The sequence below is a fragment of the Bufo bufo genome, chromosome 1, assembly GCF_905171765.1.
Source record: "Bufo bufo chromosome 1, aBufBuf1.1, whole genome shotgun sequence".
NCBI classification, from domain to species: Eukaryota; Metazoa; Chordata; class Amphibia; order Anura; family Bufonidae; genus Bufo; species Bufo bufo.
Window position 1 is genome coordinate 703529548 of NC_053389.1, and position 72089 is coordinate 703601636.

The following is a 72089-nucleotide window of genomic DNA, read 5'->3' on the forward strand; positions in this document are numbered from 1 at the left end:
ACACTTGTATTTTAATTAAAATATTTGTCTACTTTGCATATCGACTCTGAACCCCCCCATACCCTTTGGTTGTATCAGCTATACACATTGAGCGGTTCCTGTACCAGCATACAGGAGATGCCAGGTTTTATTTAATCAATCTAGTATTGGTTCCTATTGTAATGTCCCAGTTTCCTGTCTGATGTTCTCCTGATCAGCTGAGTCCTAATGCTGTGAAAGTGCTACCGTAGCATGACCTCCCAATGACTAGACTGCATGCTATAGTGTTATTGTCCTGGTAGACCACCACGCTATAGTAGCCCCCTTTTTATTTTCCTGTTTTGTAAGTCTACATTCGAACGACACTCTGTTCATACTGGCTGAAGTTTATAGAGCTCCCGTGAGCAGGCTCAAACCTATTAAATAATGCATATGGACTGGTTGGGTTGACCCTGCCGATCAAAATGCTACCTGACTGACCACACTCCTCTGTGCACTGGAGCCTTTATTTGCATAATGAATAAAAGTGTTTTTCTCCAGAACGCCACCACCAGTTTCCGCAAGACGGGTGCCATTTTAATCAGCAGGATCTACTGTACCAGGCAGTCTGCCTGGTTTAGTAGGGTTGATCCTGCGACAGGTGCTCTTTAAGGAGATCTGCCAGATGACTCATAGCAGCATGTCATACAAGATGAAAGGTTGTATCTGTATGTTTGTTTTTTCTATGCTAATCTTATAAATGTTGAAGTTACATTTTTTAGGGTATGTACAATATTACAGTCACTGCAGTTTCCTGTAACTTGATGGACCTTTATTAACCATAAGGGGGTCCTACAGGTAACAACTGGGAGGGTGTGAACTCTGTAATAAACGCCCCATCTCAACAGTTCATGTACAGTAGTTCTTCCAGGCAGGGGCATAACTACCGTAGCGGCAGACCATGTGACTGCTGTGGGGCCCAGGGCAAGAGGGGGCCCAGTCTTAGTTGGGATTAATTCCTCCTGGAGGTGAAACCTTGGACTCTACCCTCTAAAGGAACAACTTTTAGTTTAGTTGTTTTAAATGAGGCAGTGGAGAAATGGCCCAAGGGTCACCGAAAAGGGTTTAGGTGGAAACCCTTCTGTCCTGTGTGGGGGGCCTGGTTTGATCCTTGCTATGGGGCCCTTACTTCTTTATGTACGCCACTGCTTCCAGGAAATGCGCTCCTACAGGTATGTGCATTTTCTATCACCCAGGAGAGTATGGAGGAGCGAGGTCGGCCCTGTGGATAAGGTACCTGCCTAGGACATCTTTTTTTGAATTTGCACCACCCTCCTCTACCCTCCCGCCAAATTGCACTCAGTGGATTTTAATAAAACCTAAATCCTTTCAATAACTACTTATATAAAGCAACAATAATATCAAAAACATAAAAAAGTGGCCAAGTATGAAGAGCTCCTGGACATTCCCACCCACCTTAGCGCAATCCTCCCCCGCCACACTTCAGACATGCCTTCTCTCAACATAATTTATACACTTAACCTTTTGATTTAAAGTCTTGCTGGGAAGCAAAGGGCCAGAGCTCCACATTAATGCATTCAACCTCTGGACAGAGTGATTTAACTTCCATGGCATTCTGAATGGCCTTTCATCAGCCAAGGTGTGTCCAGTTCTGCCCCTGATAGCTTCACATTGTTTCCGCTGATAATACATAAAATAAACATCGCTGTCTGCCTATTGTTACTCAGGCTACTTTGTCAGCTGTTATGAAAAGTGATTTCCGACACGACAAGAAAAATTGTGATTCTCTTCCTTGTGTTGTGAATGCTGCAGCGCAGGTTCTTGAAAAATCTTTATGCTACCTCCTGGGATCGCTGACCTTTGAAATCCAATCACTACTTGTGTGCTTGTTCATTTCCTCTTCCTGTGTCCGCAGTCACAGGAAGGGGCTTATAACCTTTAGCAGATAATCTGACACACGCGCGCACAAGCGGAAGGCACTGAATTATATGAAACACAAAACTTGGAACTTTGGAGTTTAAGGTAAATCCAGGAAATGCGGAGACTTCCCTGAAGGAAGGGGCACATTTACAAATAACTGGAGAGAATGCTTTGTGGCATCGGTCCAAGCACTAACCCTTAGGTTATCTTCAATAAAAGTCTGGCTGAAAAACCTTCAACTTGACTTGAAAGATTGTGTGATCTGGAGACACTTATTGAAGCCAGAGGCACTGTGATAAAGTGATGCTTTTTGTGATAATTTGTACAATGGGCCAAAAAAATATCTTTCTGCTCTTACTGACAAAATTTAGGAGACAAGGTTAACACTCAAAATATCTCTGGTTTAAAGTATTGTACTTATTCTAATGTTAATAAATGTAATTTACAGCCGTGGGCTTCATACTCCTAGCCAAAGACTTCAATAGTATAAAGCACGGCACTCAGCACAGGAAGAACTGCAACCAACAAACACTTTACTGAGTTCTGGTATTTTTATTATGTTAAAATAAGGAAATATATGAGAATATCTACTATCTATCTAATATCTATGTTTCTAACGCTCTGTGTTTCTATCTATCTTATATCTACAGTAGGTGAAGAAATCAGCCAGCAGCACTCCAATATTGCAAGGAAATCGTGTGGTTTATTAACCCAAAGTCAAGCGACGTTTCGACAGCTTGTTGCTGTCTTTTTCAAGCCTAGTGCACAAGTGTTACAGGCGTGCTTTATAAAGAGACCTTGATCAACTAATGATATAACATCAATTAATAAAACAAGATAAAAAAACGATATATATGGTGATACAAGTGGTTACATAAATACATGAAAATCACTGTCATGATCTAACAAGTATAGTGAGGATAACAAAAAATTCATTATTACAACATCCTTTACATTGTGTACCAAAGATCATAATGGGTGCAGGTGAAAACAATAATTGCGTGAAGTTAAACATGATTGCGTGAAGTTAAAAACACTCACTGTCAGCTGGGTGACTGTATGTGGATCAGATCGTGTGCTCCGCGGCGTTCCCATATATTAACTGCGCATGCGCGAGACAAATAAATATCGCGTTACTTCTGGCGTCTAGGAACATACTGGCAACCATACTCAGGATGGCTGAAACAGCCTCACACCTGATATGCGCATGTCAGGATAGCAGTAGAAGCCGTCCACCAGTCACTACGTAATCGTAGTCGCATATATAAATGAATTAATGAATATAGGGAACAGAATAGTGGAAATATAAGGTAACCAAAACTTATGTGGGAGATAAGGTCTAGGACACCAACAGCCCGTGATTTACATGATATACATATAAGGTCACTGGATTGAGCGTCTTGTCAACCTATGGAACAGATGTAAGAGGCTATGCAAATCGTGAATAGAGAAAGATACCCAACACTGACAGGTCACGTTAGTGATCCATCAGTGTTAGAATGGCAGAGAAGTAGGCGTCGCCAAGCTGAACCCACGAACCGCCACTACTCATATATAAGGGTGCATCACTCCTTCACATATACATTTCAGTCTCACAGCAATAGCTGTATATATAAAAAATATTAATGTACCCTATAAATTATATATAAGTATAAATATTTATTGAAGATATAACGACTGATTGGGCGGACAACTAGTGCAAAACAAACAACAATACGCATTGGTGTTACAACAGCAGTCCAAACATCATGGTATGGATCCAATATATACAATGTGGGTAGCCGACTGGAGCCGCAATGGACTTTACATCATACAGCACCACAGTTATGACCTTGAGAGTATTCTTTATCTAAAAACAAGAAACAAAAAAAGGAATTATATATAATTCTCATAAAAACTTCCTCACATTGAAGAATTCAACACACCTCCTTTGTTTTCATATCGGAGAGGACGAAATCTGGGAGACAGATTAGTAAAAGCCGACGTGGGTAGTGCCAAAACTAGTGTAAGAGAAATGTGTGGCTCTACTCGCACTGGGTGCTACCCTTGTTACCACTGTATTAACTGTAAACTTATGATTAAGGGTGACAGATTTTTCAATCCGGCCACTAAGGGAGTGATTAAAATCACTCAATTCCTCACCTGTGACTCATCCTACGTGGTCTACCAACTGACCTGCCCTTGTGGCAAGTGGTACGTTGGCGAGACCACGTGGGATGTAAAGACACGGCTTAATCAGCATCGTTATTCCATCAGGAAGGAGAAAATGGACTTGCCGGTGTCCAAACATTTCAAAGATGCAGGACACACGCAAAATGATTTGAAATTTCGCATTCTGGAACAAATAGAACTAGGGAGACGGGGAGGAGATAGACAAGCTCTCCTCAAAAAACGTGAATTATATTGGATTTACACTTTAAAGACTCTAAAACCCAATGGGTTAAACGTCGACTTTAGGGTTGATTAGTACTGTCCCATTCCGTTAATCGCCGGATCCATATTCCCTACTGTATGGTGAATGCACATGTATATACATCAAAGCGTGCAACCAAGCAAAAAGTTTTTATGAGAATTATATATAATTCCTTTTTTTGTTTCTTGTTTTTAGATAAAGAATACTCTCAAGGTCATAACTGTGGTGCTGTATGATGTAAAGTCCATTGCGGCTCCAGTCGGCTACCCACATTGTATATATTGGATCCATACCATGATGTTTGGACTGCTGTTGTAACACCAATGCGTATTGTTGTTTGTTTTGCACTAGTTGTCCGCCCAATCAGTCGTTATATCTTCAATAAATATTTATACTTATATATAATTTATAGGGTACATTAATATTTTTTATATATACAGCTATTGCTGTGAGACTGAAATGTATATGTGAAGGAGTGATGCACCCTTATATATGAGTAGTGGCGGTTCGTGGGTTCAGCTTGGCGACGCCTACTTCTCTGCCATTCTAACACTGATGGATCACTAACGTGACCTGTCAGTGTTGGGTATCTTTCTCTATTCACGATTTGCATAGCCTCTTACATCTGTTCCATAGGTTGACAAGACGCTCAATCCAGTGACCTTATATGTATCTCATGTAAATCACGGGCTGTTGGTGTCCTAGACCTTATCTCCCACATAAGTTTTGGTTACCTTATATTTCCACTATTCTGTTCCCTATATTCATTAATTCATTTATATATGCGACTACGATTACGTAGTGACTGGTGGACGGCTTCTACTGCTATCCTGACATGCGCATATCAGGTGTGAGGCTGTTTCAGCCATCCTGAGTATGGTTGCCAGTATGTTCCTAGACGCCAGAAGTAACGCGATATTTATTTGTCTCGCGCATGCGCAGTTAATATATGGGAACGCCGCGGAGCACACGATCTGATCCACATACAGTCACCCAGCTGACAGTGAGTGTTTTTAACTTCACGCAATCATGTTTAACTTCACGCAATTATTGTTTTCACCTGCACCCATTATGATCTTTGGTACACAATGTAAAGGATGTTGTAATAATGAATTTTTTGTTATCCTCACTATACTTGTTAGATCATGACAGTGATTTTCATGTATTTATGTAACCACTTGTATCACCATATATATCGTTTTTTTATCTTGTTTTATTAATTGATGTTATATCATTAGTTGATCAAGGTCTCTTTATAAAGCACGCCTGTAACACTTGTGCACTAGGCTTGAAAAAGACAGCAACAAGCTGTCGAAACGTCGCTTGACTTTGGGTTAATAAACCACACGATTTCCTTGCAATATTGGAGTGCTGCTGGCTGATTTCTTCACCTCTAGTTCATTGGACCTAGGTGCTGGTCCTCACTGGCCGGACGTGCACCCTACGCTTTCACAGTGTGCTGCTTCCTCGTCTTCCATACTTTATATCTACAGTATCTATCTCTATTTGAGTTGTAATCTATCCATCCATCTATCTATCTATCTATAATTTTTGTATCTATCTATCTATCTATCTATCTATCTATCTATCTCATGTCTATATTTCTGTCTATCAATCAATCAGTCTGTCTAGCTATCTCTTCACCTATGTCATATCTATCTATCTATCTATTTATATACCTATCTATTATCTATCTATCTATCTATTATCTATCTATCTATCTCCCATGTATTTTTCTCTTACTGTATTTCTGTCTATCTCATATCTACAGTTATCTGTCTATTTATCTATCTATCTATCTATCTATCTATCTACTCACCTATATCATATAATATCTATCCATCTATCTTTCTATCCATCTATCTCATATCTACAGTATCTATCTATGTAAATAGGGTTGTTGATTTTCATTTTGCTGTAGTCGGAGGTAATTGTGCACAGAACACACATAGCTGTATTATTCCCGAAGCAGCAGCTATTACAATACACCAGCAGAGGTAGCCAGCTAATTATGTGTTATACATAGAACTGTTGCTGGTCTTCTAACATTGTACCAGTAGAGCTGTGTATTGTGCCTCATCTGTTCTTTGAATTTACATATATAAGCTAACTATTCGGCCAGCAGTGTAAGGACATATTCAGAAGATGGAGTTGAGGTGTGGTTGAAGACTGTATGAAAACTAGATTTGTTTCACTGTTTTTCGACCCAGTATTTAGGAGTGCACTGATTTACAAATCTCATACACCCATATTTTATTCACAATAGATTATAGAACACATATCAGATGTTGAAAGTGAGACATTTTATAATTTCAATAAATAAAAAAAAACTCATTCAGAACATGTTGGTAGCGACACATGTCACAAAAGGCTGGGACAGGGCCATGTTGTCTACCATTGTGTAGCATCCCCTCTACTTTTAACATCAGTCTGTAAATGTCTGGTAATGAGGAGACCAATTGCTGGAGTTTCTGGAGAGAAATGTTGTCCCGTTCTTGTCTGATATACGATTCTAGCTGCACAACAGTCCTGGGTCTACTTTGCCAGATTTTTATTTTCATGATGCACCAAATGTTTCCTATTGGTGAAAGGTGTGGACTGCAGGCAGCCAGTTCAGCACCTGGACTCTTGTTCTGTGAAGTCATGCTCTTATTGTAGATGCAATATGTGGTTTAGCATTGTCTTGCTGAAAGATGCAAGGCCTTCCCTCACAGAGACATTGTCTGGATGGGAGCATGTGTTGTTCTAAAACATCTATATACAGTACTGTTCAGCATTAATAGTGCCTTTTCAGATGTGCAAGCTGCCCACTCCTTAGGCACTAATGCATGGGTGAGCAATCTGTGGCACTCTAGCCGTTGTGAAACTACAATTCCCTTTATACTCTATTTATTTCTATGAGAGTTCTGAGAAGAGCAGGGCAAGTATTCATATTGGGAGTTGTAGTTTCACAACAGATGGAGTGCCGCAGGTTGGGCACCCCTGCACTAATGCAACCCCATACTTTCAGATATGCAGTGGTCATCAAAATACACGGCATTCATTGAACGCTATGTACAAAGAGACGTGAGGACATGGTGAGAAACCGCCCTTGTCTTTTCTACTCGGAGCCCTGATGTCACTCACAATTAGCATGTAGCTGTGATCTCTGCGTGGATATATATAGTCAATTGACGGTTGACAAGTGGTTAAGATGATCACCCAAAATTACTTTGAAAAGTGGTCCTCTGGAGGGTTGTTCTTCTCAAAGAAGATGGCCAGTATACATGATATATGGAGCAACTGAATCTCCAATAACTTTGTTAGAATAAAAAATGAAAGAAGTTTCCTGAGACCTCAATATTGATGGCCGATCCTCAGGATAGGTCATGAATTTCTGATTACTGGGGGTCTGACTCCTGCCACCTCCACCAATCAGCTCTTTGAAGAGGCTCCAGCACTCCTGTGAGTGTGCGGCCCTTTCCTAGGCCAGTGGTGTCACATTCATCTGTCACATTACCTACTTGCAACTCAGTCCTTATCAAGTGAATAAACCTGGGCTGCAATATCAAGCGTGTCTCCCGACTGCTTCTTCAAACAGCTGATCGGTGGGTGTTGAACAACAACTGATCAGATATTGATGTCCTATTTTAAGGATAGGTCATCAATATTGTACTCCCAGAAAAACCCCTTTATGAATCAAAATTATCAACATGTTAGGAAGCTGTGGATCGTCTTGTAATGCTTGATAATTCTTGCACTCTGACCGGTTAGAAAGATATATGATGGAGGTGACTAGGAGCAGCACACCATATGTGCGGCGTCTGCGCTCCTGAACATAGAAGCCCAATGGCTTAGGTAGGTTTAGCATAGGACCCGCCTGACCTGAGACCACCTTGGCGCTTGGTAGGCGGGCTTAGATGTATTTTGATCAAAATATATTGACTAAGTGTCTCAGATATTATCATATTAGAGTGAGGACTTTGTCCATATATAATGCTTGCATCTACTTTACTAAGTGCAGTATTATCTTATTTCTGTGATTTTCTTCAATAATATGGCCAGGGACATCCGCACAATTGTATATCATACCGTGCAGGATGTTTTTATCTTAGTTTTTTCTGTAATTTTTTACTTATTTATTTATTTTCGGTTAGAAAGATATATGATGTAAACTTTAATGAAGGTAAGCTTCTTATGAGAGACTGTATTTGGGAGTTAACCCCTCCCTTCTGATCCTCAGCTATGTCATGTGACCAGAACCCTGACTTTACAAATTACACAGCATCTTATCTGTGGACAGGAAGTCAGTTTCTCTATGTATTCCTATGGGAGCCTCAATGTCAGTCTCATAAGAATGAATAGAGAAGTAACTGACTTTCTGTCTTGTGTCAGTTGGAGAGTCAGAGTGTTGGTCACATGAGACAGCTGAGGATCAGATGGGAGGTTATAGCTCTCAAATACAGTCACTGGTAAGAATATTTATTTCCATACAGTTTACATCATGTACCTTTCTAACAGGTCAGAGAATAAAATTATTTGTGGGAGTTCTTCTTTACCTGTATTAGGGACAAGAATTATCAAGCTTTGATAACTTAGACCTATTGTTGTCTTCTCATCCAGAAGCACTACCTGAAGTAGTCCTTCTGTCTGAAAGATCTAAAAGTTCAAAATAAAAAAATAATTAAAAAGGAGCAAAAAAAACAGGAAACCCTTTTTTCTTAACAAATATTCAGCTGATACAATATGAAATCTCTTCTATTCTGTCAGGGTATGGGAATGTGTCTGCCTGGATGGAGGCCCTTGAAGAGATGTAATATGCTAAACCTATAAAAATGATGTATGTTACATTCATAAAGAAGCTTGTTATTTCTTTAACCCTTCTAAATAACATCCTCATGTTTATTGACCTGGCACAAAAAAAGGAACAGATGAAAGGGAGAGTTTAAAGTGTCTGCTCTAGATGGTTTCTGAAATACATTTTTAAGGTTAAAAAGTCCAGATGGTAATTCAACTATATCCTTGCTATAAACACAGGATGATTTATAGGGAGCACTAATAGTATCTGAGTGTAGATCGAGCCAGCTTTACTTCCTCTCATCTATAGCTTTAAATTCATCAGATTTCTTTTTACTCCTACAATCAATCCTTCACTACAAAGAGATGCTTCGAGCTGGAATTTGGGAGTTCTTTTAAAACCACGCGATTGATAAATGCTAACAATTCTAATCCACACAAATGACTGTCCAGCTCTGCAGTATTTATATTGCTGGGCCGGATGTGCTTATTTAAAAGATTGTCAAAGAAACTCTGACAAACTCATGCTTACAGAGGGGAAACCTCTACACTTGTGTTTTTCTTTAATTCTCCGACTCCTTGGAGAATTAAACCAAATCAGTTTTCACTTTTTCTGACACTGAGATTATGAGGTTCTTGGTTTTGTGAGAAAAATGCATTAGAAATGGACGTCTCTTGGGTAAAATACAGCTTGAAACAACATATTTATCATTTAGATCCCAGATGTAACCAACAGACCAGGGACATTAGTGACAGGAAATCAAGGACGTGTCCACAGGGCGGTTCTTGGATCATGACGTTTTTAATGCATTAGAAGCTGCTTAAGAGATAAGGAAAACAAGACTATCATGTCACCTAGCTACTAGTAATTCTCCCTTCTTTTTCTTCATTTCTGTCTCCAGTTTCCTAGCCTAGTAACATCTACAGTACATGTTTATTTACTCCTGGTCTTTTTGGATGGCTGGTCAGCTAAGCACATTTTCAGCATCTGTTTTTCAACTGTCTTGTCCTTTATGTTTCTGCTCATAGTCCTTGTAGTTTGTAGGTTTTGAATTAGGGATAAGCCATCCATGATCCTTAGACAGCAGCCTTCTTTGAGTATGGGGTGTTATTATGTCATTCACCAAAGCACTAAGCCCTGTGCTATCCCAGCAATAGTAAATGGTACCAGAGCATTTCTGCTGCACAACACAACCATCCTCATGCCAAATGGAACTATGTTCACTGGGACTATGGTGACACCACAGGCACTAGAATAGCCAGGGGCTTACCTATAGTGGGTGCAAAGGTGACAGTGACATCTCAAAAGGCACAAAAACCTGACACATAAAAACACGCCAGTATTATAAATGGAAAATGGTGGGTGGGGGGCCCAATTGCAGATCTAAAATTGGGGCCCAGGATTTTCAAGTGTATTTTAAGTATGGTCTTCAGAATTTTATCTTTCTAGGTTTTGAAAGGGTACAGTATTTAAAAGTTAAAGAGGACCTTTCACTTGTAAAAACTATGTGAACAAAGTATGCTGCCATGTAGAGCGGCGCCCGGGGATCTCACTGCACTTACTATTATCCCCGGGCGCCGCTCCGTTCTCCCGTTATGCCCTCCGGTACCTTTGCTCTGTAAGTTATAGTAGGCTGTGTCTTCCCTTGTCCTGTGGGCGTCTCCTTCTCCTAGGCTGCAGCGCTGGCCAATCGCAGCGCACAGCTCACAGCCTGGGAGGTTTTTTTCTCCCAGGCTGTGAGCTGTGTGCTGCGATTGGCCAGCGCTACAGCCTAGGAGAAGGAGACGCCCACAGGACAAGGGAAGACACCGCCTACTATAACTTACAGAGCAAAAGTACCGGAGGGCATAACGGGAGAACGGAGCGGCGCCCGGGGATAATAGTAAGTGCAGTGAGATCCCCGGGCGCCGCTCTACATGGCAGCATACTTAGTTCACATAGTTTTTACAAGTGAAAGGTCCTCTTTAATCTTAATTTTGAAAACACTTTTCTAGTCATGTCTATACTTGCTGCATGTATCCAGGCCTCAGTCGCACAGGATAATGTTCTACAGCAGCAACCAGATGTTCAATGGTAGTTAATGGACAATTTGTGAATTATCAAAAGAAACAGAAGACCTTCAGGAGGAAGGAAATCAGAGTTTCCAAAATGTGTTGGAATTGTACCCTTATGGAAGCCAGTGACATCACTGCGGACTCCTGAGGATTGATGGAAGCTATGTAAGCATGTTGATGGCTGGAGCAGCTCCATGAGTACCACCACAAGCATATAGCGTAAGCTTCACCTTCTCTTTCTTTTTACCTCTGGCACAGCAATTATTGGATTGGAACTAACTAAAGAATATTGACTATGACCAGTTCGAGGCTCAAGCAGGATCCAGACTGATCATAGTAAAAACCAAGTTGAAATGAGAGTTTCTGTTCTATCAAGCAGTGGATCATTGTTAACCCGGTCTCCTATGTGAAGTGAGTAGTAGCTCAATATATCCCATTGGTTAGTGGGCCTATAGGTTAAAGGGTTTTACTGTATGGTTGTGAGCGCGGTTGTGCAATATTAGTTTATTTGCTATTTATGAATTATAATTTTGGCATTGCATTAAAGTGGTTTTCCAAGACTTTATTACTGATGACCTGTCGTCTGGATAGGTCAGCAGCATCTGATCAGTAGGGGTCCAGCACCCGGAAAACCTGCCAATCAACTGTTTGAGAAGGCAGTCGCATTCGCAGTAGCGATGTGGCCTTCTCACTGTTTCCTTAGTTCCATCAGTCACATGGCCTAGGCGCAGTGAATGGGCCTGAGATGCGATACCAAGCGCAGCTGATTTACAAGGTATTGCACTGTTCTTTGTGAGCAACGAGAAGGCCGCATCACTCACAGGAGTGCTAGGGATATCAAGACTGGCTCAGAAAGTGCTGGTTTTGATAAATCTCCCCCAATGTGTATTTTATTTTAGTCTATTTCCTTTTTAACTCCCTTATTCCTTAATAGGCATCTATTACCAGGATCATCAATATTAAACCAGACACAATGCCTGGTAGGGCTTCCCCAGCTGATGAAAAGCTTAACTTTCTCATTGCGGCATTCGGGAAACCTATGATTCTCTCTCTTATCTACAGTTGCTGATGTTTCCTTCTATAATGCGTAGCCCATGGGAACCAGCTTTGAAAAAAATGATGCGCTACAACGTCAGACAGTTTCACAATTGCTTGTTTTTATTTGTAAAGCTGCCCATCTTGTGCCGCTTCTCTTGCAATACCTCAAACCAAGAGAAATGGTGAGGGAAAAAACATCTGTACTAACAGCTAAATTGTTTTAGAAAATTGTTGAAAATAATTAGGGATGAGCTAATAGAAGCCCACAAAGTGGGCTTCAATCCAAATTTCAGGATAAATTAGATTCGCCGCAAAGCCGAATTTCCTTGTGCTTCGCAGTAGTGAATCAATTTAACCTGAAATAGTGTAAAAAAACTAAAAAAATTGCTTACATGCTCCATTAGATCATGACGGGCCACCTGCCGCCATTTTGCTTGAAGATACGTCATACGTCACCGAAATCTCGTGTGCGGTGACGTATGACGTCACCACGCTGGCTGGCGTGATAATGTAATCTCGGGCCGCGACAGATTTCGTGCCAGACCTTCAAGCAAGATGGCGGCCAGGCCCAGCGCAAGCAAATGGATCAGGTAAGTGTTTTTTATTTTTTATTTTTACACTCTTTTATGTATGCTGCATACATGTATGAATGCGAAATCTGAGGGGTACAATGTCATTGCACCCACTACTTACAAAGAAATGCAGATTTTATTGTAAAATTTAACGAAGCAGCCGAATCAAATTTTACCAAGCTACATCTCTAAAAATAATGAAGACTGCTTAGTCATTGCCATGGAACATCGTAAAGAGATCATCTTACTGTGCAGCGTAAATTCTGACCTAATTTTTGCTAACCCTTTTTGAAGAATAGAAAAAAGATGATTTATGCAAACATATAAGACTTTAGAAATTAAACGGGTCGTCCATCTATTCACAAAAATTTGACTGCTGGTAAAAAAAAAATATATCCTACACTTCTGCAGGACCAAGGTTCCCATACATTGCAGGTTTACATTGCAGAAGAGATGACTTACAGATATACAAGTATGTGACCATTGTAGCCAATCACTGGTGGCCACTTGACATATTTAAAGGTGTCAATGATGTGGCCAGTGATTGGCTGCAGTGGACAAGTATGTCATTGCTGCTGATGCAAACAAAAATCAACAGGGAATATTAGCACTATATTGGCAGGGGAGTATGGCTTTTTTTTTTTTTTATTTCACGGCATATGCAGCTTAAACATTTTTTTAAGCTGTACAACCCCTTTAAACTTAAAATACCTGTCTTAAAAAAAGTAAAAGAAAAGTTTGCACACAAAGGTATTCAGGAAGCCAGAAAATACAAACTATCGTGTTACAAGTGTACTTTTGATGTGTGGCTAATATACCACAGCACGTTTATAAATGTTATATAAAAACATGGAATTTGTATACAATGAGCAAGGGTGCATACGTCTCACATTAATATAGGACACAATTACTAAGACATAAAATAGTTTAATTAGGACAGAGACATAGTGAAAGTGGAAATTCATCATTGGATACTGGCGGGTATCCAAGTGCAAAGAATGATGTCTGCTGCAGAACCTTTGGAAACACTGTCTGTATAGATGGATTTCCATAGATAACAACATGAACTGACGCCAATTTTATGGGATAAATGAGCAGAATATTGGTATAAAGCAGTGACATTGCAAAGAAAAAAGATATTAAAGATATATTTAAATATTTTTTTTCTGATGCGTGATTCTGAATTATTTATTTCTCATTGCTTACATAGCACTAACATATGCTGTGCTGTACAGAGATTGTCATCACTCCCATCAGTTACAGTCCCCCAATTCAAATTCCCCATTTCATACACATATAAATACACTGGGGCCAAATTGGTAGGATTCCAATTACCTTAAGGTATGTTTTGAGTATTAAAGGAAACTAAAAGAAACATGGGGAAAACATGCAAACTCAGTGCTCACTTGGCTATTTCGCTTTCTGCTCTGGGCTGTAATACCGCCTAAACCTGCATGGAAGGCCATCTTTTCCCCTTCAAATAGATACAGTACATCGGAAACCAACTTTAGGGTATGGCCAAACGCTCCAGTGTCATGCATGCCATTTTTGGAAGCCAATATAAGGAGTGAATCATGAAAGGAGAGAAAGTATAGAGAATAGATATGACTTTTTTTTATTCGCTCCTGGTTTTGGCTTCCAAAACTGCATGCAGAAACCTGACTTTGTGGTCATACCCTTAATGTGCTGGCCACCAATGGAGTCAGAGAAATTTGGTTTTAACTAGGGTTGAGCGAACCCAAACTGTAAAGTTCGAGTTCGTACCGAAATTTGGGATTTTGGGACCCCGGACCCGAACATTTCAGTAAAAGTTCGGGTTCGGGTTCGGTGTTCCTCACATTCTTGGCGCTTTTTGAAAGGCTGCACAGCAGCCAATCAACAAGTGTCATACTACTTGCCCCAAGAGGCCATCACAGCCATGCCTACTAATGGCATGGCTGTGATTGTCCAGAGCAGCATGTGACCCAGGTTCTATATAAGCTTGAGTCACATAGCGCTGCACGTCACTCTGCTGTTACAAATGTAGGGAGAGGTTGCAGCTGGACTTGTGATTTCAGGGAGAGAATAGGAGAGAATCTAACTCAGCGATCTACAGACAAATAGTTGTGTGGGTGCAGGGCACACTCGTTTTACCCTGCCCTGAGCTCATTGACCAAAAAATACAAACTTTTAGAATTCTGTTAGTTAGGTGGGTGGCGGCGGCCATTTTATGCATGCTCAGTGCACCAGCACTGCATATGAGCTTTTGGGACATTGCAAATCACCATTTTTTGGGGGAAAACTACAACATTTGTATTAGTCAGTGTGCAATTTAAGGTAGAAATACACCCATCATTTTCTGGGGTTTGAAAAACACAATTTTTTTTTAAAAAAAAATGTATTTTCCAGATCTGCAAGTGTTAAATTAAAGTTTAATATCTACAGCTTTTATATTCTGTTAGCAAAAAATACTTTTTTGGCAATCTACAACATCTGTATTAGTCAGTGTGCAATTTAAGATAGAAATACACCCATCATTTTCTGGGGTTTGAAAAACACTCTTTTGACAAAAAACACAATTTTTAGGCCTTGCAGCATCAGCACGTGTGAAATTACAGGCTTATATACTGCTTTAAAATTCAGTTTTTAAACAAACACTCATTTGGGCACAAAAAATTTAGTTGGCAGCCTTTGAAGCAGATGTCATTGTGAGATACACCCTTAATACATTTTGGGTTACATTCAGAGATTTTAAATACCGCCATTTGGTGCAGCAATATTGAATTCAGGCCTACACTGGTTCAGGCCCTGTGAGCATTTGAAATACAGCCATTTGAAATACAGCCTTTTTGTGCAAAGATATATTTACTTCAGGCCTACACAGGTTCAGGCCCTCTGAGATACTACCTCTACATACAGGGGTTTGAATTAGGCATTTGAAATACAGCTATTTTGGGCAAAAAAATATTTTATTGAGGCCTAGTCTGGTTCAGGCCATGTGAGATACACCCTTTACATACTGTCGTTCTATTCTACTATTAATTAAACACCCATTTGGGGCAAGATCCTAAATTTTAAAAATATGAGGAGAGCGTCAAATAATGGACGTGGCCCAGGTCGTGGTGCTGCTGGTGGAGCTCCTGTTGCAGGGACAGAACATGGTCGATCTGTGCCAGCTACACGCACAAGTGAAACCCCTTCCTCAGGTGCGAGTAGGCGACAAAACCTGCAGCGGTATTTGGTCGGGCCTAATGCTGCTCTACGAATGGTGAGCCCTGAAAAAGTACAGGCGAAAGTAGATTGGGTTGCTGACAATGGATCCAGTTCCTTCACATTGTTTCCCACCCAGTCCCAAGAGGAGGAGGAAGAGGTCGCCAAACCAGCTGGGGCACCGCCAGCACCTGAGAAGGCAGGGTTAGCATGGCCAAAATGTGGAAAAGCTTTGTCAGCCTTGGAGTTGCTGACCTGCCCTGCAGCCAGTGTATAGTGTGAACGTGTGTTTAGCACGGCAGAGAGCATTATCACAGGCCGCAGCCAATGTGGACAAGCTTACGTTTATTAAAATGAACCAGGCATGGATCCCACAGGACTTGTCCGTAACTTGTGCAGAATAGACATTTATACCAGCCTCAACCATCCATTCTTGTACTCAAGTGCACTTATTCTTTGTTTTATTTTGTTATATGTCCCAATATTTTGGGGGATACCTATTCCTCCTTCACCGCCGCTTCCACCTACGCCGCCACGTCAACCTACACCGCCACATCCACCCATCCACTGGCTCCTCAACCTCTTACTCCTAGATCCAGATTGTTATTTTTAATTTTTCTGTATTTTAAGTCATTTCCCTATCCACATTTGTTTGCAGAACAGTTGCCATGCTCTTAAGCACATTTTGATGCCCTTTTTAGCCCTCTAGCCCTTTCCAGGACAATTTTAGAGCCATTTTAGTGCCCAAAAGTTCGGGTCCCCATTGACTTCAATGGGGTTCGGGTTCGGTGTCAAGTTCGGGTCCCGAACTCAAATATTTTTTTTCAAGTTCGGCCGAACTCGTCGAACCCGAACATCCAGGTGTCCGCTCAACTGTAGTTGTAACCTAGAACCCTCGTTCTACAAGTCAACAGTGCTAACCACCAAGTATTGTCAAAATATGTGATTGAAACATTTCCAAAATGATTGTGTAATTCATACTGCAACTCTGCACCTTACTTAAAATTTTACTTCATTGGCTTCACATTAACAATATTTTGTTATACAGTATATGAAGCAGGAATGCAGAACCAAACACATTGCAACAGCACACTGCAAACATTGAATATATAAACTAATGTGATACTCACTACGTACGGTAAATGAAGATGAGGTACTTAGCAAATATATTCTGATCAAAATCATTTCTGCCCCTCTAACACAGCAATGTGACCTCTTAGATAGGTTTTTAGCAGTGCACAAACAAATGAGGGTAGTCACACCTCAAATGCATACTGCAAAAACAAAACATAAAGTTAGTCAGAACATCCTTTAAAATGGAATAAACGTGCAGGTGTACAAGTATAAAACCAAACACAATGCAACTAGAGTTGAGTTCGGGGTTTAAGTGAATTAGGTAATAGATTCCGTTCTCACGTAATTCAATGCCGGCATGCCACATGATATAAGTGTATGGCCACCTCCGAGGGTTCCCTTCTGCTGGAAATACACTTGTATTATGTCGGCATGCAAAATGGAATTCCTCTAAAGGCATTCACTTAAACCCCGAATCCGAACTTGAACCTGCCAAAAGGCAGGTTCGCGCCACTCTAAATGCGACTATACTCTGCAAACATTGAATATATAAACTAAAGCTATATTAATATATAAATGAATATGAGGTACTTAGCAAATATTATGATCAAAATAATTTGTGCCCATCTACTACAGCAAGGTGGATTCTTTTAGATGGGACCCTACTCTATAATGACTCCTTTCCTTTTGCTAACTTGCCTCAAATGAATTCAGAGAGAACAGGATCCAGCTATATACTGCACTAATTAAAAACAGCCTGTGGGAAAGACTGGCTTGTTAGCAGTGTTTGCTTTTGTATTTTCAGGCATTGTGATGCGTACTTGCACATTCATTTCATTTTACAAGATGTGTTGACTAACTTTGCATTTTGTTTTAGCAGGACTGAAGGAGGCAAGAGCCTGAAATCCATCATTGGCAGTCATGACAGCAAATGGATGCAAAATGGTGGCCCTGTGGTCAGCACAAATTTCTTACAGCCCTTTTGTCTTGCATTCAAATTTAACGAGAAGCAACATCTGCATGGATGTGCATGATCTCAACGTGCTTGCGCTGGTTTCCTCCAAAAACATAGCTACTGTATATGTGTACTTCAGTATTTAGTAGCATGGTGTGCCATAGTATGGTATGCCATAGCACCTCTGTGCTGCCCTCTGTTACCCTATGCAGATTGGTTGCCATTGCACCCTATAGCTACATCATTACTGGGATCTATTGTTTGCAATGACTATTCTATGGGCCCCTCAAGTAATTATGAGATGGAGGCAGGGAGTCCCTCCGAGTCACTTACACAAATGGCCCGATGCATGCTCACTTGCTTGGGTAGTGACAGCTGAATTGTCACCATTTGGCAAAGGGATGACTTCTGGCTCTCAACCTTGTTGACCCTCGCTACAGGTCCAAAATGGGGGCCTTTTTTACACCCACTGAGAGGGAGGACAAACTGAACTACTATAGAAACATCCTATGTAGTCAGTTGGCCACTGCCAATCTGCACCATCGTCCATCCTCTCGCAGGTCTGACTGGGGGGCCTTCTGCGCTCACGTTCCACTGCCATGGCTTCTGGGGAGGGGTGGAGTGGCAGGAGCAGTATTAGGTCCATCAGCAGCAGCCTAAGTCTAGAGTCACTGATGAGCAGCTTTCTTCACCCGCATAGTGAAGAAACTACTCACCACCATCTACACATAGAGCAGAACCTGAACCAGTAGGTGATGGTATACTTGGAGTGCACCCTGCCAGCTGTCATTGAAGATCCACTGGACTACTGGGCAGCCAAACTGGATTTGTGGCTGCAACTGGCCCAATTTGCCCTGGAAAAGCTGTCTTGCCCGGCCACTAGTGTGGCATCAAAGCGGGTGTTTAGTGCGGCGGGGGCCATAGTTACTCCAAGAAGAACTTGCCTGTCCAGATGTGTAGAGACTGACCTTTTCAAAATGAATCAGGCGTGGATCAGCCAGAATTTCCAGCCACCAATGCCTGATATATCAGACCATCATCCATTGTCACGGCTGAGGATGGGGAAAACCCTCAGCCGTGCGATGCCAGGAGATGGTAGGTCGCTACTTGGCCAGGACCACAAAATTAGGGAGCAGGTCATCTCCTATCGCCTCCCTAATCTGACCCTGACTCCTAGCTGCATGAGCCGACCTTGATGGTAGGAGGGCTCATGCTCCGTAACCTCGGATCCCTACTAACCCTCCGCAGATCCCTGAGCTAGGAGCTGGGTAGACAGCCAGTTCCTCCTGGATGCGGAGAAACAGGAGTCTAAAGTGACCAAGCTGCAAGGGGATAGGAACAAGAACAGCCTATGGATATGGCAGGAGAACTACACTAGTTCACATCTACCTGCCACAGCCTTGCTGACTGGATCCCGTGCTCACAGCTGATGTCCACATTATACATAAATGGACACAGCAAACACACATACACACAGGAACCCAGATCCACAGGTGCATTAAACATGAAAGATAAAACAACATCAACTAAACATCACATAACATTTGCTAAGACCACAAGGGTGGCCCCCACTGGCAGATGGTATTAGGTAGGAGGATGACTCCAGCAGACCATGGCTGAAGTACCCCTCTGACTACTGCTCTCAGCAGAGGCTATATAGGCCCAAGTAGCCACACCTACACAGACACACCCAGTGCTCACAGTCTAGAAAGGGAATTAACCCTTCTAACACCAGACAAGGGAAGTGTCACTAAACGGAAATGCACACACAACTACACTGCAGCTGTTACCGCAGGCAACGACATGCGTGGCAACCGTGTCCTGGGAGTCAGCCCGAAGGCCGAGACACTGCCACCACATGTACACAATAACACGTTGCCTCGGGCAGCCACAAGTGAAGGGAAAATGTCAGTGCACACACACAAACCTCGTGCACACCAAACCTATAAAAAGGCACACCTACAAAGACAGGTTGCCAGGTGCAACCGCATGCAGATTGCAGCAAGCTGCCAAAGAACAGCTCAGGCTGCTATGCTGCCAAGTACATAATAAGAACATGTTGCCAACGGCAACCACAAGTGAGGCAACATACAAGCGGCCCTCACCTGTGGTTGAAACAACCACACGAGACCGCAGGCAACAGCCTGCGGTTTAGGAGTCACGACCATAACCATGGTCGTGACATCCATAGTGCCACAACAACACTTTGACAAAAGAGACTGGTTTATTCTGGCTACCTGCCTCAGCTACTATTCTGATGCTGCCACCCGTCTAATGCCAGACATCTGATGCATAGTGCTCCTTCTTTCACCGACCATCTTAAGCTGGTACTGGTATTGCCACCCACCTCCACACTATGTCACCTTGCCACTCTGTGGTCTTCTGATGCTGCTGTTACCTCCACACTATGTCACCTTGCAACTCTGTGGACTGCTCATGCTGCCGCCACCTCGACACTATGTCACCTTGCAACTCTGTGGTCTGCTCATGCTGCCGCCACCTCGACACTATGTCACCTTGCCACTCTGTGGTCTCTTCATGCTGCTGCCACCTCCACACTATGTCATCTTGCCATTCTGTGGCCTCCTGATGCTGCCGCCACCGCCACACTGTCATTATGCCACTCTGTGGCCTCCTCCTGATGCTGCTGCCTCCTCCACACTCTGTCATTTTGCCTCTCTGTGGCCTCCTGATGCTGCTGCTGTCACCCCCACACTGTCATTGTGCCACTCTGTGGCCTCCTCATGCTGCTTCCACCTCACCACTATGTCATAGGGCCACTCTGTGGACTTCTCATGCTGTTCCCAGCCTCCCCACTCCCCATGACTGGGCCACTATTTTGCCTTTCGGCCTCGCTGACATCATCATTGATTTGACCCTTTTCTGATCTGTTAGAAGGAAGGAAAAATGAGACGCACAACGGATCCTGTCCGTGTAGCAGCTGTAAGGCCTGTATGGTCCCATCAGAATTGGCTTGTCATTTGGTAGCCAAAAGCAAGAGTGGGAACAAAACACAGAAGACATGCAAATATTCCATTCACGTATCATCTCTGTTTTGGATCCACTCCTGTTTTTTTGGCCATTAGCAATACTGATGGATTACTGACCAAATGCTGACCGAGTAAAGGCAGATGCTCAACAGACAGGATCCATTTTTTGGGGGGTTATTGTTCTGACAGATCAGAGGAGAGCCAAAATAATCAGTGACGTCAACACAAACTTACTGCTGACACCCTCTTCACTCTGTCGGGGGGGCTCTACTTGTATAAGCATTTAATAGAACAGGTTCTGTAGACATCTATGTGGAATCAGCTGACAACGGTGTAAAAGGAGTGCGCTTCTTCTTGATGCTAACATTGACCTGTAAGGCTGAGTTCATACTTGAGTTATTTGGTCAGTTTTGGCCCGTGACTGCCCAAATAAGTGAAGTGTGCAGTGATTCTAAGAGCAACGCCTGTCATCTCCATGTCATGACTCACAGTATTATTTCACTACCAAAGCAGACTCCCTATGCGTGTTACTGCAAGGCACAGTTTTCCACACCACTATAAAGGCTTTCTGCAGCTAGGAAATAGCCGTTTTTAATGCGATTCGCTGCAAATAAATTCGGATCTCAACTATTTTTTTAAGAAAATTTGGTGAATCGGCCGAATCGAATTATTGAAAAATTCGCTAATCTCTAATTGTGAACCAAAACCAGGATTGGAGCCTCCACAGAAGTAAGGTATAAGGGAAAGATCTGCACCTGTTCTGTGTTTAGAGCCGCACCTGGTTTTGGCTCAAAATCACTGATGGAAATCACTGACCGAACACTGACTGTGTCAATAAGACATTAAATGGCTCCACAAAATCTGACTTAAAGAAGGACCAAATGTATCATAATTCTGTGCACCACATCTACTCTTTGTACAATCTAGATAGTTTGGTTTGTTCTTCTGCATGGAAGAGCCCCTAAGGTATAGATGAATGCATATTTTCTCTGTATAGGATGACACAACTATATACAAAATATAATATTATTGATTTACTTGGATAGCGTCAGTGTTAATTAACCAAAACTGCTAATTTCTGATGTACAAGATTGTGTTCATAAAATAAAACAAACTTAATGAGAATCGCTAGTGAATATGCATACGACTTAAGCTGGCGGTGAAATGTATGATGGCTATTATATCCATCTGTCAATTATTTGTTGTGTTATGAAAGGCAACCTCTCAGTATGAATTTATATGGGATATTATTGCACTAATCCCTTTTCCCAACAAACGAGGGTGTAGACCGCTGTACCACTGTCTTGTCAAATAAAAGGAGAAAATTGTCTACCAAACAAGGCCTTTGTGTAAGACGAGCATCACACATTGGAGATTATGATGTCATCATTTTATAAAGGATGGGAAGAGACATGGAATCTAGACGGGCCTGATCTGATGAGTCTTTGTCAATGGCCAACAAAGGATGCTATTACGCTGCTTTTCTCTTGCTTCTTTCCTTTTATGCAAATCATGGGGAATTTCTGCAGATCTGCACTTATTTTTTATCAGCTCAGTTGCAGTATTGCACAGTATCGCTACACGCTATTATATTCTATTAATAGTCATCAATATTCTTTCAGAAGCAAAAAGCTATAGAAGATGTGTATTTGTGTATATATATATATACCTGAATATATATATAGTAGAGAGAAAGGGTCTTCACTATAATGTCTTATCACACCTACGTATATCCAGTATATTGTAGACAGAAAGGGTCTACACTGTAGTGAATGTCTTATCACACCTATATCCAGTACTGGGGAATTTCTGGATATTCCATATTTATATCTGAACCAGTAGGTGATGGTATACTTGGAGTGGACCCTGCCAGCTGTCATTGACATAATTAACATTTCCTACAAGAACATGTTCGCCCTCTTACTTTACTTATTGTATACAGGTCCTCAGTTCTTAATCAGCTATTTAAAAGGACACCCATAAGAATGGAAATTTTATAAAGTACCGTATTTTTCCCCTATAAGACGCACCGGCCCATAAGACGCACCTAGGTTTTAGAGGAGGACAACAAGAAAAAATATATTTTTTATTAGATCTCTGGTCAGACCACCAATCAGACCTCAGCTCAGACCCCTATAGGAATGACCCCCAATCAGACCTCAGATAAGAGCCCCATATGCCTCATATCAGCCCCCTATTGCCTGTCACCAGCCCCCAGCAGCCTCTCTTCAGCCCCCATTACCTCTCATTAGCCCCCAGCAGCCTCATATCAGCTCCCATTGCCTGTCACCAGCCCCCAGCAGCTTCTCTTCAGCCCCCATTAGCTCGCATTAGCCCCCAGCAGCCTCATGTCAGCCCACATTGCTTGTTATCAGCCTCATGTCAGCCCCCATTGCTTGTCATCAGCCCCATTGCTTGTCACCAGTCCTCATAAGCAGCCATCATAAGCCTTATATTAGCCCCCATCAACCTGGAATAAAATATAAAAGAGCACTTACCTTCCCCGCTCCAGACGCCGCTCCTCTCCTCCAGCGCGATCCTCTTCATCCTGCCGCTGGCTGTGCAGTGAACCGGAGCGCACAGTGTGAGGTCATAGAGCGCCCTCACACTGTGTGCAGCCCTGCACAGCCAGCAGCCGAGGACCAGGAAGCGATAAGTACAGAGCCTTCACAGCTTCCTGGTCCTCTGGTACTAATAAGCGCTTCCATAATGGGGGGGAAAATACGGTATATGGTCGAGATTTAGTAAAGTTTAATGTTGTTTTCATTGTAAGACAAATTTATCAATAGACTGCGATAGGCTAATGTTATGTTAAGTCAGATTCAGAAATCTATCTGTATGGGCACAATGTTTTTTTGGCCTTATTTATCATAGGGGAAAGTCTCAAACAATTGTCTTAAGTGCACTCCACTCCCACCTGCTGTAGCTATGGCAGATGTAAATAAGTTAAAATGGGATAATTTGTCTGTACTAAATTCAACAATTGTTGTGTGACACTTTCATAAATTTGGTGCACGGACCATTAACTTTACACAAATGTGTAGGCAACCTTTAATTTGCCCCCTGTTTCTAAATCAGGGCCAATGTTCATACAATTTATTTATTTTTTTCCTTTTCAATTGAAAATTTTATGCAAAATATTGTAATTCTGTAGCAGTCAAATGATTAAACCTTTTTAATAGGTAGTCAGTTTATTGTCAGTGTATTGTCACATTGTCAGTGTATTGCAGCTGTGAGCGGAAAGTGTTATCTGAATGGTAATTCTCATGATACAATTAGGGGTAGAATTGTAATAACAGTATGACAGCTCTATTGTTCTCTTGATAGGCCTATATAAAGAAGCCCACAGCAGAGCATTGCATTGATTAGTGTAATGTGTGATGATCAAATTAAGTCACTACAGGTGAGGAGGGCTTTCTCTGGTTGCAGTGATGGTCTCTCTCAAAAAGTTAAGTGAAACTGTCTGATGTGCTAAAATTTGTAATAAGTAATAAGTGAAGTAAAGAACTTATATCCAGAAAACCATTCACTGTATACATATTATATCAACTATTTATATAGGTTGTTAATAAGTGAAAAATTTGAGCATTGCATTTGTTAGTGTAATGTATGATGCTGTAATTGAATCACTACAGAGGACTCTCTCTGGTTGCAATGATGGTCTGACTGAAAAAATGAAGTGAGACTATGCCGAAAACAACAAGGAAGTTAAAGAACCAGGACAGGAAGTAGACTACATGGAATAACTTCAAAAAATCATATCCAGAAAACAATTCACATGATTTTATTAAAAATTAAAAAATACATAGAATATTTGCATATTAGTTGTTAATATACAGTATGATAAAAAAAAAAAATGGAAATGTCCCTTTAATAGCCAAGGTAGCATGACTCACTTCCTCTGCTTAAATGCAAGCAAAATTGTGTACAATAAGCACATCAGAAAGTATTTTGAAGCAGTGATCAAAAACTAATTAAAATTCAGCTGCAACAGCATCAATTAGAGGAAATGCAAATAAAAGCAGACTGACTTATTGGATTTTAATAGTGTGCCCTGTTTCATTATCAGTGTGAAAATATGTTAATTGTTAATGCATAATATTGTATATGTACTGTGGAGACTCGCTCTGGTAGACAGGACAAGCGGATGCAGTATAGAGGCAAAGACCAGTTTATAACTCAAATACTTCAGTGTTTTATTCACACTTATGGCAACAAAACATTACGACAGTCCATTTGCAGTTTTGGTGTTCGTTTACACCTAGACAGTTCATACAGCAAAAACAGTCACCTTTTATCCTGGGTGTTAATCCACACCCGGTCGGCATAGCACAGGACAGAGCAGTCCTCCTGGATTCAGGCCTCCAGCCTGGCACAAGGCTCAGATCCCACAGAGATTGGCAGAGCTCCAATGTCAGAGAGAGATCATCACTACCACCTGACACTGCTGGCTGTTTTTTATAGGCCTCTCAAACCCCGCCTGGAACGTGGAGAGTAGTAACCCACCCAGCACTTTGACTACTCCCAGTAAGAGTCGTCCCGGATCAGCTATTACAGCTATACTAAATAGCAAGGTGTCAATCACTGTCAAACAGCAACTGATGCTAACACATGAAAATTGTCTCTTACTCCAACGAGGTCAGGAACCTTGGTGACACATAACTTCCATCAACGACGGTCCCTTGCGCCTTCCTACATACCTCCCCCCTTTGTTCAACCCTGAGGGGGTGAACACTTGCCAGACAGTGTACCCGGGACAGGGCATACGTGTTTCCCTGCAAGCGGCCTGTCCTGTGTTCCACTGAGAAAGGGGAGTGGTCGGTCACCAGACGGAACTTTCTCCCCAACAGATAATAGCAAAAATACTCGAGTACTCACTTGATGGCCATGCACTCTCTCTTCACTCTACTGTACCTGGTCTTGGCTGGGGTGAGTTTGCGGCTCAGGAAAACAACGGGATGTTCCTCCACATTGATTTCCTGGGAGAGTACAGCTCCGAGGCATACTTCAGAGGCATCGATCTGTACCACAAACTCCCTCTTGAAGTCGGGAGTCACCAAAACCGGTGACCGCACAAGCCTCTTCAGCCTGGTCATTTCAGCGGACCATCACGGACTTCCATCGCTTCAAGAGCCCTGTCAACGGAACAGCTAAAGTGGCAAAATGGGGAACGAGCGTCAAATAATAGCCTACCATTCCCAGGAACGACTTTACTTGCCTCATGGTGACAGGTCGGGCCAATTCCAAATCGCCTCTATTTTATTCACTTGGGGTTTGATAACTCCACATCCAATGACGTACCCCAGGTACTTAGTCTCCTCTAACCCTATCGTGCATTTCTTTGGGTTAGCGGTCAGTCCAGCCTTCGCTTTGGGTAGATGACTTTCCCAGTCGATACTGTGGATGACAATATCGTCCAGGTAAGCCGAAGCGTACCGACAATGTGGACGCAGCAGAATGTCCATGAGCTGTTGAAAAGTGGCATGGGTGCCATGCAGACTAAAGGGTAACACCTTATATTGGTACAGCCCCTCTGGTGTGATGAAGGCAGTTTTCTCTTTGGCAGCCTCCATCAAGGGTACCTGCCAGTACCCTTTGGTAAGGTCCAAAACAGAAAAATACCGGGCTTGGCCTAACCTCTCAATAAGCTCAACCACCCAAGGCATGGGATATGCATCAAACTTAGAGATCTCGTTTAGTTTTCGGAAGTCGTTACAAAACCAGAGTGTCCCGTCCGGCTTGGGTATTAGCACTATAGGACTAGCCCACTCACTTTTAGACCCCTCAATGACATCTAGCCTCAGCATCATCTGCACTTCCTCTGAGATGGCTTGTCGCCGAGCTTTGGGTCCCCTGGTCAGTCAGAACCTCTTTAGGTAGCCCCACTTGGGAGAACATCTCCATTAGCTCCTTAGCTATAAGTTTAGCCGATGTATGTCGCAGTGGCGTAGTCTAGGACGACCAAGATGTGTTGGTGTCCTCTAGCGGACTTCGGTACTGGGCCCATGAGGTCCATAGCGATTCGCTCAAACGGTACCTCGATGATCGGGAGAGGTACCAAGGGACTGCGGAAAAGGTGCTAGGGGCTTGTTGCCTGGCAGGTCGTGCAAGACTTTCAGAATTCGTCCTCCTCCCCAAACACACTGTGCCAGTAAAACCGTTGTAGCATCCGGTCCTGTGTTTTCTGCATTCCCAGATGACCCCCGAGAACATGTTGGTGGGCTAACTCTAACACAAATTTGCGATAAGCCTGGGGCATCACCAACTGTTCAATGGGTTCACCCCGCAGCTGGTTTACTCGATACAACATATCCTGCTGAACCACAAAACGGGGGAACATCAACTCTGCCCCAGCTTGTTGTGGTTCACCATCTACTATTAATACATTTTCCCAGGCTCGGAATAGGGCGGGGTCCCGGTGTTGTGCAGTACCAAAATTATCCCCGGAGACATTGAGGTCTGCCAGCTCAGGCCCCGGCGGCAAGTCCTCCACGTCTCCCACCATTACACTCAGTGGGGTTGTCTCCCCCTCTTCCACCGAAGTGGCGGTCACCCCTACCGCTGACCCTTCGGTCTCAGGTTCCCAGAGTTCTGGCTTCCCCATGGAGCAAGGGCACTCTGCTGGGGTTACCTCTGTCTCATGGGTCTCAATCACTTTTGTAGCAGGCCACAGTGCCGGGAAACCAGGGAAGTCTCTCCCCATTATCAGTTTGTAGTGTAAGATTGTGGCAACCGCCACTTTGTGAGTCCACCTTCCGGCCCCCGTGGTTAGAGACACCAGGGCGGTGGGATAGTCTTTTAAGTCCCCATGGATGCACATGACCACGACTTTCTGGCCAGTATACTCAGCGGACCTACCAGGGGACACCAGACTAACTGAGTCCAGCAGGGCCTCCGCTGGAGTGTCTCCCACTTCCACCTGGCACAAGTGATTTACAGTTTCTGGGGTGCCTGCTGTACACAGCTTCCTGGCATATAACGACTGACAGAAGTCACTGGTTCCACCTGATGGGGACAGTCAGCTCGTACATGGCCAGGCTCCCGACACCGCCAACAGACCATCGGAGCCGGGTCCATACGGGGTAAAACCCGGGCGGGTTTGATTGGCACAAGTCCCCGGGTCTAGGGTGGAGATTAATGGGGTTTGACTGCCCCCCTCCCGAAATAACCCCCCTTAAGATTTATAGTAGCCTCGTAGCGCTCTACCAGGTCCACCATCACCAGGGCATTGCCAGGAGACACCTGGCCGATCCAATGCTGTTTTGCCTAATGGGCAAACTCGAGGGGAAGGCCAAGTCCAAAAATTCTTGAAAACATCCAACGTATGTACCTCCAAAGCTACAACATTGGGGTAATTGCCTCAGTGCCATTATTCCTATGTTGTAGTCTTGGAGGTGCATACTTTGGATGCATAGTTTGACATTTTAAAGGAAAGATTAACTTTTGTCACAGAAAGGCCAACATACAGACTTTGCACCCATTTGGTCAATTTGGCATTTACACATTTGCATTACCAGTAACATGCGTACCACATTGGAGGTCCATATGGTTGAAGACCCAGGTTAGATTGGCCTAAGTTTCTTTTATCCATATGCTGTGTGAATAAGTGCAGAATTTGTCATTTCCACAGGTACTGCATGGTTAGTAAACCAAAAAGTAAGAAACTCTTTAAATGGCATGATCACCTATTTTTCCACAATCACAAGTAGTAAGGAGATTTAACAATTTTGATTGTACACAAGACCACAAAACTGGATTTCACCTATAGCAGTTGCCTTTCCAAACTCCTAATAATTGCTCTTGACACCCAGATACCTGTGATACTTGGATTGAACTGAACAACAAATGAACAGTCACAAAAACAATATATATTAGGCTACTTTCACACTAGCGTCTTTCTTTTCCGGCGCTGAGTTCCGTCCTAGGGGCTCAAATCCGGAAAAGAACTGATCAGTTTTATCCTAATGCATTCTGAATGGAGAGAAATCCGTTCAGGATGCATCAGGATGTCTTCAATTCAGTCTTTTTGACTGATCAGGCTTTTCAGAAAACCGTAGCATGTTGTATTTTTACCTCCGGCCAAAAATCCGGAATACTTTGACTGAACGCCGGATCCGGCCTTTTTCCCATTGACTTGCATTAACGCCGGATCCGGCTTTTGCATGTTAAACCCGAAAAATGTGAAGAAAAGTTAAAGTCCATAAATGGCGGATCCGTTTTTTCCAATGCATTTTTTCATTGTGATCAAAATCCTGATCAGGATTCAAATGTAATCAGTTTTCACACATTTTTCCGGATCCGGCGGGCAGTTCCGTTGAAGGAATTGAACGCCGTATTCAAACAACGCTAGTGTGAAAGTAGCCTTAAGCATGTGTCAACACTGGCAGAAAACAAGGCACTAAAACAAACTCAACGGTGGATGACAGTAACCAAATTCTGAGGGTCGTGAAAGGTGGATATAATCCAGAAATGGAGTGGGTGGCAGATAGACAGCAGATAAATGACAGTGATGGGAAAAGTAGAACTGACCTGAACTGAACGGACCCAATCGGAATTGAAGTTAGAAAATCAGCCTGGACAATACAGTAGGACAGCTACAAACAGATCTCAAACATAGCAAGAAAGGTTGTGGAACTACAAATCCCAATATGCAAAGAAAACGTTCAAGAAAATATTAATTCTTAATATTTTGCGTTAATATTAATAATTAATATTCATAAATAGGCGTGAGTCGTCTATTGATGACTCCGCCTATTTATACTATAAATACTAACTAACTTCCTTTGCACTTACTTTGAACTGAACTATGTGCGAATTACTACTATGGCGGCAACTACTACAATAAATGACTATACGCTGTACTATGAATAATAACATATTTATTACACAACAACAAGTCTACAGTCTAAATTTTGCTATAACTATATATATTTATATCAATGGACATTTAAATATATATATACTTATAGTCGCACACAGTAATATATTAACAATAGTGATGTCGCGAACATAAAATTTTCAGTTCGCGAACAGCGAACGCGAACTTCCGCAAATGTTTGCGAACTGGCGAACCGGGCGAACCGCCATAGACTTCAATAGACAGGCGAATTTTAAAACCCACAGGGACTCTTTCTGGCCACAATAGTGATGAGAAAGTTGTTTCAAGGGGTCTAACACCTGGACTGTGGCATGCCGGAGGGGGATCTATGGCAAAACTCCCATGGAAAATTACGTAGTGGACGCAGAGTCGGGTTTTAATCCATAAAGGGCATAAATCAACTAACATTCCTAAATTGTTTGGAATAACGTGCTTTAAAACATCCAGTGTGTGTATACGATCAGGTATGATGTTGGCACTGGCAGTGGGCACACTACAGTCAGTGGAAGAGGGCCTGACACACTGACTGGCAGCAGGCAAGCAACTGAATTTAGACTACTGTCTAAAAATTAAATGCCTTATTTATCGGCAAGCTACTGTGCCACCCGGTATCAGTGGTTGGCACTGGCAGTGGGCACACTACAGTCAGTGGAAGCGGGCCTGACACACACTGGCAGCAGGCAAGCAACTGAAATTACACTAAAGTGTAAAAATTAAATGCCTTATTTATCGGCAAGCTACTGTGCCACCCGGTATGAGTGGTTGGCACTGGCAGTGGGCACACTACAGTCAGTGGAAGAGGGCCTGACACACACTGGCAGCAGGCAAGCAACTGAATTTAGACTACTGTCTAAAAATTAAATGCCTTATTTATCGGCAAGCTACTGTGCCACCCGGTATCAGTGGTTGGCACTGGCAGTGGGCACACTACAGTCAGTGGAAGCGGGCCTGACACACACTGGCAGCAGGCAAGCAACTGAATTTAGACTACTGTCTAAAAATTAAATGCCTTATTTATCGGCAAGCTACTGTGCCACCCGGTATCAGTGGTTGGCACTGGCAGTGGGCACACTACAGTCAGTTGAAGTCGGCCTGACACACACTAGCAGCAGGCAAGCAGCTGAAATTACACTAAAGTGTAAAAATTAAATGCCTTTTTTATGCAAAGTCCTGTGCCAGCCGGTATGAGTGGTGGGCACTGGCAGTGGGCACACTACAGTCAGTGGAAGTCAGCCTGACACACACTGGCAGGCAACTAACCTTAGATTAAAGTGTAAAAATTAAGTGCCTATTTTTTAAGCAAAGTCCTGTGCCACTCGGTATGACAGGGGTGGGCACTGGCAGTGGGCACACTACAGTCAGTTGAAGTCGGCCTGACACACACTAGCAGCAGGCAAGCAGCTGAAATTACATTAAAGTGTAAAAATTAAATGCCTTTTTTAAGCAAAGTCCTGTGCCAGCCGGTATGAGTGGTGGGCACTGGCAGTGGGCACACTACAGTCAGTGGAAGTCAGCCTGACACACACTGGCAGGCAACTAACCTTAGATTAAAGTGTAAAAATTAAGTGCCTATTTTTTAAGCAAAGTCCTGTGCCACTCGGGATGACAGGGGTGGGCACTGGCAGTGGGCACACTACAGTCAGTTGAAGTCGGCCTGACACACACTGGCAGGCAACTAACCTTAGATTAAAGTGTAAAAATGAAGTGCCTTTTTTTTAAGCAAAGTCCTGTGCCACACGGGATGACAGGGGTGGGCACTGGCAGTGGGCACACTACAGTCAGTTGAAGTCGGCCTGACACACACTAGCAGCAGGCAAGCAGCTGAAATTACACTAAAGTGTAAAAATTAAATGCCTTTTTTATGCAAAGTCCTGTGCCAGCCGGTATGAGTGGTGGGCACTGGCAGTGGGCACACTACAGTCAGTGGAAGTCAGCCTGACACACACTGGCAGGCAACTAACCTTAGATTAAAGTGTAAAAATTAAGTGCCTTTTTTTAAGCAAAGTCCTGTGCCACACGGAATGACAGGGGTGAGCACTGGCAGTGGGCACACTACAGTCTGTGGGCCTGCAGCTCCTCACACACAGGCAGGCCAGGCAACTGCAATATGTATATAAAGGAAAAAAAAAAAGCAGACTAATGTTGCAGCCCTAAAAAGGGCTTTTTGGGGTGCTGTCAGGACGCTGTCCTTACAGCAGAGATCAGATGAGTCTTTCAGGACTGGAGTGGACACTGAATTCACTAGCCTAGCTATCGATTTCCCAATTAAATCAGCAGCAGTTACAGTCTCCCTCCTCTCACTAAGACTGCAGCTTCAGAATGAATCTAAAATGGATGCTGTGCAGGAGGTGGGAGGGTCTGGGAGGGAGGGTATGCTGCTGATTGGCTGGAATGTGTCTGCTGACTGTGAGGTACAGGGTCAAAGTTTGCTCAATGATGATGTATAGGGGGCGGACCGAACATCGCATGTGTTCGCCCGGCAGAGGCGAACGCGAACAAGCTATGTTCGCCGGGAACTGTTCGCCGTCGGATAGTTCGGGCCATCTCTAATTAACAACACTACAATACACTTAACTACACTAAACACAATACAATATCTTACACAATTACACCCCAAACTCTACCTAAAAATACACTTACTCACACACGTTATTTAGCAGACCACCCTCCTGGCTCTATAAACTGTCCCTACTGGGTATAGAAAGGGTTAATTACAATCAAGGGTTAAACAGGATGGCAGGGGTAAGGGGTTGATGTGGTGGAAATAGCACTGTAGATGAGCAGTGAAGGGGTTAACTGTAATGCAGGGTTATGTAGGGTAATGGGCAGGGATACAGGGGTTATAATTTTGCAGGGGTCTAGTACTGGTGGTTCAGGGCTTAATGATTGGGATAACTGTGGGCTATTGCAGGGGTACAGGGGTTAATGTACGTTAGTGGTGAAGGGAATAGGCAGGGAAACAATGGGTTTATAGGCATGGAAATACGTTGGTGGTATAGGGGTTAATGATACTTAGCCACTAATGCTCGCCTTTCAGGGGTTGCTCGCTTCTCCCAGGGGATGATTCTCAATCAGGCTGCACGGCTCAACTCAACTTTTGAGCGCAGCGTCGCCGGGTACACGTGGACTGGCGCGGCAATATGATGTCACCGCACCAGCCCGCGCGTCCTGGTGCGCGCTTCCAGGCGTGGGGATGATTTGATCCTCCCGCCTTTGAAGTGACCATGTATCTCCAGCGTGGTAATTACTGCGCCGGAGATACGCAGCAGGGGAGAATGCAAAGCATCTCCGGCACTGCCGGAGGTGCAATCAAAAGGCAGAGGATCTATTGATCCTCTGTCCTTTGAAGTGGCCGAAACTGGACATGATTGTCCAGTTGCCTAGGTGTCATTTCCCTCCTGCAGGCGCGCTAGCATGCGCTTGAAGAGGGGAAAATAAGCTGGGAGGGCACTCGTGATTGGGGGAAATCTTGGCCACATAAGTATATATATTTATATAGATATATATACATATATATACACAGATACATGAGAAGAACCTGGGGGCATAAATGGGCAGCAAATACCCATATACAATGAGCCCCACTGACCATTCAGGGCCAACATATATATATACATGTACATCATATACTGTATATCCCACTTGGCTAATAGAGGGGGTATATACATATACATATCCTCACTGGCCATTTAAAGCCAATACATATATGTATATTACAATGGATATATATATATATATATATATATATATATATATATACACTCACCTAAAGAATTATTAGGAACACCTGTTCTATTTCTCATTAATGCGATTATCTAGTCAACCAATCACATGGCAGTTGCTTCAATGCATTTAGGGTTGTGGTCCTGGTTAAGACAATCTCCTGAACTCCAAACTGAATGTCAGAATGGGAAAGAAAGGTGATTTAAGCAATTTTGAGCGTGGCATGGTTGTTGGTGCCAGACGGGCCGGTCTGAGTATTTCACAATCTGCTCAGTTACTGGGATTTTCACACACAACCATTTCTAGGGTTTACAAAGAATGGTGTGAAAAGGGAAAAACATCCAGTATGTGGCAGTCCTGTGGGCGAAAATGCCTTGTGGATGCTAGAGGTCACAGGAGAATGGGCCGACTGATTCAAGCTGATAGAAGAGCAACGTTGACTGAAATAACCACTCGTTACAACCGAGGTATGCAGCAAAGCATTTGTGAAGCCACAACACGCACAACCTTGAGGCGGATGGGCCACAACAGCAGAAGACCCCACCGGGTACCACTCATCTCCACTACAAATAGGAAAAAGAGGCTACAATTTGCACGAGCTCACCAAAATTGGACTGTTGAAGACTGGAAAAATGGTTTCTTAAACATGACATTGAGTTCACTGTACTAAAATGGCCCCACAGTCACCAGATCTCAACCCAATAGAGCATCTTTGGGATGTGGTGGAACAGGAGCTTCGTGCCCTGAATGTGCATCCCTCAAATCTCCATCAACTGCAAGATGCTATCCTATCAATATGGGCCAACATTTCTAAAGAATGCTATCAGCACCTTGTTGAATCAATGCCACGTAGAATTAAGGCAGTTCTGAAGACAAAAGGGGGTCCAACACCGTATTAGTATGGTGTTCCTAATAATTCTTTAGGTGAGTGTATATATATATATATAAAAAAGAAAATAATGGCGGCACTGGAAACAAATAATATGGGTGCTACGTCCAGGGATATAGCTGCTTACCCTAGATGAACAAAGACGAAAAAAGGACAGCACTCCAGGTAAAAAAGTAGTGGTGTTTAATCACCCATGTGGATGGCAACGTTTCAGCTCAAACAAGAGCCTTTTTCAAGCAATGAACACAGTGTATGCTGGGGTATATATAGTCCAACCCCCATTACATCATAATACAATCAATCAAAAATAAAGTAAAAAATAAAAGTGCAAGAGTGCATATACAATATCAAAATACAGATATACATGTGTAATACCCATGGGCGAAAAAATCGCTGTAGTGATATATCAAAAATATAATACATGGTGTGTATATTATAACCTACAAAGAGGTAATTAGTGATTAGGGACAGGTGTACACAAAAGTGGGAGGAACAAGAGATAATAATGCTGCAAAAAAGAGGGGAAGCGGTGACATACCCAGCGCCGTTCATCGTGTAGAAACATGTCGCATACCGCTAGATCCGGCGTTCAGATACAGGCAATGCGCAGACGCCAGAAAGCGTCCGGTCACGGCATGACGTCACCACCAGTAGTTGCGGAGACATGCGCACTGACATGCGCACTACTACTAAGAGTCTTGGTCGGCCATTTTACAAAAGGTCAACGTGTCCCAGCACTTTGTATGCGCATGTCCATGTAATGATAGACAGGACAGCGCAACACGGAAAAATAAGCCGTGTTATATGACATGAGTTCATGGGGGCAAAGTGAGATACTGTAGCTCAAAAATGGATACAGATCCCACAATCCATGGGCGAACAGTATAATGGAGACCGCACCAGAATATGCCGCGATCCTCACATACACCGCCCATAGGTCCCCCATAAATCCATCATGAATCTATATCCCACAGTGTGGACTGACACAGAGTATTTGATAAACGCCATAAAAAGCTAACCGGGCCAAAAAAATGTAGATCAAATAAAAACACTCATATAGATAAGTAGAGACATGTAGACACAATGTGTATGCACCGGGTACGTCCCACTTCTCGATTCAGCAGCGTCATTCTTGTCTGTGAATAAAAAAGAAGAGAAAAATCAGAAAAATGGCTTAATAGTGTTCAAGATACACTATGTAACACAAGAAAAGAGGAGCATATCACATATAAAACCATAGGGGGCAAACCGCTCATCTAAACATAAATCCCCGGATTGTAATCCACATTAAGCCCATTGGGTCTCAAACTGTTAAGAGTGTAGATCCAAAAAAGCTCTCTCTTTTTAAGGATCAACACCCTGTTCCCCCCACGTCTAGGCATGGGTACATGATCAATGGCCCAACATTTGAGATCTTTTTCGGAATGTTTAAATTCCGTAAAATGTTTGGCAACAGGGAGGTCCTTTCTTTTTTTACGTATGGATAATCGATGGTTATTGAGCCGCGTCTTAAGATCGGTTGACGTTTCACCCACATATAATAACTTACATGGACAGATCAAAACATAGATCACGTAATTGGAATTACATGTAAGGTGAAAGCGAATAAAGTGTGAAACTCCAGTGGTAGGGTGGATAAAAGCACTGCCTTTGCCCATATATTTGCAGTCAGTACAGCATAGGCAGGGAAAACTACCCTTACCATGTGAGGTTAGAGCAGTTTGTATTGACCTAGATCTAGGGCCAATATCTGCTCTGACAAGCTGATCTCGTAAGTTTCTGGACCTACAATATGAGAATAGGGGGGGAGATCTGAATTCCTGGATCTCACTATGACAACCTCCCAAAATACCCCAATGTCGCTTAATGATACAATTAATCTCTTCACTCTGTTCCGTAAATTTAGAAATAAAAGGAATCCGGGTCAAAGACCATTCAGATGACTTCCTTTTGAGGAGACTGGTTCTATCCAAACCGCGGACCTTGTTGATATGGGAATCCAGTAATTGGGTAGGGTACCCCCTTTTTTGAAATTTACTAGCCATATTGTTAAGAGAAGAATCTAATTTGTCGGGCTCAGAAACAATACGTTTAACCCTGAGGAATTGTGAAAAGGGTAAATACTTGAGTGTATTGCGTGGATGGCCACTATTATAGCAGAGAAGGGTATTTCTGTCGGTTGGCTTAGTATAAAGCTGAGTATGTAACTTGCCCTCATTAAATGTAACAGTGGTGTCGAGAAACTGTAATTCAGTCTCCGAATGGACCAAGGTGAATTGTAGATCCTTGTTAACACTGTTTAAAAAATGGTGAAGGGGTTTAAGCGTGCATGGGATAGGCATATGGCTATCCTTCATATAATATAGGGCCAGGGGCTATCCATAGTATTCAGATATATTGGGCAGACTAGATGGGCCAAATGGTTCTTATCTGCCGACACATTCTATGTTTCTATGTTTCTATGTTTCTATGGTGGAACTCAAGCAACTGAGCAACACTACCAGTCCATATGAGGAAGATGTCGTCGATGTATCTCCACCACCGCAGCAAATAGCTGCGGTGGTGTGACACATGGACGACATCTTCCTCAAAGCACCTCATAAAGATATTGGCGTAGGTAGGTGCTACGTTAGACCCCATCGCCACGCCTCTTTTTTGTTGGAAAAACGTATCCTGGAACAGGAAATAGTTATGTCTCAAGACAATCTGCAATAAATCGATGATAAACAGCCTGGCGGCCAGCGTATAAGATGAAGAGTCAAGCATGCGAGAAATGGCGTCAGTACCTAAATCATGATTGATAGAGGTATAAAGCGAAGTGACGTCAAAGGATGCCAGATGGACCTCATGGACACCGGTAAAATCAATCTCATTCAACTTGCATAGGAAGTCAGTCGTATCTTGTACATACGACTGAGCCCCTATTGCAAAGTCGTGCAGAACCTTATCCAGGAAAATAGCAATACAACTAAAGATGGAGTCCGAGCCGGAGATGATAGGTCGTCCGGGAGGATCAATGAGAGACTTGTGCACCTTCGGGAGTAAATATAGAACCGGAGTCACCGGATGATCTACAGTGAGAAAAGTGCACAAGTCCTCATCAATAGTACCTGCCAACATAGCGTCTGCCAAACATTTCCCGATAAGTCTAGCAATCTCAAATTTGGGATTAATCTGAAGAACAGAGTAAACATTAGTATCATCCAACTGACGCTGGATCTCAGCCACATATTTACCGGTGTTCATGACGACCACTGCGCCACCCTTGTCCGCAGGCTTGACTGTTAATGAAGAATCTTTTCTTAATTGATCTAATGCTTCAATTTCAAACCTAGATAGGTTTGGATGTTTAAAGACAACATTATTACATCTCAATCTGTAGGCAGAAACATCAGATTTAACAGCAGTGATAGAGGCCTCATTGATACATGGGGTGAAGTTACTCTTCAGAGACAGATCGAGGCGTCTCAGGGAGAACTCGCTAGCCTGAGGCGCCGCGATCTGTGTCCTGGAGTTAAACCACACTTTTAATTTAATTCTGCGAAAAAAAGCATGAAGGTCAGCATCCAATTCAAACCAGTTGGGGACAGACATAGGACAGAACGAAAGTCCTTTGTTTAGGACACTCACTTGAGCTGAGGTGAGCGTCCTGGATGACAGGTTGATCACCGTCACTTCCTCTTGTTCATCAATGACTTGCTGGTCTGTGCTCTGGTTTTGTTGTTTTTGGGCTTGACCGGTTCTGCGATGTCGACGACCCCCTCTTCTGGTCTGCCCACGTCTTTCCTTTCTGGATCCATGCTGTTCCCTAAAAAAGGGGAAGATAAGGTGGAGGTGGCAGGTGTATTCCTTTTCTTCTTCCTAGGATCCTTGTAATTAAAGTTGCCGCTGTCAGACTGCCAGGTGTAAACTGCATCTTTTTTATAATCGTCGGAGTCACGATTCCACTTTGACCTTTTACCTTCCTCCAGCTCCAATTTAGCTCGTGTCACATGAGCACCAACATTATCACTGAATAGTGAATACTCCTCAGCAGACATAGATGACCATAGTGTAAGGTCAATATCCGCCGTGTCGGAGGCAATAGTGATTAATTCATGCTGGAGGTACTGAATATTCAATAAGATAAAATCAAGAGAATATCTATTGGATAATGCTTCGAACTTCTTGCAAAACAATGTATTGTGAGCAAACAGTTTGGGTCTCAAATTGGACCTCATGCCACGTGGGATCCTTAGTACTTTGAAGTATTCCCCGAGTGTGGTCATGTGTAGGCGAAGTGAAGCCGTCTTCTTAGACAGAAACTCATATCTTTTTTTGAGCTCAAAGATAGAGGGGGTGTTTAAAAAAGCAGCATCTCCCCCAATGTCATGCAATATGCGATCCGTCTCCTCCTGGGAGTACATAGAGCCACATGGAAAGTCAGTCTCAGCCATAGTAGAAAACAATGTTCAAGATAAAATGCAGCGCTCAGCCACTGAAGCGCTATATCAAAAAAGAAAATAATGGCGGCACTGGAAACAAATAACATGGGTGCTACATCCAGGGATATAGCTGCTTACCCCAGATGAACAAAGACGAAAAAAGGACAGCACTCCAGGTAAAAAAGTAGTGGTGTTTAATCACAGACAAGAATGTCACAGACAAGAATGACACTGCTGAATCGAGAAGTGGGACGTACCCGGTGCATACACATTGTGTCTACATGTCTCTACTTATCTATATGAGTGTTTTTATTTGATCCACATGTTTTTGGCCCGGTTAGCTTTTTATGGCGTTTATCAAATACTCTGTGTCAGTCCACACTGTGGGATATAGATTCATGATGGATTTATGGGGGACCTATGGGCGGTGTATGTGAGGATCGCGGCATATTCTGGTGCGGTCTCCATTATACTGTTCGCCCATGGATTGTGGGATCTGTATCCATTTTTTAGCTACAGTATCTTACTTTGCCCCCATGAACTCATGTCATATAACAGGGCTTATTTTTCCGTGTTGCGCTGTCCTGTCTATCATTACATGGACATGCGCATACACAGTGCTGGGACACGTTGACCTTTTGTAAAATGGCCGACCAAGACTCTTAGTAGTAGTGCGCATGTCAGTGCGCATGTCTCCGCAACTACTGGTGGTGACGTCATGCCGTGACCGGACGCTTTCTGGCGTCTGCGCATTGCCTGTATCTGAACGCCGGATCTAGCGGTATGCGACATGTTTCTACACGATGAACGGCGCTGGGTATGTCACCGCTTCCCCTCTTTTTTGCAGCATTATTATCTCTTGTTCCTCCCACTTTTGTGTACACCTGTCCCTAATCACTAATTACCTCTTTGTAGGTTATAATATACACACCATGTATTATATTTTTGATATATCACTACAGCGATTTTTTCGCCCATGGGTATTACACATGTATATCTGTATTTTGATATTGTATATGCACTCTTGCACTTTTATTTTTTACTTTATTGTTGATTGATTGTATTATGATGTAATGGGGGTTGGACTATATATACCCCAGCATACACTGTGTTCATTGCTTGAAAAAGGCTCTTGTTTGAGCTGAAACGTTGCCATCCACATGGGTGATTAAACACCACTACTTTTTTACCTGGAGTGCTGTCCTTATTTCGTCTTTATATATATATATATATATATATATATCACCCTTCCCTCTACAAAACACACTAGATTATAACAAGATACATAGAACTTGGAACTACAGATCCTAAAATACAGAATATAGTACAAAATACCAGAATGGAGTAGGGTCTGGATATATACATGCTCAACAATCAGCAACTCCACCCTAATCAACCATGCAAAACTAGCCAATAATTCAGATACAAGGTAGTTTCATAACTGTTCAAACAAAATAAGTATCCCCTTTTGCACATAAAAGGATAGGGAATAGTGGTGAGCAAGCTCCAGGTACAGTACACCATAGGGGATTGGATTTTCTTATCAATAAACATAAAAGCACACTTATGCAAGCATAGCTCACCCAGGATTCAGCTCGAAAAAAAAAATGCACGAATGTTCCTCTGGCCCTGGGGTGATAGACAATCTCCAAACTTTAGGACTGCAGCACCTTGAATGGTAAAACGTAAATTTTAATACATTGTGGTTAAAAACTTCATGGCATTAACCCGGCTATGTGTTTCACGCATATTGCGCTTCATCGAAGCCTTTGAGGCGCAGGATTCCAAAAGCTTTTGTGTTTGGAGATTTTCTTATCAATAGCAGTAATTCAAATACCAAGAGTTTTAACTGCGTACAGTAATGTACAAAGGTCTAAGGCAGGTATGGGGAAAATGCTGCAAAGTAAAACGCTTTCAAAATAGAAGTGTTAATAGTTTAAATTTATTCTGCAGCAGGACAACGACCCCAAACTACTCTATCAAGTAGCCATCACTTTGTAAAGTCTTGTGGCATATGACATGCTTCCTATAGTCTAGCAGCTAACCAAAGCACCACTTGATTAAGGTGCTCTGTGATCAGAAAAAAGACAGGAGATTTAAACCACACTATTATGTGTAAAGGAAATGTAACACTTAGTCATACCACTGTAACATCTTTCTTCAGCAGAGGGAGCCAGACCCATGGTCAGGACAGCCAGTGAAGGAGATTCATCCTAAACAGGATGTGAGCAAGGAATACTGCTCCAGTGTGTGCATGTGTGTGCAGAGATTGGGTTTATAGTTCAGTCAGAGCTTCAGTATAGTGTTGAGCGCGAATATTCGAATCGCAAATTTTAATTGCGAATATTGCCACTTCGAGAATTTGCGAATATTTAGAATATAGTGCTATATATTCATATTCACGAATATTCTAATCGTGAATTTATTGCCAATTTATTGCCAATATCGGCACTTAGCAACATCCCTAGCAACCAATGGTAAATTTGCCTATAGGAGTAGTGTTGATGGTGAATTTTCGTATCGTGAATTTTATCCGATTGCCGATTTTTGCAATTAAGAAAATAATGACTGGAGATCACAAATTCTCGAATTCGCCAATATATGACAAATAACAAAATATCGCAAATTCGAATATTGCCCCTGCCGCTCATCACTGCTTCAGTACCAGAGCAGCAGAGTGGAGAACCTAAGCCATGAGAGAAGTAACAATCTCAGCATGCTGCTGGAGAATATAGGCAGCTGGTGTATGCAGAGAATTAAAGAAACAGCTTTGGAAGCAGTTCACACTTAGTGCTGCTGCACCAGCAATGGTGTATGCAGAGGCTGAGCACAATATTGTTTTGATGCTGTACTCAGCTCAATCAAAACTGATTACTAAGTTGCAGAGAGTGTTCAAGTTTTACATCATTCTGATTGCTGCTTTGTGCCATATACTAAGTTTGTTTGTCACCTGTCTTCAGTCAACTTACAAATAGAAAGAGGAGCAATCATTCAATTGAATTTGTTTTTTTTCAAAATGGCATATGTACTGTACATGTTCACCATTTGGGACTCCCATCTACAAGCCAGAATATATAGTTGCTCTGTGCAAGCAGCTCCCTGTCTTGAGTACTTGAGCTGTTCTTCTGTTACATTGATGGCTATTCATCTCAATGTCCACCTTGTAACAATACATTTTCCTACATGGGAAAGTGCATTCCTGGGTGTTCTTGCCTAACGTAAATATATGTCAGTGGTTGGGTATTTAAATATGGTGTTTGCTCAAGAGTGCAAAGGGCGCCATAGCCTCCGGGTGCCTGCTGTTTTAAACAGATAACGTCCAAATCCAAAAAAGACCCTAAGTGGACCCAGGATCAATCAAAAATACATAGTTCAATAGCCTAGGGGCTATCGAATTCCTGTTTTCGGGCATTTTACTTTACTTAAAACAAAACATTTATTAGTTTATTTAAGAACATCAATCAGCTCCAAAAATAGTAAAAGAAATTGATAGAGATTGATACTTTATATTTCCCTATCTCAATATATATTCTTTCTTTAATTAGACTGGGGGTTATTTTGATATAAGGGGGGTCTCATTGTGATATTTACTTCATATCCCCTTGAGCTACTAAGCTATGGCAATATTAAATCTTACCGTATCATATTATTGCTCTTGCGAAAATGCAATAAATGTAGCAACTAAGTATCCAGTTTGACTATATTAAATCTGGATTGAAAAAAAGATGATATAACTTTTTTTCAATCCAGATTTAATATAGTCAATTCAGTGGATAGTATCTCTCCTTCCTTTATATTGCAATGAATGAACAAGAAAAATCGTCTAAGTCCAAGCGCAAGTGTAGTTTGAGAGCTAGAAATCGAAGGAATAATTCTAAGTTCCGGAGCATGCACATTTAGTAGAGGGGAGTGAAAACCTAACTATTTCCCAACTCATGCACAGTAGTACATTTGGGTGAACGGACCTCCACCTATTGCATTAGAGTATGACAAGTTGTAAGAGTTTATTGGCCTCCCCCTAAATATTCACACGAGCGGTGAGAACATATTGGCTAAGAAAGACGGTAAACCCACCTCTCATGCCTAAATTGAAATACATTATAGCGCTCGTGTTAGCAGTAGCTCCATCACTCCTGAGGATGCCGCATTTAGAGGTGAAACATGTTGGGGAGCTGCGATTCTATTTTTAAAGATAATGGCCACATGTTAATACAAATGTAGGAGCAGGGTGTGCTGTAGGCACCCGGTACATCTGTATGTTATAGAGAAATTAGACAGTAAGGGAGGTAATAGTGGTTAGGGATAGAGATACGTATTGCCATTAGCCCAGGGACATTACCTTGGGCAATATACAACGGACACAAGCCTTTACCAGCAACAAATACCCTATCGCTATTTATAAGAGCGTGAATGGCAATCTATTAGCAAAAAACGAAATACTTAGTTGCTACATTTATTGCATTTTCGCAAGAACAATAATATGATGCAATAAGATTTAATATTGCCATAGCTAAGTAGCTCAAGGGGATACAAAGTAAATATCCCAAAGTGACTCCCCATATATCAAAATAATCCCCAGTCTAATTAAAAAAATAATATATATTGCATCTGAAAGCTAAAAAAAAACATAAGGAGGGCATGCTCCTGATTGGACACTGGCTCCCCGTAGCAAGGATCGGGGGAGCCAGATGTTGTGCGTGGCAGCTTTGGCACTCCTGAGGCTGCCCACATAGGTTCCAATGGAGACCTGTGGCAGGGTTCCATAGGAACATAGTGAAATTCTCATAGATGCCATTATTAATGCATTTGATTATATGAGAGATGCAATCTAATGATTGAAACTAATGAAAATTGTAAACAAAATAAAAAAAAAGGTTTTAAAACTCCCTTACCCCCAAATAAAAATATATAAACAATTAAAAAAATAAACATCAAAAACATCACTGCTTTCAAAAACGCCCATAGTATTAAAATATAAAAATATTTATCACATAAGGCAAAAAAAACCTGAAGAAAACCTTAAAATGGCCAATTCGCCAAACTGAATAAAAAGCGATAAAAAAGTCATACATACCCCAAAATGGTATAAATGAAGAGTACATATCACCCTTCAAAAATGAGCCCTCAGACAGCTCTATAAACAGAATTATAAAAAAGCTATGGAGATCTTAATATGTTTGTTTTAACAAAGTTTTAACAAAGTTTTTATTTTTGTATTGAAATGCAAGCAAAACTGTAATTGTACTACCCACAGAATGAAAGTAACAGGTTTATTGGAAATGCTGTAAAAACTAAACTTTTAAGGGTACTTTCACACTAGCGTTGTTAGAATCCGGCAGGCGGTTCCAGCAACGGAGCTGCCTGCCGGATACGGCAAGTCATATACAAACGGATAGCTTTTTTTCCGGATCCATTAGACGTTGCTTGAATCACAAATAAGAGAAAATGCAGATAACAAAATCTGCATCATAGCCACTTTTGATGAAGCACATGAGAAGGTACGGGATGTTCTTACCCAGTACTGGGGTATCTTACAATCGGACACGGATGTGGGACATCTTGTGCATGCCACCCCGACCATTACATATCGCCGAGGCCGCAATTTAAGGGACAAATTACTTCATAGCATCCAACAAACTCCACAACCTACCACGTGGCTAAATTGTCAAACTAGTGGCACTTTTCGATGTGGAGGATGTGTGGCATGTACGGCAATTGAACAGGGAAACAGCTTTACCAGTACGGTGACACAAAAAAAGTTCACAATAGTCTAATTTATTAATTGTATAATGAGAGGTGTTATCTACTTGGCAACGTGCATATGTGGCCTACAGTATGTAGATAAGACTTTACGTGAGTTTCGGCAACGGATACGATATCGTAAAGAGGCCGACACTCCCATTGCACGCCACATCTGTGCCACTCATGATGGAAAAGTGGATGCTATAAAATTTCAGGGCATTGAAATGATCAGAAAATTGCAGAGGGGTGGGGACTAGGACAAGAGACTATTACAAGTTGCGAACGGTACAGCCTGAGGGCCTTAACAAATACATTTCGTATGTGTGCTTTTTATGAGATGTTACCAGCCTAATTGACTTTTTTCTCAGGCCAGTATCCTAGTCCATTTCTGGCTATACATTATAGTGCCCCGCCAAGTCCGAATGCAATAAAACACAGTCCAAAAGGGCCCTTTTCCATCTTTTATTTTTTATTTTTTACTCCCAGTCTTCCCAGAGCCATAATCTTTTTAAGTAACCATTAACATAGCTGTACGATGGCGTTTTTTTTTGCTGGACAAATTGTACTTTTTAATGGCAGCATTTATGGTTGCATACAATGTAGTGGGAAGCAGGAAAAAAATTTCAAATAGGATTTAATTATGAAAAAAAACACAATTCTGCCACAGTATTAGGGTACTTTCACATTAGCGTTATTCTTTTCCGGTATTGAAATCCAGTAAAGGGTCTCAATACCGGAAAAAAACGCATCAGTTTTGTCCAAATGCATTCTGAATGGAAAGCAATCCGTTCAGTATGCATCAGGATGTCTTGCGTTCCGTCCCTTGTACGGAATTTGACCGGAACAATACCGCACTTGCCAGATCTGGCATCAATTTCCATAGAGATGTTTTCCGGTCTGCGCATGCGCCGGGATATAGGAGAAACTACTTTTTCTTTTGATCTTTGAATTTTTTTTTAATACCGGATCCGTTTTTCCAGATGGATCACCGGATCTGTCTAACAGATCCGGAAAAAAAAGCTATCCATTTGTATATGACGGAACTGCCTGCCGGATTCTAGCAACGCTAGTGTGGACGTTTAGATTACGAATAGGGATGAGCGAACCCGAACTGTATAGTTCGTGGTTCGTACCGAATTTTGGGGTGTCCGTGACACGGACCCGAACCTGAACATTTTCGTAAAAGTCCGGGTTCGGGTTCGGTGTTCGGCGCTTTCTTGGCTCTTTTTGAAAGGCTGCAAAGCAGCCAATCAACAAGCGTCATACTACTTGCCCCAAGAGGCCATCACAGCCTTGCCTACTATTGGCATGGCTGTGATTGGCCAGTGCAGCATGTGACCCAGCCTCTATATAAGCTTGGGTCACGTAGCGCTGCACGTCACTCTGCTGATTCAAGCATAGGGAGAGGTTGCAGCTGCGACGTTAGGGCGAGATTAGGCAGATTAACTCCTCCAAAAGACTTCATTCTGTGATCGATCTGCAGCTGTGGATCATTGAAGTGCTATTATTGACTTGCTCACTTTTTTGAGGCTGCCCAGAGCGTTTTTAGATCACTTTTTTTCTGGGGTGATCGGCGGCCATTTTGTGACTTGTGGTGCGCCAGCACGAGCTATCACCAAGTGTATTTAACCATTGATAGTGTGGTTATTTTGTGCTATATCCTACATCAGCTGCAGGCTGAGCCTGTGTCACCGAAGTGCATTTAACCATCAACAGTCTGGTTATTTATTGGCCATATACTACATTAGCTGCAGGCTGAGCCTGTGTCAAAGAAGTGCATTTAACCATCAACAGTCTGGTTATTTTTTGGCCGTATACTACATCTGGTGCAGGCTGAGCCTGTGTCACCCAAGTGCATTTAACCATCAACAGTGTGGTTATTTTTTGGCCATATATTACATCAGGGGCAAGTTGAGCCTGTGACCCAGCGCCTAAAAAATAGACCTGACACTTCTATTCTAGCTAGCGTGCTGATAGAAGTGTCATTCTGTGATTAAACCTATAACTGTCACACAGCGCAAAAAAAAACAGGTCTCACATCTCTATTCAACCAAATCTGCACAGTTTTAGCTGGTCAAGTTATTTGTAGTGACCGTAAAAGCAGACTTTTTGTTCTGGGTTGAAAAAGCATTCCCAAATTTGCCATTCTGAAAATAACTAGTTTGTGGTATTTCAGGCCTACTTGAAATCTATCCCAAAAAGAAAATCTTACATTGAAGTTATTGATAGTGTCATTCAGAAAAACCTATGACACACGCTAGCGTGCTGATAGAAGTGTCATTCTGTGATTAAACCTATAACTGTCACACAGCGCAAAAAAAAACAGGTCTCACATCTCTATTCAACCAAATCTGCACAGTTTTAGCTGGTCAAGTTATTTGTAGCGACCGTCAAAGCAGACTTTTTGTTCTGGGTTGAAAAAGCATTCCAAAATTTGCCATTCTGAAAATAACTAGTTTGTGGTATTTGAGGCCTACTTGAAATCTATCCCAAAAAGAAAATCTTACATTGAAGTTATTGATAGTGTCATTCAGAAAAACCTAAGACACACGCTAGCGTGCTGATAGAAGTGTCATTCTGTGATTAAACCTATAACTGTCACACAGCGCAAAAAAAAACAGGTCTCACATCTCTATTCAACCAAATCTGCACAGTTTTAGCTGGTCAAGTTATTTGTAGTGACCGTCAAAGCAGACTTTTTGTTCTGGGTTGAAAAAGCATTCCCAAATTTGCCATTCTGAAAATAACTAGTTTGTGGTATTTGAGGCCTACTTGAAATCTATCCCAAAAAGAAAATCTTACATTGAAGATATTGATAGTGTCATTCAGAAAAACCTAAGACACACGCTAGAGTGCTGATAGAAGTGTCATTCTGTGATTAAACCTATAACTGTCACACAGCGCAAAAAAAAACAGGTCTCACATCTCTATTCAACCAAATCTGCACAGTTTTAGCTGGTCAAGTTATTTGTAGTGACCGTCAAAGCAGACTTTTTGTTCTGGGTTGAAAAAGCATTCCCAAATTTGCCATTCTGAAAATAACTAGTTTGTGGTATTTCAGGCCTACTTGAAATCTATCCCAAAAAGAAAATCTTACATTGAAGTTATTGATAGCGTCATTCAGAAAAACCTATGACACACGCTAGCGTGCTGATAGAAGTGTCATTCTGTGATTAAACTTATAACTGTCACACAGCGCAAAAAAAAACAGGTCTCACATCTCTATTCAACCAAATCTGCACAGTTTTAGCTGGTCAAGTTATTTGTAGTGACCGTCAAGCAGACTTTTTGTTCTGGGTTGAAAAAGCATTCCCAAATTTGCCATTCTGAAAATAACTAGTTTGTGGTATTTCAGGCCTACTTGAAATCTATCCCAAAAAGAAAATCTTACATTGAAGTTATTGATAGTGTCATTCAGAAAAACCTAAGACACACGCTAGCGTGCTGATAGAAGTGTCATTTTGTGATTAAACCTATAACTGTCACACAGCGCAAAAAAAAACAGGTCTCACATCTCTATTCAACCAAATCTGCACAGTTTTAGCTGGTCAAGTTATTTGTAGTGACCGTCAAAGCAGACTTTTTGTTCTGGGTTGAAAAAGCATTCCCAAATTTGCCATTCTGAAAATAACTAGTTTGTGGTATTTCAGGCCTACTTGAAATCTATCCCAAAAAGAAAATCTTACATTGAAGTTATTGATAGTGTCATTCAGAAAAACCTAAGACACACACTAGCGTGCTGATAGAAGTGTCATTCTGTGATTAAACCTATAACTGTCACACAGCGCAAAAAAAAAACAGGTCTCACATCTCTATTCAACCAAATCTGCACAGTTTTAGCTGGTCAAGTTATTTGTAGTGACCGTCAAAGCAGACTTTTTGTTCTGGGTTAAAAAAGCATTCCCAAATTTGCCATTCTCAAAATTGTGGTGAACGGGAACAATGAGGAAAACATCTAATAAGGGACGCGGACGTGGACATGGTCGTGGTGGTGTTAGTGGACCCTCTGGTGCTGGGAGAGGACGTGGCCGTTCTGCCACAGCCACACGTCCTAGTGAACCAACTACCTCAGGTCCCAGTAGCCAGCAGAATTTACAGCGATATTTGGTGGGGCCCAATGCCGTTCTAAGGATGGTAAGGCCTGAGCAGGTACAGGCATTAGTCAATTGGGTGGCCGACAGTGGATCCAGCACGTTTACATTATCTCCCACCCAGTCTTCTGCAGAAAGCGCACAGATGGCGCATGCAAACCAAGCCCATCGGTCTGTCACATCACCCCCATGCATATCAGGGAAACTGTCTGAGCCTCAAGTTATGCAGCAGTCTCTTATGCTGTTTGAAGACTCTGCTGCCAGGGTTTCCCAAGGGCATCCACCTAGCCCTTCCCCAGGGGTGGAAGAGATAGAATGCACTAACGCACAACCACTTATTTTTCCTGATGATGAGGACATGGGAATACCACCTCAGCACGTCTCTGATGATGACGAAACACAGGTGCCAACTGCTGCGTCTTTCTGCAGTGTGCAGACTGAACAGGAGGTCAGGGATCAAGACAGGGTGGAAGACGATGCAGGGGACGATGAGGTCCTAGACCCCACATGGAATGAAGGTCGTGCCACTGACTTTCACAGTTCGGAGGAAGAGGCAGTGGTGAGACCGAGCCAACAGCGTAGCAAAAGAGGGAGCAGTGGGCAAAATCAGAACACCCGCCGCCAAGAGACTCCGCCTGCTACTGACCGCCGCCATCTGGGACCGAGCACCCCAAAGGCAGCTTCAAGGAGTTCCCTGGCATGGCACTTCTTCAAACAATGTGCTGACGACAAGACCCGAGTGGTTTGCACGCTGTGCCATCAGAGCCTGAAGCGAGGCATTAACGTTCTGAACCTTAGCACAACCTGCATGACCAGGCACCTGCATGCAAAGCATGAGCTGCAGTGGAGTAAACACCTTAAAAACAAGGAAGTCACTCAGGCTCCCCCTGCTACCTCTTCTGCTGCTGCCGCCTCGGCCTCTTCTGCTGCTGCTGCCGCCGCCTTGGCCTCTTCCTCTGCCTCTGGAGGAACGTTGGCACCTGCCGCCCAGCAAACATGGGATGTACCACCAACACCACCACCTGCGTCACCAAGCATCTCAACCATGTCACACGGCAGCGTTCAGCTCTCCATCTCACAAACATTTGAGAGAAAGCGTAAATTCCCACCTAGCCACCCTCGATCCCTGGCCCTGAATGCCAGCATTTCTAAACTACTGGCCTATGAAATGCTGTCATTTAGGATGGTGGACACACACAGCTTCAAACAGCTCATGTCACTTGCTGTCCCACAGTATGTTGTTCCCAGCCGCCACTACTTCTCCAAGAGAGCCGTGCCTTCCCTGCACAAACAAGTGTCCGATAAAATCAAGTGTGCACTGCGCAACGCCATCTGTGGCAAGGTCCACCTAACCACAGATACGTGGACCAGTAAGCACGGCCAGGGACGCTATATCTCCCTAACTGCACACTGGGTAAATGTAGTGGCGGCTGGGCCCCAGGCGGAGAGCTGTTTGGCGCACGTCCTTCCGCCGCCAAGGATCGTAGGGCAACATTCTTTGCCTCCTGTCTCCTCCTCCTCCTACTCAGCTTCCTCCTCCTCTTCTTCCACCTGCTCATCCAGTCAGCCACACACCTTCACCACCAACTTCAGCACAGCACGGGGTAAATGTCAGCAGGCCATTCTGAAACTCATATGTTTGGGGGACAGGCCCCACACCGCACAGGAGTTGTGGCGGGGTATAGAACAACAGACCGACGAGTGGTTGCTGCCGGTGAGCCTCAAGCCCGGCCTGGTGGTGTGCGATAATGGGCGAAATCTCGTTGCAGCTCTGGGACTAGCCGGTTTGTTGCACATCCCTTGCATGGCGCATGTGCTGAATTTGGTGGTGCAGAAGTTCATTCGCAACTACCCCGACATGTCAGAGCTGCTGCATAAAGTGCGGGCCGTCTGTTCGCGCTTCCGGTGTTCACACCCTGCCGCTGCTCGCCTGTCTGCGCTACAGCGTAACTTCGGCCTTCCCGCTCACCGCCTCATATGCGACGTGCCCACCAGGTGGAACTCCACCTTGCATATGCTGGACAGACTGTGCGAGCAGCAGCAGGCCATAGTGGAGTTTCAGCTGCAGCACGCACGGGTCAGTCGCACTGTGGATCAGACCCACTTCACCACCAATGACTGGGCCTCCATGCGAGACCTGTGTGCCCTGTTGCGCTGTTTCGAGTACTCCACCAACATGGCCAGTGGCGATGACGCCGTTATCAGCGTTACAATACCACTTCTATGTCTCCTTGAGAAAACACTTAGGGCGATGATGGAAGAGGAGGTGGCCCAGGAGGAAGAGGAGGAAGAGGGGTCATTTTTAGCACTTTCAGGCCAGTCTCTTCAAAGTGACTCAGAGGGAGGTTTTTTGCAACACCAGAGGCCAGGTACAAATGTGGCCAGACAGGGCCCACTACTGGAGGACAAGGAGGACGAGGATAAGGAGGAGGTGGAGGAGGATGAGGATGAAGCATGTTCACAGCGGGGTGGCACCCAAAGCAGCTCGGGCCCATCACTGGTGCGTGGCTGGGGGGAAACACAGGACGATGACGATACGCCTCCCACAGAGGACAGCTTGTCCTTACCTCTGGGCAGCCTGGCACACATGAGCGACTACATGCTGCAGTGCCTGCGCAACGACAGCAGAGTTGCCCACATTTTAACGTGTGCGGAATACTGGGTTGCCACCCTGCTGGATCCCCGGTACAAAGACAATGTGCCCACCTTACTTCCTACACTGGAGCGTGATAGGAAGATGCGCGAGTACAAGCGCACGTTGGTAGACGCTCTACTGAGAGCATTCCCAAATGTCACAGGGGAACCAGTGGAAGCCCAAGGCGAAGGCAGAGGAGGAGCAAGAGGTCGCCAACGCAGCTGTGTCACGCCCAGCTTCTCTGAGGGCAGGGTTAGCATGGCAGAGATGTGGAAAAGTTTTGTCAACACGCCACAGCTAAGTGCACCACCACCTGATACGGAACGTGTTAGCAGGAGGCAACATTTCACTAACATGGTGGAACAGTACCTGTGCACACCCCTCCACGTACTGACTGATGGTTCGGCCCCATTCAACTTCTGGGTCTCCAAATTGTCCACGTGGCCAGAGCTAGCCTTTTATGCCTTGGAGGTGCTGGCCTGCCCGGCGGCCAGCGTTTTGTCTGAACGTGTATTCAGCACGGCAGGGGGCGTCATTACAGACAAACGCAGCCGCCTGTCTACAGCCAATGTGGACAAGCTGACGTTCATAAAAATGAACCAGGCATGGATCCCACAGGACCTGTCCATCCCTTGTGCAGATTAGATATTAACTACCTCCCCTTAACAATATATTATTCTACTCCAGGGCACTTCCTCATTTAATACTATTTTTAATTTCATTTTACCATTATATTGCGGGGCAACCCAAAGTTGAATAAACCTCTCCTCTGTCTGGGTGCCGGGGCCTAAATGTGTGACAGTGGCCTATTCCAGTGGTGGGTGACGTGAAGCCTGATTCTCTGCTATGACATGAAGACAGATTCTGCGCTGACATAAGGCCAGATTCTCTGTTACGGGACCGCTCTCCTCTGTCTGGGTGCCGGGGCCTAAATGTGTGACAGTGGCCTGTTCCAGTGGTGGGTGACGTGAAGCCTGATTCTCTGCTATGACATGAATACAGATTCTGCGCTGACATAAGGCCAGATTCTCTGTTACGGGACCTCTCTCCTCTGCCTGGGTGCCTGGGCCTAAATGTGTGACAGTGGCCTGTTCCAGTGGTGGGTGACGTGAAGCCTGATTCTCTGCTATGAGATGAAGACAGATTCTGTGCTGACATAAGGCCAGATTCTCTGTTACGGGACCTCTCTCCTCTGCCTGGGTGCCTGGGCCTAAATGTGTGACAGTGGCCTGTTCCAGTGGTGGGTGACGTGAAGCCTGATTCTCTGCTATGACATGAAGACAGATTCTGCGCTGACATAAGGCCAGATTCTCTGTTACGGGACCTCTCTCCTCTGCCTGGGTGCCTGGGCCTAAATGTGTGACAGTGGCCTGTTCCAGTGGTGGGTGACGTGAAGCCTGATTCTCTGCTATGACATGAAGACAGATTCTGCGCTGACATAAGGCCAGATTCTCTGTTACGGGACCTCTCTCCTCTGCCTGGGTGCCTGGGCCTAAATGTGTGACAGTGGCCTGTTCCAGTGGTGGGTGACGTGAAGCCTGATTCTCTGCTATGACATGAATACAGATTCTGCGCTGACATAAGGCCAGATTCTCTGTTACGGGACCTCTCTCCTCTGCCTGGGTGCCTGGGCCTAAATGTGTGACAGTGGCCTGTTCCAGTGGTGGGTGACGTGAAGCCTGATTCTCTGCTATGACATGAATACAGATTCTGCGCTGACATAAGGTCAGATTCTCTGTTACGGGACCTCTCTCCTCTGCCTGGGTGCCTGGGCCTAAATGTGTGACAGTGGCCTGTTCCAGTGGTGGGTGACGTGAAGCCTGATTCTCTGCTATGACATGAATACAGATTCTGCGCTGACATAAGGCCAGATTCTCTGTTACGGGACCTCTCTCCTCTGCCTGGGTGCCTGGGCCTAAATGTGTGACAGTGGCCTGTTCCAGTGGTGGGTGACGTGAAGCCTGATTCTCTACTATGACATGAAGACAGATTCTGCGCTGACATAAGGCCAGATTCTCTGTTACGGGACCGCTCTCCTCTGTCTGGGTGCCGGGGCCTAAATGTGTGACAGTGGCCTGTTCCAGTGGTGGGTGACGTGAAGCCTGATTCTCTGCTATGACATGAATACAGATTCTGCGCTGACATAAGGCCAGATTCTCTGTTACGGGACCTCTCTCCTCTGCCTGGGTGCCTGGGTCTAAATGTGTGACAGTGGCCTGTTCCAGTGGTGGGTGACGTGAAGCCTGATTCTCTGCTATGACATGAAGACAGATTCTGCGCTGACATAAGGCCAGATTCTCTGTTACGGGACCTCTCTTCTCTGCCTGGGTGCCTGGGTCTAAATGTGTGACAGTGGCCTGTTCCAGTGGTGGGTGACGTGAAGCCTGATTCTCTGCTATGACATGAATACAGATTCTGCGCTGACATAAGGCCAGATTCTCTGTTACGGGACCTCTCTCCTCTGCCTGGGTGCCTGGGCCTAAATGTGTGACAGTGGCCTGTTCCAGTGGTGGGTGACGTGAAGCCTGATTCTCTGCTATGACATGAAGACAGATTCTGCGCTGACATAAGGCCAGATTCTCTGTTACGGGACCTCTCTCCTCTGCCTGGGTGCCTGGGCCTAAATGTGTGACAGTGGCCTGTTCCAGTGGTGGGTGACGTGAAGCCTGATTCTCTGCTATGACATGAAGCCAGATTCTTTGCTATGGCATGAAGAGACTGATTCTCTGCTGACGTGAAGCCAGATTCTCTGCTATGGGACCTCTGTCCAATTGATATTGGTTCATTTTTTTTATTTTTTTTTTTATTTTAATTCATTTTCCTATCCACATTTGTTTGCAGGGGATTTACCTACATGTTGCTGCCTTTTGCAGCCCTCTAGCTCTTTCCTGGGCTGTTTTACAGCCTTTTTAGTGCCCAAAAGTTCGGGTCCCCATTGACTTCAATGGGGTTCGGGTTCGGGACGAAGTTCGGTTCGGGTTCGGATCCCGAACCCGAACATTTCCGGGAAGTTCGGCCGAACTTCTCGAACCCGAACATCCAGGTGTTCGCTCAACTCTAGTTACGAACAGTACGGCCTGAGGGCCTTAACGAACACATTTCGTATGTGTGCTATTTATGAGATGTTACCAGCGTAATTAGCTTTTTTTCTCAGGCCAGTATCCTAGTCCATTTCTGGCTATACATTATAATGCCCCGCCCCTCGCTCCCTGACATCATCCCCTTTTACCACGAAATAGCGTTTGAATATATGCATGCTGCATGTTTCATTTGTATAATCTTTTGCATCCTCTTTATAGCTCATGTGACTTTGATGGCATTTTTCTCGAAAGCTTCATGCGTGTTAGGCAGGCATTGTGTGTACATACAGTACAGACCAAAAGTTTGGACACACCTTCTCATTCAAAGAGTTTTCTTTATTTCCATGACTATGAAAATTGTAGATTCACACTGAAGGCATCAAAACTATGAATTAACACATGTGGAATTATATACATAACAAACAAGTGTGAAACAACTGAAAATATGTCATATTCTAGGTTCTTCAAAGTAGCCACCTTTTGCTTTGATTACTGCTTTGCACACTCTTGGCATTCTCTTGATGAGCTTCAAGAGGTAGTCCCCTGAAATGGTTTTCACTTCACAGGTGTGCCCTGTCAGGTTTAATAAGTGGGATTTCTTGCCTTATAAATGGGGTTGGGACCATCAGTTGCGTTGAGGAGAAGTCAGGTGGATACACAGCTGATAGTCCTACTGAATAGACTGTTAGAATTTGTATTATGGCAAGAAAAAAAGCAGCTAAGTAAAGGAAAACGAGTGGCCATCATTACTTTAAGAAATGAAGGTCAGTCAGTCAGCCGAAAAATTGGGAAAACTTTGAAAGTAAGGGCTATTTGACCATGAAGGAGAGTGATGGGGTGCTGCGCCAGATGACCTGGCCTCCACAGTCACCAGATCTGAACCCAATCGAGATGGTTTGGGGTGAGCTGGACCGCAGTGTGAAGGCAAAAGGGCCAACAAGTGCTAAGCATCTCTGGGAACTCCTTCAAGACTGTTGGAAGACCATTTTAGGGGACTACCTCTTGAAGCTCATCAAGAGAATGCCAAGAGTGTGCAAAGCAGTAATCAAAGCAAAAGTTGGCTACTTTGAAGAACCTAGAATATGACATATTTTCAGTTGTTTCACATTTGTTTGTTATGTATATAATTCCACCTGTGTTAATTCATAGTTTTGATGCCTTCATAGTCATGAAAATAAAGAAAACTCTTTGAATGAGAAGGTGTGTCCAAACTTTTGGTCTGTACTGTATATGCATCAGTTTAACTTTTTACTGATACATTTATATATTCATAATGCCACCTCTAGGTAATATATTGGTAATCTTATAAATTCCTTAGTTCATTACCCCTACATGTATTGATGCTGCTATTGTTTCCATATAGAACCGCCGATTGGTCCGACTTGTTATTTTATGAGTGGTGGCGGCTGTGGTGGGCGGACGAGTAGGGCGGGGATGCCCTGTGCTGTTGACATGCTCGCAGCCCTCCTATTTGCTGACAGCGGCATGTTACGCCTCAGCTGATTGCGGCGGCCATACTTACGGCCACCCTAGCGCTGATACTGCTGCCTGGATACACGAGGCGGATGGCTTTATGTTTGTTTGTCTGTCCTGTATGAGATCTAATGCTCCTGATGAGCTTTTAGTGAAACGCGTCGAGCACACAACAGGCTCTTAAGTGCAGACAATATGTCATCATTTATTAGGGCAGATAGCCGTTACAGTTAGTGTCAGGCAGAAATCCTGGGTCTGAACTTTTATGAGGGAAGGGGTGATAAGAGAGATTCACACCCTCAGGGGCAGTCAGAAATATGGCTGTGGTGATGTGAATGTGCCCCTCACCCCTAGCTCAGATCAGCCTGACAAATAATAATAATAAAAAACCTTGGCGCTTTTTCAATAGCCGCTAGCATCCTCTAGTTAATATATGCTACAGTATAGAGGAAGCAGCGGGATCGAGCGGGACCTCTTAGTGCAGCAGTATAAATCTATTAGCTGCAGGGATTGCACATAGTGGCCACTGGATCCTCACTAGAGGTGGTTTGTCTCACCTTTGGGTGGTAGGGACCAGTTAACTGGCCACTGGAGGTGCATTAATTGGAAGCCCAAATAAGTAGTTGGACCTCTGATTGTGGCATTTACAATTGGTATGCCACTATTTTAGAGGCCCACAGATTTACATAAAAATTACATTTTGCTTGTGTTCTATTTTGGTGAAATATAGGTCCTTCCTATTTTTAATATGTATTTAAATAAAATGTGGAGTTTTACTTCTTTCTCAGTGTTTCACAGTACTAAGGTATGCCCATCTGAAAACAGCTTTATGCTATAGCTTGATTGTAATGAACACATTAACCCCTCTGTGACATCACTGTACATGTACGGCAGTTGTTGGGTGATGGTGCCAGCTCTGGAGCTAGCTGGCACCATAGCTATTCGGTGCCTGCTGTTTTACACAGCAGACAACCACCAGAAGTGTCCATTATCAGAGTCAACTCTGAACATGAACATTCAACCTTTCAGATGTTATGGTGAATTGCAACCATGGAAGCAAGAATAATCACTTACAGGGAGGGTGCTTGCTCCGATCTGTAGTTCTCTATGGTGATATGTACTGTTTTGGCACATACATGTAAAAAAAATGCCCTTAGAACGTGGAAAAGTGGAAACATAGCCTAAATAATAAAATAAAATGGAATAAAAAGTGATCAAAAAGTCATATAAATCTCAAAATGGTATTAAAAAAAAATATAGCGCACAAAAAAGAGCTCTTACATAGTCTTTATTGGTATGTACTGTTGTTCCACATACATATAACCGTGTAGTAAAATAAATTGCCCTTTGAAAGCGTAAAAATGGAAACACAGGTTTTGATTTCAGTGGCATAAACATGCAGTGCCAGTCACTGTCTACAAACACCTTGCCACCCTTTATATTCTACCTCCTCATAGTAGAAGAATATTACAATGTACGGAACAATGGGAGGTATGATATGCCATATTGAACTACCATATGGCAACTAACCTTAGAGGTTGGTCGCAACTATCAATGTAGAAATTACCGAGCAGAATGAGCCTGAGGAAAAGAACCAGTTATCATTCAAGCATGCTATATAATTGGCTATGGGATCTAAAACAAATGTCTGAGAAGGCAGATGGATGTGAAATGCTCCATTATTCATAAACACATTTTTCCCCTTTCATTTTTATGGAAATGTTAGCTCTATCACCAAATAGCCATGATGACTCTTAACTCTTTCTGTGTAGTGATGGCTGCAGGGTGCTGTGATGTGGATTCTTGGCTAATAGGGCCATGTAATAGAAAATATGTAGAAAGTTTTTAAATATGACTGCCGTTCTGCAATCTCTATTTTTTTATCTCTTCAAGGCTTGCTTTACTGTCAGTTCTTTGTAATTGATCATTCTTGTTATATGCTATTTTTTATTTCTTTGTATATTATTAGCATTATCTCCTAATGATAATAGTGAGGCGGGAGGGATGTCCAAAATATTACATGTGTGCACAAAAGCCCAAAGGGGATCATTTACTATACTGAAATACTCTTAAATTAGGCGCATCTCAGGCGCAGACAGCTTGGAAGCTGTCTTACATTTAGAATTGGCAGTGGATACGCCGAAGTTATGAAGAGGCCCGAGCTTCTTCATAACTTTGGCGGATCCACCGCCAGTTTAAGGCTTTATTAAGACATCAATGATAAAGTGGCCAACTGTTAAATCTATAGTCATTCATGCAAAAACCACTGAAGTCTTTAGGTTCATCATCTAGAAGAAAGAGAAATGCTTTTAGCAGCTACCAGAAGTACATTCCATGTTTAAATGTATGGTATCACTATTGAGCTGAGGAACTATGTATAAAGGGGTTGTCCGACTTCAGAGCTAAACCTGGACATAACCCCTTCTTCACCTCTCCAGCCCCTATGAGTGGAGCAAGGGCTGTTTGTTTACATTTTCACCCTTTCACCTTTAGGCTACTTTTACACTGCCGGAAGGAGTTCCAGCAGGCTGTTGCAGCAGAGAACAGCCTGCTTGAGCTTTCTGTATCTGACATTGCCAGACTGTCCCAGAATGTCTGCCACTCCCATTGACTATCATGGGGTCCGGCAGACATATATGCCAGGATACGGCCAGACAACTACCAATGCACACAGCGTTTTTTTGTATGGCCAATTGCCAGCATTGTGTGTCGGACCTGCGGGCCCTAACACCCAGCCGAAGGTGTGAAAAAAAGCACAGGCAGAGGTTCTGTACATCTGTATGGTGAGGTCTTGGGATTATTTACTTCTATATTTAACAGGGCAGGGGATAACCCTACCATAAACCCACATAACTACAAAGGCAATAATATAGATATAAGGGCCGGAGTCCATCCTCACAATGTCACCGTCGTTACCTATCAATGCTTAAAAGCATATGCAAAGACATACATATTTACTAATGAATCTCAAAAAGTTAGAATATAATTGAAAAGTTTATTTATTTCAGTATTCGCATTCAAAAAGTGAAACTCCTATTTGATATAGATTTATTACACACAGAGTGATCTACCGTATGTTTTGCTTTATAAGACGCACCCGATGATAAGACGCACCCCAGATTTTAGAAGAGGAAAATAAGAAAAAATATTTTTCAGCAGACCTCATATCAGATCTTCAGATCAGACCCCCATATCAGGACATCTTATCAGAACCCCATATCAGCTCTTTATGTCAGAACCCCATCAGACCTCAAATAAGCCCTTTATGTCAGACCTCAGAGCAACCCTTTATTATTAACCTCTGTCAGACCTCAGATCAGGCCTTTATTTTTAACCCCTATCAGACCACAGATCAGAACTTTATTATTAACCCAAACCAGTCCTCAGATCAGCCCTTTATTATTAACCCCTATCAGACCTCAGATCAGCCCTTTATTATTAACCCCCATCAGACCTCAGATCAGAATAAAAGTAAAAAATTCCTCTTTCCTTTCCTGCACCGCGGCTCCACTCCGGGTCTGGTGTCTCGCTCCCCTGTCTTCTCTGGCCAGCGCTGCACTGTCACCTGACAGAGTGCAGCGTCAGGTCATAGTGCGTGCACTACGTCCTGACGCTGTACCAGGTCAGGACAGTGCAGCGCCGCCCCATCAAAGAAAACCAAGAAGGGTGAGTGCCGGAAGTGCTTGCTGCGCTTCTTCCCCGCTCCCGGCAACTAAGGTATATTAGTGAGCGCTTCCATAATGGAAGCGCTCACTAGTATTTGCTTTATAAGATGCATGGCCATTTTCCCCCTACATTTGGAGGGGGGGGGAGTGTGTCTTATAAAGCGAAAAATACAGTATTTCAAGCTTTAATTTCTTTTAATAGTGATGATTATGCCTTACAGGAGGGGCGTACATAGAAATCATTGGGCCCCATAGCAAGAATCTGAATTGGGCCCCATTACTCTGCCCACTACCCACCCTGGCCCATCCCACCACCTGCCCTGGCTCTTCCCCTGCCACACCCCCATTGTATTCCTACTGACCCAGAGAATGAAGGGCATAGGTCAGTTTTGCCACAAAGGGAACACCATAGGAACAAACCCGTAAAACGATGGAGGAATTGTTTTTTTTTTTTCAATTCCATCCCATTTGGAATTTTTTGCCTGCTTTCCACTACATTGTATGCCATAATAATGTACAACTTGTACCGCAAAAAATAAGCCCTCATATGGATATGTGAACAGAAAAATAAAAGTTAATAAAAAGTTATGGCTCAAGGAAGATAGGGAAGAAAAATGAAAAAACCTTTGGTATCTTAATGGTTAAAAGGGTTATTCAACCCCTATTATGCCCCCCAAAATGCAACAGTTCTTCACTCTTATGGCCCCAGAATACTCCACATGCCCCCTCCCCTCACAGCAATGAGTTCCCCTCACTCACGGCATCTGAGAGTGTTAAAAACCAGAAGTGTGGGATTCCTCTTCAGGCGTGCTTTCCCCCAGCAGAGATCGGGAAAAGCACCATGTTTTATAAATAAGCCACGGCCTGTACTAGGCTTCCAGGCTCATTGTTAGTATATCCCAGTTTAGGCAACTAGGTGGCAGCACTGAACTGTGATATAGTGATTTCTGTACAGACTAATGGAGCAATTTACACCTGATGATTGTAAGTTGTGGTCCACTTGGGGGACCTAACAAAAAGTTAAAAATAAATGTAAAAAAAAGCTTTGAAAATATAAAAAAAAAACATAAAAATGAAAATCACCCCCATTCCCCAAAATAAAAAGAAACAAAAAAAAAATTGCATTATGACGCCTATACTATTAAAATATTTTAAAAAGTTTAGCCCATATGGTGAATAGCGTAACAGAAAAATATAAAAAAAAGGCAGATACACGTTTTTTTTATCATTTTATCGCCCAAGAAAATTTTATAAAGAGTGATCAAGTCAATACACACAACAAAATGGTATTGTCAAAAATGACAGATCGTCCCACAAAAATGAGCCCCCATAAATCTCTGTAGACATAACTATAAAAAAGTTATAAGGGTCAGAATATCGCGATGAAAAGAAAAAAATAATTTTTTTAGGAAGTGAGTCCTGTGTATTTAAGTTTTATTTAGACTCTATTTTTAAAATGTTTCTGTGGGGATTTGAACTCACAACCATCTACAGTACATTAAAGGCAAGAACCTTAAAGGGCTTCTGTCACTCCACTAAAGTCTTTTTTTTTTTTGGCTACTTATAATCCCTATACTGCGATATATCAATACATAATGTTATTAATCATTTTGGTTCAGTAGTTAATTCAAAAAACGGACTTTTATCATATGCAAATTACTGGTCTACCAGCAAGTAATTTGCCGCCCTACTTGCTGGTAGACAGGTAATTTGCATATGATAAAAGTCCGTTTTTTGAATTAACTACTGAACCAAAATGATTAATAACATTATGTATTGATATATCGCAGTATAGGGATTATAACTAGCCAAAAAAAAAAAAAAAAGACTTTAGTGGAGTGACAGAAGCCTATTAAAGCACTGGGATATAGAGCTTAATGCTAAGTCATTGCTGAAAAACCTCATAGGAGTTTCTCTTGTATTAAAAACCTCATAGAAGTTTCTCTTGTATGACACAAGATAAACTTCTATGAGTTCTTTCAGTAATGACTTAGCACTGAGCTCTATAGCTTTTATCTTTAATGTAGATGGTTGTGAGTTCGAATCCTGACAGAAACATTTCGAAAATAGAGGCTAAATTAGACTTGTATACACAGGGTGTCCCCCAAGCATAGTGACCATGCTTGGGAAAACCCCTTTCATATTCATAACACTGACTCCGTATATGGACACATATATCAATATATGGAGCATATATAGAGCAGGGACTCCTAAGCCGGGAAATTCCCCACTCCGTGGCCCTGACTGAGCATAGGGGAAGCAAGCAGGACCAGGAACAGAAGAAATGTGGGCGAGGCCTTCCTTGTGCTCCGGGCCACCATGGGCCCCATAGCAGCTGCGTGGTCTGCCTATATTGGCAATATGCCACTGTCTTACAGCTAATGAAAACACAAAAGTTGGTATCTCAGAAAATTAGAATATTGTGAAAAAGTTCACTGTTGTAGACTCATGGTGTCAAATTCTAATCAGCTACTCAACACAGAACACCTGAATAGGTTTCATAAGCTTTTAAATGGTCCCCCAGTGTCACGAACCAGCGGGTGTGAACCCACTGTGCCACGCGTCCTACCGCCTCTAAGGGCGTTGAAAGTGAACCCCTCATTCTTCACAATACCCCTGATGGTGGGGATAGGCTTTCCCAAGAGAAACACCAGGTCGCTACCTCTTGAGAAAGATTGGCACACGAGGCAGCTGTGCCCGGCGGACCAGGAGGTACCAGAGCAAGGTACCAGAGGTACAGACATAGTCAGCAGGCCGAGTCGTAACCAGGAGCAACAGTGCATGACCAAAGGATGAAGCAGAGGCAAAGTCAAACAAGCAATAGGTCAGGGCAGGCGGCACATGTACAGGTCAGGCAGTCCGGGTCAGCAACAGGAGAGTCAAGGCAAGCAAGCAGGGATCAAACAGGTAGCGGAGTCCAGAAACACAAGCACGGGTCAGGTACACAGGAACACAAGCAGAGAAATCAGCAACCTTTGCAGGACACAAGGATGTTGACAGGCATCTGGGAAGGGGGCTGAGCCACTTATATACATGCAGGAGGGCTAGGATTAGTCAGCGAGGTCACATGATCTAACCCATAAAGCACAGGAAGTGACGGGCACCGGTCCTTAAGTAGGTGGTGCAGGGAAGAAGCAGCAAGCATGCTATGGCCAGGGCTGAAAGGAAACTGTGAAGCAGATCCCAGAACAAACAGAACCTGCAAGAACAGAGCCCAGGACTGCAGCGGTGAATGGGTAAGCACAGACAGCATATCACCTTTCAACACGGCACCCAGGACCGCGGCAGTAAGCAGGAGAACAGCGGCACACAGCAGCCGCTGTTACATGCAGTCTGGTTTAGTAGGCTACATAATCATGGAAAAGCCACAAAAGGTCATTGCTAAAGAAGCTGGCTGTGTCCAAGCATATTAATAGAAAGCTGAGTGGAAGGAAAGAATGTGGTAGTAAAAGGTGCACAAGCAATAGGGATAACCGCAGCCTTGAAAGGATTGTCAAGCAAAAAAAGTAATTCAAGAATTTGGGGGAGTTTCACAAGGAGTGGACTGCAACTGGAGTCAGCTTTTCAAGAACCACCACACATAGACCTATCCAGAATATGAGCTACAACTATCACATTCCTTGTGTCAAGCCTATCATGACCCAGAGACAATGTCAGAAGCATCTTAGCTAGGCTAAGGAGAAAATGGACTGGACTGTTGCTTAGTAGTCCAAAGTTCTGTTTTCAGATGAAAGTAAATTTTGCATTTCATTTGGAAATCAAGGTCCTGAAATCTGGAGGAAGAGTGGCTAGGCACACAATCAAAGTTGCTTGAGGTCCAGTGTGATGTTTCCACAGTAAGTGATGGTTTGGGGAGCCATGGGTCATCTACTGGTGTTGGTCCACTGTGTTATATCAAGTTCAAAGTTAGTGCAGCCGTCTATCAGGAAATTTTAGAGCACTGCCAAAAGTAATAATACCTGGTTTAATAACCACGGTATCACTGGGCTTGATAGGCCAGCAAACCCACCTGACCTAAACCTCATAGAGAATCTGTGGGGTATTGCCAAGAGGAAGATGAGAGACACCAGACCCAACAATGCAGACAAATAGTGATGAGCGGCAGGGGCAATATTCGAATTTGCAATATTTTGTGAATATTTTGTAGAATATTCGTCATATATTGGCGAATTCGAGATTATTTTCTTGATCGCGAAAAATCGGCAATGTAATATTCGCGTAATGCGCGCAAAATACAGGCGTGGGTCACTATAGCAAAATTTTTCAAGCTGCTAGAAGTTTCCTGAGACTGGAGAAAATGGTTGGCACGGCAGAACATTACAATAGCTTTATATGCAGATAGAGTGTTCCAATATATTCGCGATTGCGAAATCGGCACTAATGATGCGAGTATTTTGGCGCAATATGTGCAACTTCACATTTAGGCCTCTTTCACACTTGCGTTGTCCGGATCCGGCGTGTACTCCACTTGCCGGAATTACACTCCGGATCCGGAAAAACGCAAGTGTACTGAAAGCATTTGAAGACGGAACCGTCTTCCAAATGCTTTCAGTGTTACTATGGCACCCAGGACGCTATTAAAGTCCTGGTTGCCATAGTAGGAGCGGGGAGCGGGGGAGCGGTATACTTACAGTCCGTGCGGCTCCCGGGGCGCTCCAGAATGACGTCAGAGCGCCCCATGCGCATGGATGACGTGATCCATGCGATCACGTGATCCATGCGCTTGGGGCGCCCTGACGTCACTCTGGAGCGCCCGGGGAGCCGCACGGACGGTAAGTACACTGCTCCCCCGCTCCCCGCTACACTTACCATGGCTGTCAGGACTTTAGCGTCCCGGCAGCCATGGTAACCACTCTGAAAAAGCTAAATGTCGGCTCCGGCAATGCGCCGAAACGACGTTTAGCTTAAGGCCGGATCCGGATCAATGCCTTCCAATGGGCATTAATTCCGGATCCGGCCTTGCGGCAAGTGTTCCGGATTTTTGGCCGGAGCAAAAAGCGCAGCATGCTGCGGTATTTTCTCCGGCCAACAAACGTTCCGTACCGGAACTGAAGACATCCTGATGCATCCTGAACGGATTACTCTCCATTCAGAATGCATTAGGATAATCCTGATCAGGATTCTTCCGGCATAGAGCCCCGACGACGGAACTCTATGCCGGAAGACAATAACGCAGGTGTGAAAGAGCCCTTAAACAGGTCTGACTACTTATTAGTGATTGGTGCAGTATTGTTGTGAACTTGTGACATCACAGCACTATGTATGTATGGACAGCAGCTACACTATATCACTATCTAACCTACACTGACTATCTCCCACTAACTATCTGTATAATATATATATAAGCTAACTAACTAACTATCTAATGTAATGACACAGGAAAGCACAGAGCACAGCAATAACACTGCTGCCCCTCTCAGATCTGCAAAATACTACATACAAGGGCTGCTGGGGAAGTTCTTATATAGTAAGGGGTAGGCAACTTTCCTATTGGTTGCTAGGGATGTTGCTAAGCTCAGACAAAGACATTGCAGCCTTTTCATTGGCCCACAAACAAGAAGGGAGGTTTCTGATGAAAAAAAAATTAAGAATATTCGAAATTACGAATATATATCACTATATTCTAAATATTTGCGAATTCTCGAAGTGCCGATATTCGCGATTAATATTCGCTATTCGAAAATTCACGCCCAACACTACAGACAAATTGACAGACGCTATCAAAGCAACATGGGCTTCCATAACACCTCAGTAGTGCACAGGTTGATCGCCTCCATGCCACGCCACATTGATACAGTAATTCATGCATATACTGTAATACTTCTCAGTAGGCCAACCTTTCTGTATTAAAAATCATTTTTAATTGGTTTTATATAGTATTCTACTTTTCTGAAATACTAACTTTTAGGTTTTCATTAGCCATAAGCCACAATAATGAGCATTAAAATAAATAAACACTAGAAATTAATCACTCTGTGTGTAATGAATCTATATATTAGAGCTTTACTTTACAGAAATAAAATAATTAAGGATGCACTAGTATATCAAATCATGCAAATAATGTACACTGATATGCACTAGGGCCACATCATCAGGCAGAGATCAGGGCAGGTAAAGGGTGAAATCCAGAGCCAGGCAGTCGGTACATGGGAGAGCCAACAAGACAAATAGCACACCTTTGCAGGAAATTAAACTACTGGAACCTATTGCTCAGGCACCCTCCCACAGGGTAAGATGCCTTAAAGACCCATGGGTGGACAGCGAAGAGCTGGGAAAGATCAAGGTGTATGTCTCCTGCCTCTTTAGGAGCCAATGGGAGCATGAATGTGCAGACTATTGGCAGAGAGGAAGTGAAGACATGGAGCAGACTTAAGCCTACATGGAGTTGATGGAACTGCACAGTCATTGTGGCAGCGAAAGAATGGTAAGTGCTGCAGCGTCCATGCCCGCTGAGAAAGAGATTATGGTGTGCATGGAGTGCTGTCATAACACAGACCTCTTACTAAGCTTCCCCTAAACCTATAAACCCCATATTTCAGAATCATCATGGGTAACTGGGACTCAACCAGGGATACCAAAGCAGGTAAGAAGGTTTAACTAAGTATCTAACAGATGGTCGTTTGGACCGCCAACCTGGCAGCATGTCTAGATACAGTTCACTATGTCATGTTTCATCTGTGATTTATTTAGCCATCCATGTATAAAATGCTGAGTACTTATACTTGTTGGTGGGGTACAGGGGTAGATATACAATATGGCTAATTAATTGACTTTGCAAGGTTTTAAAATACTTAAGTTCTCAAATGTTTAGATCTTCTTTTGCATTACTACCAAGCACTAAATACACTCCTAATTGAATAAACTGGACGCATCTCCCTAATAATTTGGCACATGTTGAGCTATACTAAAGATGTGAAAATTAAATCTACGTCTGCTAGAAGCCAATGTCGGTATGGAGCAAAATCTTTTGGAAAGTTTCTGGCCATGTCTCCTCCTGCTTAACCCTATGCAATGTTTGCAGCAATATGGCCTGCACCATGTTTAGCAACTTTCCAACAGTAAAAAATGGTCACAATTGGTTGATGAATTCCCACCTGTAACTTTATTTGCTCTATGTGTAACATTAATATACAAGCCTTTTTAAAGATTTCCAGAGCTTTCGTCTCAACAGCTCTCTCTATCTGTGGAATTTCTTACTCCTTACAGAAATTTCCAACCTTTTTTTTGATCAGGGGTTGACATTCATTGTAATCTCTGACAAAAGCCATTTTTTTCATGAGAAGGTCACAGCTCTCTATTTCTCCCATGACAGTCGGAGCACAGACAATGCATAAAGTGTTGTCTTCAGCTAAGAATGAAGATCTTTAAAGTAAATATCAAGAAGATTTGATGCTTAGGCGATTACTGGTGTTCTGACCAGAACTCATTTATTGAATGTATTGGTAGGCCTTAGGTTACACAAGTGTTAAAGGGTTTTTCTCGTACTTAGATATTGATGACCTATCCTCTGAATATGTCATCAATATCAAATCAGTTGGGGTCTGACACCTAGCACCATAAACTATCAGCTTTTTAAGATAGCAGCTTGTACTGAAAAATATAGAGGGAACGGAACCAGAAGTACAAGGTTCTGTCCATTGTGTAGTGGTCATGCTGGGGTATTGCAGCTCATCTCCCATTCAAATGAATGGAGCTGTGTTGCAGTAGGCTGGTGCAGGAACCTGCAATGTGAATAACTGTACAGTAGCTAAGCCTATTGAGCAACCACAAATAATCTTTCCCCATTTCCCAATATAAGTTATGGTACATTAACTGGTGCCATTAAAAATGCAACTCGTCCAAAAAATAAACTTTCATATCGTTATGTGAATAGAAAAATCTAAAAAGTTATGGCTCTTGGAAGGTGGGGTGAAAAAAACTAAATTGCAAGAGCAAAAATTGGCTCCTTAACCCCATACGGACACATGAAGTACCGGTATGGCATGGTTCCCGAGTCCTTAAGGACACATGACGTACCGGTACGTCATGTGTTGTTCCGATCACCGCCGCCCGGCGGGCCGTGATCGGAACAAGGTGGCTGCTCAAATCATTGAGCAGGCACCTCGGCTAAATGCGCGTGTCGGCGATCGCCGCAAACCGCAGGTCAATTCAGACATGCGGTTTACGGCTTTTACCTGGTGCGGCGGTGGTGCCATCGGGTCCCCATGGGGCTGTGGGGGGGACCGGATCGCATGGAAGGCAGCGCGATGCTTTCCTGAGGCATCTGCGCTGCCTTCCAGTGAAGAGCCTGTGAGATCCAGCCCCCTGGATCCCACAGGCCCCGGAAGCTGTATGAGTAATACACACAGTATTACTCATACAGCCAATGCATTCTAATACAGAAGTATTGGAATGCATTGCAAAGGAATATACCCCCAAAAGTTCAAATCCCAAAGTGGGACAAAAAAGAAAGTGAAAAAAAAGTTGAAAAAATAAAGTTTTCCCCCCCAAAAATTTAAAGTTTCAAGTAAAAATAAACAAAAACGTAATTTTCCCCAAATAAAGTAAAAAGAAATTGGTAAAAAATAGGGGTGGGGGGGAAAGTATACATATTAGGTATCGCCGCGTCCGTATCAACCGGCTTTATAAACATATCACATGACCTAACCCCTCAGTTGAACACTGTAAAAAATTAAAAATAAAAACTTTGCTAAATAAACCATTTTTTTGTCACCTTACATCACAGAAAGTACAATAGCAAGCGATCAAAAAGGCGTTTGCCCACCAAAATAGTACCAATCTAACCATCACCTCATCCCGCAAAAAATGAGCCCCTACCTGAGACAATCGCCCAAAAGATAAAAAAACTATGGCTCAGAATATGGAGACACTAAAACATAATTTTTTTTGTTTGAAAAAAGCATTTATTGTGTAAAACTTACATAAATAAATAAAAAAGTATACATATTTGGTATCGCCGCGTTCGTATTGACCGGCTCTATAAAAATATCACATTACCTAACCTCTCAGATGAACATCGTAAAAAAAAAAAAAAAAAAACTGTGCTAAATAAACAATTTTTTGTCACCTTACATCACAAAAAGTGTAAGAGCAAGCGATCAGAAAGTCATATGCACCACAAAATAGTGCCAATCAAACCTTCATCTCACCCCGCAAAAATCATACCCTACCTAAGATAATCGCCCAAAAACTGAAGAAACTATGGCTCTCAGAATATGGAGACACTAAAACATGATTTTTTTTCTGTTTCAAAAATTATATTATTGTGTAAAACTTACATAAATAAAAAAAATTATACATATTAGGTATCGCCGTGTCCGTATCGACCGGCTCTATAAAAATATCACATGACCTAACCCCTCAGATGAACACCGTGAAAAAATTTAAAATAAAAACTGTGCTAAATAAACAATTTTCTGTCACCTTAGATCACAAAAAGTGTTATAGCAAGCGATCAAAAAGTCACACGCACCCCAAAATAGTGCCAATCAAACCGTCATCTCATCCCGCAAAAATCATACCCTACCCAAGGTAATCGCCCAAAAACTGAAAAAATTATGGCTCTCAGACTATGGAAACACTAAAACATGATTTTTTTTGCTTCAAAAATGAAATCATTGTGTAAAACTTACATAAATAAATAAAAAGTATACATATTAGGTATCTCCGTATCCGTGACAACCTGCTCTATAAAAATATCACATGATCTAACCTGAGATGAATTTTGTAAATAACAAAAAAATAAAAACGGTGCCAAAACAGCTATTTCTTGTTACGGTATCTTGCCTCACAAAAAGTGGAATATAGAGCAACCAAAAATCATATGTACCCTAAACTAGTACCAACAATACTGCCACCCTATCTCATAGTTTCTAAAATGGGGTCACTTTTTTGTAGTTTTTACTCTAGGGGTGCATCAGGGGGGCTTCAAATGGGACATGGTGTCAAAAAAACCAGTCCAGCAAAATCTGCCTTCCAAAAATCGTATGGCATTCCTTTCCTTCTGCGCCCTGCCGTGTGCCAGTACAGCGGTTTACGACCACATATGGGGTGTTTCTGTAAACTACAGAATCAGGGCCATAAATATTGAGTTTTGTTTGGCTGTTAACCCTTGCTTTGTAACCGGAAAAAAATTATTAAAATGGAAAATCTGCCAAAAAAGTTAAATTTTGAAATTGTATCTCTATTTTCCATTAATTATTGTGGAACACCTAAAGGGTTAATGATGTTTGTTAAATCAGTTTTGAATACCTTGAGGGGTGTAGTTTCTTAGATGGGGTCATTTTTATGGAGTTTCTACTCTAGGGGTGCATCAGGGGAGCTTCAAATGGGACATGGTGTCAAAAAAAACAGTCCAGCAAAACCTGCCTTCCAAAAACCGTATGGCATTCCTTTCCTTCTGCGCCCTGCCGTGTGCCCGTACAGCAGTTTACGACCACTTATGGGGTGTTTCTGTAAACTACAGAATCAGGGCCATAAATATTGAGTTTGGTTTGGCTGTTAACCCTTGCTTTTTAACTGGAAAAAAATTATTAAAATTGAAACTCTGCCAAAAAAGTGAAATTTTGAAATTGTATCTCTATTTCCCATTAATTCTTGTGGAACACCTAAAGGGTTAACAAAGTTTGTAAAATCAGTTTTGAATACCTTGAGGGGTGTAGTTTATAGACTGGGGTCATTTTTGGGTGGTTTCTATTGTGTAAGCCTCGCAAAGTGACTTCAGACCTGAACTTGTCCCTAAAAATTTGGTTTTTGAAAATTTCTGAAAAATTTCAAGATTTGCTTCTAAACTTCTAAGCCTTGTAACATCCCCAAAAAATAAAATATTATTCCCAAAATGATCCAAACATGAAGTAGACATATGGGGAATCTAAAGTAATAACTATTTTTGGATGTATTACTATGTATTATAGAAGTAGAGAAATTGAAACTTGGAAATTAGAAATTTTTTACAAATTTTTGGTAAATTTGGTATTTTTTATAAATAAAAATGAATATTTTTTACTTCATTTTACCAGTGTCATGAAGTACAATATGTGACGAAAAAACTATCTCAGAATGGCCTGGATAAGTCAAAGCGTTTTAAAGTTATCAGCACTTAAAGTGACACTGGTCAGATTTGCAAAAAATGGCCTGGTCCTTAAGGTGAAATAGTTTTTCAGCACAGATTATACCAGGTATGATGCCAGTCAATGAGTACATCCACCCACTGGACCCCTAAGCCCAGAAAGATTAATTTAAATAAATAAATTACACGTTTTGCTATATCTTTTCCAACAGATCTGCTCAGCGTCTCCTGCTCTATATGTTGCCTGCAGCTCAGACATCATTTCCAATATGACAGGTTCCCTTTAGAGAAGGATTGATATAGGAAAGACCTAGTAAGTTTCCAGTATTGCTTCATAAGATTACCAAACTTTAAGTCCAAAAGTACATCTTTCATATATTTTAGATTATTTATGTATTCTTAATCAGGATTTGAGTTTGAGCAACATTATTTTTATTTTATTTTGATAAATATTTACATACAGCAAGAAAATGCCCTCCTGCACCTGTAAGTTTATATATTTATTAGTATATTTTCATCTTCAGCTCTCTTGAAGCATAGAAAAATATATAAAAATGTTAGTACAGAAAAGCTGAATATACACAGAGGGAGGAAAGATCAAGCCAGTGTCCTTTTGAAGATTTGAGTTGAAACTAAGGTTTCTATCAAAAATTAATGTGATGGTGTAACTCTGCCAACAAGCCATGGTAATCCTAATTAAGCATCCAGTGCCAGAAGCACATTAATAGGGTATATGAAATGTTGCTTGGTGGGATCAAGAAAGCTGGAAAGAACTGAAGCAATATGTTCATGTGAGGTATATCAGAGTCCTGCAATGCACTTCTAGCCTAATGATGGTGCAGTGTGCTTATATATCTGCAAAGTTTCAGCAAACGTTAAAAAAAAAAAGAAAAAAGATATCTCTTAGTCTACAGAATCTAATGCAAAAGCTACCACCTCAGGGCTGATCCTGCTACTCTGGAATAAAGTCACTGTTTTACCCACATGCATATCGTTAATAAAATGGACAGCATCCAATAACTTAATCCCATAGTTATTTGAATATATCACTTATCACCGCAATATTGGTGATACAGTTGCCAAGCAATATTCTGTAAAGTAGCAGATCTTATTATAATCTTTTGATTTTTAAGACCATCTGAGATGAGACGAAACTGACAAACTTAGATAAATGCTGCTAAACTTCTTGAATATTTCTGTTGAAAACAACTGTACGACTACAGTATTGACAATGTACCTGTCTAGTGAGGTTTTGATTCCAGAGTTTTGGCCTCGATCATGCCTATCCACAGTTAGTTAAATTTGGTCAGATGTTTCATGGTTAGTTATGTTTTCAGGGTCACCATCATTTCCTCACCTCTGACATATCATACTCATTTTTTGCTTTAACACAGGGACTATTGGCTGGTCACCATGCCCTTTCAGTTCTGGACAGCTCTCCTCACAGATCTGATAATGGA